General features: G+C 34.8%; 4 protein-coding genes, 1 long non-coding RNA gene and 4 pseudogenes across 6 annotated transcripts in view; 6 read left to right on the top strand and 3 right to left on the bottom strand.

Moving 5' to 3' along the window:
- LOC120150461 (tubulin beta-5 chain-like) overlaps positions 1-1596 on the top strand; it is a 2018-nt gene extending 422 nt beyond the window's left edge. Inside the window, exons 2-4 of the mRNA XM_039163153.1 lie at positions 1-140; positions 447-716; positions 795-1596. The exon at positions 1-140 is cut by the window's left edge and continues 285 nt beyond it. Of these exons, the coding sequence (XP_039019084.1) occupies positions 1-140; positions 447-716; positions 795-1471 (1087 nt within the window). The 3' untranslated portion in view covers positions 1472-1596. The remainder of the gene's footprint in view (positions 141-446; positions 717-794) is intronic.
- Positions 1597-3223: 1627 nt separating this feature from the next.
- LOC120150563 (zinc finger CCCH domain-containing protein 55-like) lies at positions 3224-4305 on the bottom strand. Its single transcript, XM_039163231.1, has 4 exons — positions 4184-4305; positions 3821-3985; positions 3636-3733; positions 3224-3498 (listed from the first exon to the last, which is right to left on the bottom strand). The coding sequence occupies exons 1-4, from the start codon at positions 4303-4305 to the stop codon at positions 3239-3241; spliced, it is 645 nt and encodes a 214-aa protein (XP_039019162.1). The 3' UTR covers positions 3224-3238.
- Positions 4306-20190: 15885 nt separating this feature from the next.
- Positions 20191-22211, top strand: LOC120150562 (annotated as a pseudogene).
- Positions 22212-23881: 1670 nt separating this feature from the next.
- LOC120150380 lies at positions 23882-26821 on the top strand (annotated as a pseudogene).
- A 972-nt stretch (positions 26822-27793) lies between these two features.
- LOC120150561 lies at positions 27794-33279 on the bottom strand (annotated as a pseudogene).
- Positions 33280-34010: 731 nt separating this feature from the next.
- Positions 34011-39482, bottom strand: LOC120150381 (annotated as a pseudogene).
- On the top strand, positions 36392-54098 carry LOC120150383. Its single transcript, XR_005518524.1, has 4 exons — positions 36392-36514; positions 39888-39897; positions 46134-46138; positions 54087-54098. It is a non-coding gene; the product is annotated as an uncharacterized LOC120150383 (long non-coding RNA).
- A 914-nt stretch (positions 54099-55012) lies between these two features.
- LOC120150638 (adenine nucleotide transporter BT1, chloroplastic/mitochondrial-like) lies at positions 55013-58294 on the top strand. Its single transcript, XM_039163279.1, has 3 exons — positions 55013-55812; positions 57519-57680; positions 57758-58294. Exons 1-3 carry the CDS (start codon positions 55261-55263, stop codon positions 58229-58231), a joined length of 1188 nt encoding a protein of 395 aa, XP_039019210.1. The 5' UTR covers positions 55013-55260; the 3' UTR covers positions 58232-58294.
- Positions 58295-60690: 2396 nt separating this feature from the next.
- Positions 60691-70414, top strand: LOC120150256 (DDT domain-containing protein PTM-like). 2 transcript variants are annotated; one of them, XM_039162950.1, is made up of 10 exons: positions 60691-62583; positions 62693-63307; positions 64429-64583; positions 64683-65569; positions 66162-66414; positions 66511-66635; positions 67933-68393; positions 68876-68904; positions 69031-69648; positions 69767-70414. In XM_039162950.1, exons 1-10 carry the CDS (start codon positions 61013-61015, stop codon positions 69934-69936), a joined length of 4884 nt encoding a protein of 1627 aa, XP_039018881.1. In that variant the 5' UTR covers positions 60691-61012; the 3' UTR covers positions 69937-70414. The 2 variants fall into 2 exon arrangements, with proteins under 2 accessions (XP_039018881.1, XP_039018880.1); XM_039162949.1 differs by having other exon boundaries at positions 64429-65569.
- Positions 70415-72089: the final 1675 nt, after the last annotated feature.

Below are 72089 nucleotides of genomic sequence, written 5' to 3'. Positions count from 1 at the left end.
CAGGCCTGATAATTTTGTGTTCGGCCAATCGGGAGCTGGTAATAATTGGGCTAAGGGGCATTACACCGAAGGAGCTGAGCTTATTGATGCTGTTCTTGATGTTGTCAGAAAGGAAGCAGAGAATTGTGACTGCCTCCAAGGTATAATTGTTCTTGATGTTGGTGATTTAATGTTTCTCAGTTATCCGTTTGATTATATAAAAAATATAAATTGGATTAGTATTGTTAGCAAACTCAAATTCATTTATTGATGGTTCTAAACATATTTGGCAATGGATAATGTAATAATGCATACGAAAATGGCCTGGTAGATCTTGGTCTTTAAAGAAAAATTTTAAACGTAAAGGTTCTTTTCTTTTTAGTAATTACGTTGTTTGTTTCCTATTTCTTTAATTTTTGGCTTTTGGGGTTCTTTTAATTATGAATTTTATTTGTTCGTCCAAATAGGTTTTCAAGTTTGCCACTCTCTCGGAGGGGGAACTGGTTCCGGTATGGGTACTCTGTTGATCTCCAAGATCAGAGAAGAATACCCTGATAGAATGATGCTCACTTTCTCCGTCTTTCCATCACCAAAGGTTTCGGATACGGTGGTTGAGCCATATAATGCTACTCTTTCTGTTCATCAGCTTGTCGAAAATGCGGATGAGTGCATGGTGTTGGATAACGAGGCATTGTATGATATCTGTTTCAGGACCCTCAAGCTAACGACCCCTAGCTGTAAGTTTCTATTATCTGACTTCATCTTAGTACCACAAGGTTTTTGCTGAAGTAATCTTTTATTGTTGGTTGTAACAGTTGGTGATTTGAACCATCTGATCTCTGCAACCATGAGTGGTGTCACATGCTGCCTTAGGTTCCCTGGCCAGCTCAACTCTGACCTCCGGAAACTCGCTGTGAACCTCATTCCTTTCCCTAGGCTCCACTTCTTTATGGTCGGTTTTGCTCCTCTCACCTCACGGGGATCTCAGCAGTATCGTGCCCTAACGGTCCCAGAGCTCACTCAACAGATGTGGGATGCAAAGAACATGATGTGTGCTGCAGACCCAAGACACGGTCGCTACCTCACAGCCTCAGCCATGTTCAGGGGCAAGATGAGCACCAAAGAGGTGGATGAGCAAATGAATAATGTTCAAAACAAGAACTCATCGTACTTTGTCGAGTGGATTCCAAACAATGTCAAGTCCAGTGTCTGTGATATTCCGCCCCAGGGCCTGTCCATGGCATCTACCTTCGTCGGCAACTCAACCTCCATCCAGGAGATGTTCAGACGAGTGAGCGAGCAATTCACCGCTATGTTCAGGAGGAAGGCTTTCTTGCACTGGTACACTGGTGAAGGAATGGATGAAATGGAGTTCACCGAGGCCGAGAGCAACATGAATGACCTTGTATCTGAATATCAACAATACCAGGATGCAGCAGCCGACGAGGAACTTGAATACGAGGATGAAGACGATGAAGGCTATGAGATGTGAGAGATCTAGAAGGATGTATGTTACTACTTAAATATGAGGAAAGCTCGTCTGTATTACTGTTCATGTTGGCATTCCAGCCTTGTTGATCTATTCGTTTTCAATAATGAAGATTGGTAGTATTGGATTTATCTGTTTGTTTCTTGGTATCGGTTAACTAGTTGCTATTGATTTTTCTTTCATATATGTCATGTTATCTTTCGTGAAATAAGTGGACAAAATGATTGATTATACAATTCTTCATATATGAAATTGAAAAACAAAATGTACGACATTGATGAATTTGATATAGTGGATGTATCAGATAAGCAATTAATCATTTTTAAAATATACCGTTTTAATTAAATATTTATTTTTCAAACCTCTAAAAGGTACGATTAATCAAATACATCTTTAAATAAAATTTATTTTTTTCTAATATTTACTGATCAGGATGTCATGTAAGACATAACTTTTCAAATGTATCTCTCAAAATAGTGTTTTTGTTCTATATAATACGAATGGATGTCATTTCGGTAACTAATACTGAAAGAATGTTATTTATATAAATAATTTTTAAAAATTATATAAATAGCAAATTACAAATTTACTCATTGAACTTTATTATTTTTTTATTTCACTTGATGTACTTCAAATTTTTTTCAATTTAATCATTGAACTTTATACAATGATTTTTCCCTTCATTTTCTTTTCTTTTCTTTCTTTCTTCTTCTTCTTCCTCCCCTTCTCTATATTTCTCTCTTCAACCTCAATTAACCCAGATTTCGACCACCACATCGGTACCATTCTGTCCACCTTAAAGCTAGCATGACCTCCTTCATCTAGTTGACACAACACATCTAAGAGGTTAAGACACCACCAGGCATGATTTTCATTTCCAATCGAAAGCTTGTAATAATGTTACATCATCATTCTTGACACATAAAACTTATCACGTCAATGACAAATATTAACCGTTATTCAAATAACAAATTTTCTCTAATCAAGAATTATTTTATCTTAAAACAAAACGTTGAGGACAAAATACTCCAAGAAAAAAGAAGATAAAATGATTATTCAATTGAACGTCGACAAATTGTTTTTTGACATTATGCCAAATGCAAAATGAGACGAGCAGGATACCTTTTCTTTCCAATTTTCTAACCATAACCAACATTCTTCAGTTTAATAATAAAAAACATTATTCTAAAAGATTACCAAACAATAAAATAAGAATTACCATGCAAACCCCATCTCAGATATCTTTAAATAAATGTACACATTTCAAAGTCTATTCATACAATTCATAGTACAATATTGTTTTTATCCGATAAAATGTGAGACAAGACGCGATGCATACGTTGAGAATACAGCGACTTTTTTCGACTGGAATACATACCTACAAAGGAAGGGCAAAAGGCGCCCTACACTCAAATATTAATTAGTCTGCCGTCTATCTAATCCAATATGGCATTTGCTGTTAGTAGTTTTGTATCCAAGAGTCGATGGATATATTCTCTACGGATTCACTCTTCACTGTATAGTCTTGCTATACGCATCTACGGGATTCTTCTCGTATATGCTTCTCTACTTTTGTGCATTAGTATCACATCAAAACGTTAAAACGAAAGCCATCCGAATGGAATCTGAGAAAGATTAGTTCATATAGCATGGTTACTCCTTTTCTGAGTTCTGAGATTGCTTACCTTTATTCCCTACAGCTCATGCCCGCAATAAAAACTGCAAAAACATAAATAAGTTTCAAATATGGGATAGAACAACTGAGGCTGATTAGAAACCTTTCGAGACTTCTGTTTTAATGCTGTCTGATGGGGGAACATTTTGACTGTCATGGGAATGAGCAGGCAAGGAAACAGAAGCACCAACCAATAGGCCGCAGTGGTGATGATGAATGCCATCTTTCTTGAAGTCTGGAAGTTGCAAGTTCACCAACCTTCTCCTTTGCAGTTCAATAGAATGCTGGAGATCAGCTTGCTCTTCAAGTTCCCTTCTCAACATCATCTCAGGAGCATTGTAGAACATCTTTGCCCCTGCATGTAAAGAGAAAAGGGGGGGAAAATCAGAGAAACAGCCACCTGAAGCATTCTGTTTCCCGTCTTTCGATTTCATGAAAGAAAGAAAAAAAATGTGTCGACAACCCTACAAAAAACTATTCTTGTTTGCTTACCAACATGAGGGTCATATGGCTCTCTAGAGTCAAGCCCTGAAGGACTTGAACATGAAGAAAAGTTCACCTTCTCTAACTTTTGTTGCAGGTATTGCCTCCCGCAATTGCTCCAATATCAGTTATAAATTCATTGCATGATGATGGCCAGAAGTAAGAAAAATTACGAATAAGAGAAAATGCCTTACTTGTCAGGAACTTTTCCCTTCTCCTTATCGATTTTAACAAGTACACGTGAATCACAAATGTAATGGGGGTTTCCTCTGGCCAAAATGTGCTTCACAGTCACTGGATGAAAAATGTTACAAAACCAAACATTCGCTTGTGCTGATATGGAATCCTCACATCTTGCACTGGTCCAAACAGGCTTTAAAAGATACAATTGAACTAAAGTAAGTTCACAAAATTAATACTTTTAAAGAAATTTATAAGCCTTAGTTCAGAAAAAAGAAAACCCCTTTAGCAGCCCTTTTAGAAATTTGCATCAAAATTTACAACAGCAACATACATTTAGATGGAAGTTTTAGCTAGACATGGGTGAATATATAAACAGGGTTCCCAATATTCTCAATTCACTAGGAGTTTCAAATATGTGTCTAGGTATAGCAATACGACGTCTAAGGTCAGCATTTGGATTCAAATAAATTGTCAACTCTGCTTCTTCTACAAGCATGCGTATCCAGCAATAATCAATCTCTAGGCGCCGAAACACTAATTTTCCCTATTCACCACCACCAGGCTTATATCATACAGCTTAGTTGCAAGCTTGACCACGTTAACAAATATCCCGTAAGCCCTAAACATCACCCTTCTCATGGAAAAACAGATTTTTTTATCCTAAACAATTGAGTCTATAAGATATATATACGTTATCAATTGTTAAAAAAATACTATAAACAGATATTATATATTATAATCACCCTATACTTTTTTTTAATTTTATCTGTAAATTTGAAACAAGTAATTGTTCTTCAATTGTGGTAGAAATCAAGGAGCAGCAAATTTGATTAACCAAAAACAATTACTTGCAGCGGTAAAGGAAAACAGAACAGTGATGATATGATTGATTTATTTTTATAATTTTATTTTGTTTATTGATTCGGAAATTATGGTTTCTGGTTTAACAAATGCAAACCCTACTGTGTACGAGAAGAAAGAGCGGCAGGTTCGTATCGTAGCTACTGTGCAAGCTATTGTTATCCTCTCTGGGGCTGTAATCGAGTAAAATCGAACTCAATCTAACTTGAAAAGTCTAAAATCGAATTTTACTCGCCTTAAAAATTTATTAGTTTAAAATTGTCAAGCTCGAATCTAATTTGAAATAAAAAGTTTAACTCAAACTTAAAAAAATTGAAATCAAAACATTCTCAGACTTTGTTCGAACTCGAACTCGAACTGAAACTTTAAGTATATGAAAACTTTATATTATATTTTAAAAAAAGTAACATATAAATGTTACTATTATTAATAATTTAATTTAAAGAATTATAAATTTAATATATTATTTTTTTCGAGTTGGGTATCAAGTAACTCGCTTCGGCTCGTTTAGAACTCGAGCTCAAATCGAATCCAATCGACTCAAGTCTTGACCGGGCTTTGACCGAATCAAATTTGAGTAGCTCGCGATTTGTCTCGTCTTATTTTCAATTCTAATTATGTATTAAAAAATTGCAGCTATTGGGTAATATTTTCGGATTTTATGGTGCATGTTTTTTAGATTTTCTTTGTACTCTTAAATCATATTAGAGATATAAAGGATCCTGAACATCCCTACACTTTAGAAGTGCTTAAAGTAACTGAAGATGCTATTGAAGTAGACAATGAGCGAAGTTACATTAGGTACGATGCTCAAATTATCTCTTATTCATATGCTTCTCACTCATTTTCTGTTAAGCAAATGGGTTTCTTATTGATTTTTCCCTTATTCAGGGTCACATTTAATACTTATAATATATTGTATAGTTATATTTTATTCTTGGTACAGAAGTTAGGGCTATTTTATATTTTTTTCTTGTATATATATAGAGAGAGATTAAGTTTTCTTGGTAAACAAACAAGTTAATTTTCCATTATTCCTTGTTATTTTAAACAAGAAAACCAAAGACAAAATGGAACTTGACTCATAACAAGGGTTTGATACATATTCTGACATGGGTATATGATGGTATGAGCCTCCAAGTATATGAAATACTTTAAAAAGACAAGCTTGTCAATGTTAGACATGTATCATCATCTAAGATTCACTTTAGCCTGGTAACTAGGCTCATAGCAAATGGAGTAATGAAAACAAATCGAGAAGCCAATTGAAGACCATTCCTTGTTGAACATTTGATTTTATCACAAGCAGTAAAGCAAATAAATAAAAGCTTCTCATTTCGATGCAACATTGTGATTACAAAGGAAAGTTGCATATCATACAAAAGTTGTCACTCATAGAAACATAAAACAAAATAAGTGAAAAGGGAATTCTTTTATGGGCCTGCACAGTGTTCCATTTAAATTTGCCTTTGCTACCTGCTAAGTTTCTATTTATAAACACAAGATTACTTGAATTACTCAATATTTCAAAGTAGTCGTTATGAAGCACCTAAATCAAGTTTCCTCACATTTTCAAATATAATTTCTTTGTTTACATGGATACATTGGTTGTTGCCACAGATGTCATGCATGCCTGAATAATTTCATGCTAAGCCAATGGAAATATACAGCAACCACAAATACGGGAAGTGTTAAGGGTACCAAGTAACAGTAATACCTGCTAAAGAAAAGGAAGCAAAAATCAAGAAAAATATATAGGGACTGCAATATTCTGATAACATTAATATTAGAAAGGTAGCTGCAAAACTTTTAGTCTAAAAAGAATGAAAGAAAAGCCCTTATAACATGTTTCAAATTGCATCCAATTACAAAGCTTATTTATTTTGCCTTGGTAGGCTAAAAAGAATGAAGACTGCATGTTGAATAATTACATAAGCATTGTAGTCAATATGTATTGACACATTTAAACACGATTAACACGGAACGTGTTATACATTTGTTATATTCAAGTTTAAGGTTTTGACAAATTTGGGTTGTATTAATTTTTACATGGATGGCAAAGGGGAAAACAAGAAACACAACACGCATATTGTCCAACAACACATATTTGCTTTGTCACAATTATATGCCTAGCAGGTTGGGGCACTAGCAACAGGAATGGCCAACTATATATTGACCAAAATCACTTTGACAACATAACATTAGCAATGCATGCATCCAATAACCCTGACTATAGGTGTAAATAAGACACTTTTATTTGCAAGCTACTCAAGTTCATAAAAAAAAAAGAAGGGAAAACCCCCCTAAAATTCAATCATTAATCACTGTTGAGTTTTTCTTTTTATTTATAATATTTTTAACAATTCAAATGTTAATTTACTATTTTACACTAAATTAAGAACCCTGAAACCTATTTTTTTATTCTCTCTCTCTCAGCTCTCAACCGCATAGTTTCACTACATCATAGCTACTTTCATCATTGATCTAATGGGATTCTATCTTTTGTCTCATAGGATAGGTGCAAAATTTAACATTCTTCCTTGTAGCATTAACAAAAACAAAGCACTGAAAGAGACTTATCTCTCAGCCACACGCCCATGCCTTTTCTTTCTCTCCGTAGTCCCAGTCTCACACAAGGCTCTCTTCCTTTTCATCCAAAATAAAATCCCTATAGCACCTCGAACATGCTGGTTTGGCTCCTCAATTTTTTCTGGCTGAAATCTTCAATCGATTCACAAATTTCATCCTTGGTTCATTTCAACTAGCTGCATACTCTCTCCATTTTTAGAGGTTTTACGGTTATTTGATCTGCTTGGTTGTTGGGTTTACCTGTGCACTCCTGGTAAATATTATCTTATACTACAATTTCAGTCTTTTGCTTTCCTTCCTATTCCAGTTTTGGTGGCTACTTAAACTGCAAATATTTGTTGAGGATCATATCTACTCTAAATTTAAAAAATTTGTATATGAAATGAATTCAAGCTCAAGTATGTAAATAAAGTAAACAAACCTAATTGAGCCGAGCTCAATAGTTCTGTTTTACAATTTAGCAGAGTTGGAGCTTAGAAAATGGTATTTGGTTGAGCTCGAGTTGACTATTATTTGAGGTTGAATCCTGAAGTTGCTATTTAGTAGAGATGGCAGCTGTTCAGATATTGCTATCTTTTAGCAGAATTCGAATCAGACTAATTTGAATGATAAATAAATCCAGTTGTTATACACTTAATATTTGAATATTACTATCCAAATCTGGATTAAATACTAAACAAACTGATCTCTCAAATGTATCAGATTACACTAATTATCAAGTAAAAAGGGAAAAAAAGTTCTACTGTCGAGCAATTTCTTTTTTCAATTAACATAATCCAAACAGAACCTTAACTCACGGCAGTCTTAGAAAACAGTGAACATCAGTAACTAAAAAAAATACGCCAAAATTGAAGAACATAAAAACCACATATCGAAATTACCTGTCGTTTTGGATGACAGCAATCAGGTGATAATTTGACGGCGGAAGAAGCTTCGAGATAAAAGCGGTGAAGAGGAATCCGAGCAATATAAGGGACCCGATTCCCACCAACAACCACCCCGCCATCGTCGTTTTTGACCTACTATTGCCATCCTCGGATATCACCATTGATAATTCGATTAACGTATTTTCAGATCTGAGAAAGAGAGCAGATTCCGAAACGTATGAATGGTTAAAATCCGGGTCGAGACCCGGAATGAGGAGGAAGTGCCAAAATCATAGTTTTTTTTCTTTTCCTTTTTAAATTAAAAGGTATCATCTTTTATCAAAATCTTTGTAAAAAAAACAGTAAACAGTTCATTTTAAGATTTAAATTATTTATTATTTATTTAATGTTTAAAATTTATACAACTTAAAATTTGTAGTAAAATCAATAAAATTTATTTAAAAACTTAAAATCGACATCAACTTGAAGTTTGAATATTGGAATTCAAATTGAAGTTGTTCATATTTAGTACTGATCTAAAATAAATAAAAAATTGAAATAATAAAGTTGACTTAATTAAGTTTAATTTAGATTTTTTTCCTAGTAAAATCTTAATACTCGTAATCGAGTTTAAACAAGTGTATTAAGCCATGGAACATAAAGACATTCTTTTAGTTTCGGCTTAACAATTGCTTCATTCTTTCATAACTGCCAACTGTGGTTAAATAACTAATTTTTTGATGTCATTATGCAAGTGTGAGTTATTTTTAGATTAATACAAACATAAAAAATGAATTATGTTATATTTTTGGAAATTAATCTTTGAAAACTATAATTTTCTTGTTAGTTAAGATTTTTGGATAGGCCTGTTTATCAGAGTTTCCAAAGAGTATGTATTCTCTGTATAAAGACTTTCGAGTCAATTACAAGGCATAGACAATACTTTATATATGACCTACTAGAGCAAAAGTCAAGTTCTGACTACTCGATCTATTTAGCTCGTTAGTCTACAAATATTCATAATTGTCCTATACTTGATAAGGATATCAAACCTTCAACAACATATACATAACCTTTTTCTTCTTCTTCCTTTATGACCAACCGTCTCTCATAGTAAAATACTAGACCAATGGTCATTCTGACACTAATTGTGACTCTTTGTCCAAATCAAAAAGGGATGAACCATCAATGATCGACAAAACAATTTTCTTCCCATGAATAATTGATGTGGTGAACGTGGACAAACCTCAAACTTGATTTTCATAAATAATATTAATTTCATATGTTTCGTGCATTAAAATTAGGATTAATATTTTTTTAAACTTAGTTTATTTGAATTACTCATAGAGAAACAAAACTATAGGAATCAACATAATAATAATTGTGTTTGCGGGTTAATTAATATAATTTGTAAAATGAAGATTAAATTTATTGAATTATTTAGAATAAGAATAAATTGAAATGACCATCCAACTCAGTTGGTAGAGCACAAGGTTTTTAACCTTGAGGTCGTGGGATCGAGTCCCATGGAGGGCATTTCATAATTCGAAGGTCTCCTACAGAAGCTGCTCTCAATCTAGTGTTGAGGGCAGCCTACTATCTTACCTCCCCCTTATCTCATTACATATGGGAACAAGGGACAGCCGTTTTAGAATAAGAATAAATCAATACAATATTCAAATATTAAAAATAAAAGTTATTATTATATCAATAAAATAAATTATATTAATAATTTTATTAACGAATTAACGACATATAATTAAAACAAGAGAAAATAACCCCAGTGACCAAAAATGCCTTATAATATACGATTTTAACCAACTTTTTTTGGATTTGCCAAAATGACCAACTAAATCGCAATGCGATCGATAATTCGCAACGCGATCTCCGGTATCGCAAATCAGTTTCCAGATTCGCAACGCGATTCTGACCATCACATTGCGATTTCCCAAATTCGCGTTGCGATTTACGTATTTGCATTGTGATTTTCCTAATTAGCATTGCGATTTACGTAATCGCATTGCGATTTTCCTAATTCGCACTTCGATTTACGTAATCGCATTGTGATTTAGTAAATCGCAACGAGATTCTGACTATCGCAATACTGAATTTCAAATTCGCAACTCGATTTCTGAATTCGCAACAAGTTTTAATTTCGCAACACAAATGTTTTGGGTATATAAATACGCAGCAGCATCAACTCATAACCTAAATCCCTAAATCGCAACTCATTCCATCTCCATCTATCACTCTCTCCGACGACATCCGTTCCTATATCCAACGACATCCTTCCCCATCCGGCAACAGGTTTTAGTTTCACAGCTCGTTTGTTTAGTAAATTAATTTACAATAATGAAATCATCTAATGTTGATCATGTTTGGATAAATTTGTGTTTTGGAGGGTCATGGGAGAATGTTCATGGTGTTTTACAATATATGCCTTTACCCATGAATCTTCAACTAAAATTGTCATTAAAAAAGTTAACTTATGAAACTCTAATGTTACGTGTTGCAAATAAATTGAATTTAGAGCCCCTAAGTGGATTTAGGCTATCTTATCAGAAAAATGGTAAAGTTTATTTGTTAACTGACAATGAAGATGTTGAACGATTCATTGCTTACATTAGTGTTTCAAGTGATGATGTTACATTGTATGTTGTTGAACCTAGAAGTAGTGAAGTTGGGTCAGTAGCGGGTAGTAATCAACTAAGTTTTTCAACCCCAGTTTATGGTGCTCAAAATTTAATGGTTCCACCACAATTTCATCACCAAGCAAATATTGTTTCACCACATTTCCAATACCAAACACAATCTCAAAACCCACAACCTTTCCCTAATCCAAATCCCAATCAACTTTCAGCACCAAATTTCGGTTTTCGTATTGACCAGTTAGACGATGATGAGCCAACAAAAAAAATTGTGAGTACTAGTCAGTATTCGAAATTTGATCTTGGTCAATACCCGGACTTTGATCTTGGTCAATACTCAGATTTTGATCATTTTTCAGAAGAAGAAACAGACCCTGCGTGTAATGATTTTGATATTGGTCAATACCCGAATTTTGATGATGAAACATCCATTGCCGAGGAAGATGTTGTTGATGATAATGAGGAGGAAGTTACGACTGTAAATGAACATGTTGAACATACATTCTGTAATTCATATAACACTGAAGAAGAAAAAGAAGAAGAAGAAATCCCCAAAGAAAAGTCCCCGAAGAAAATGCCACGGGAGTATAACTGGAATATGTCAGAATTACTTCAGATACCGGAAGAAGAGTTGGTAAAGATAGCAGTTGATTGTCACACAAAAATTAGTCGTATCAAGAAAGATGATTGTTTTGATACAAAGGAAGACTTGAAGATAGCTTTGTATACGAAATGTGTGGAAGATGGCTATCAACTAAAAGTTAACAAATCAAGCAAAGATCGTTTCGAAACAAGGTGTATGATTGACAAAAACTGTATGTGGCGTATGATTGCAAAGAGGATAAAAGATTGCAAAATGTTTCAAGTTAGGACTTTTATTGATAAACATACATGTTCAAGAACCCAAGTTTTTCCTCACCATAGACAGGCAAACAAAAAGGTGTTGGGTGGTTTTCTGGCTGAGTTAATGTTTTTGAATGGTATATCGGGGACATGAAATTATGACTGACATGAATGCTCGGTTCAAGATTAGTATCTCATATTCTCAAGCTTGGAGAGCCAAATGTTATGCCTTGGAATTGTTGAGGGGGTCGCCAGAAGCATCGTTTGCCCAACTGCCGGCTTATTGTCATAATTTAAAGCTGAAAAATCCTGGGTTGGTAACTCATATCAAAACAGATAGAGATGGACGCTTTGAGTTGCTGTTTATCGCCATTGGTGTTGCGGTTAGTAAATCAATATAATTTTGTTGACTCATTTTTGTTAGTTACATGCATTTCACATTTAAATGATTATATTTCTTGTGTATATGATTTTGTAGATTCGTTCGTTTATTAATTGCATGCGCCCAGTTATTATAGTTGACGGAGCACATTTAAAATGTCGATACCTTGGAGTAAACTTATTAGCAGTAGCCATGGATGCTAACAATGGGATACTGCCAATAGCTTACGGAGTTGGAAAATCTGAAACCTCTAATTCATGAACATGGTTTATGGGGTATCTTAGGGATTGCATAGGTCCTATTAGCAATCTGACAATTATATCCGATAGGGCAAACTCAATTGACAACGCTGTTAGAAGGTGTTTCCCAGATGCTTTTCATGGACTTTGTGGTGTTCATTTGTATAGAAATCTAAAATCAAGGTCTGCTGGTATAAAAAATCACAAATGGACATACTGGAAGGCTGTAAAAGCTTATCGGGAAGTGGATTTTAATAAGCATATAAACTGTTTAAGACGTGTTTTGCCTCAGTGTGCTCAAACACTAGAAGATGTCGGGTTTGAAAGATGGTCAAGAGTACATCAACTTGGAGCAAGATATGGTTTCATGACGTCTAATAGTGCAGAATCAATCAACGCTCTAAGTCGTCATTCCGGAAATTACCCATTACTATGTTAATGGAGTTTTTTCGAGCCTCTATTCAACAGTGGTACTACAAGAAAAGAAACCATGCAGGTATTATTTCTTTAAATTCGTAACTTATTATATATTTTACTAAGTATTATTTATTTAAATTTACAGGAACATTGGAACATCGTGTTACACCATGGACAGAAAAAAAGATAACGAAACGTGTTGTGAAGTCAACGTCATGGAGAGTTGAACCATGTTCAAACACTTTGTTTGAAGTACTGGATAATAACTTAAATGGGCTTGTCGATCTAAATGCAAAGACGTGTAGTTGTATGAAATGGCAAACATCTGGTTATCCGTGTGGCCATGTTATAAAAGTTTCTCTTCATCTAAACCAAGATGATTCAAGCGCATACGCTATGGATTGCTACACTACAGAAGTATATCGACAGACTTATGGTGAGATTGTCTACCCTATTCCACATTCTTCTGAGTGGGACATACCAGATGACTTACAAACAATTTTGCCACCAGCCATGGACAGAAGGCTACCTGGCCGACCAAAAAGTCACGATCGTATACCGTCTAAGGGTGAAGAGAAGAAGAGATCGACATGTAGTCGGTGCAAAGAAAGTGGTCATACAAGGTTGATATGTGGATCACCAGTGCCATCACAATCATCTTTTCCTCTACCAAAATATTGATCCTCATCAAAATCCAAAGCTCATATGGTGTCAAGAAAAAGGCAATCAAAATCGCAATCATCTTTAAAATCTCAATCACAACCGGCTTCACCTTTTGGGACTGTTAACTTAGGTGATTTTTAAATGCAAATATTGTATTATGTGGATTTTATGTGTGAACTTTTAACATTTTTAGTTAGGCATGTATTAGTAACTTGAGTTTGAAAATTGCTATGATCTGTTCAGTTGTTATCACTTATTAGGCATTCATTTGACTATCGCAACACGGAAATGACGTTCGCAATCATCTTAATGTCTATCGCAACGCGGAAATGACTATCGCAATGCGAAATGAAAATCGCAACGAGAGTATCGCAATGCGAAATGAAAATCGGAACGAGAGTATCGTAATGCGAAATGAAAATCGCAACGAGGGAATCGCAAAGCGAAATGAAAATCGCAACGCGAATTTAGTTTCGCGTTGCGATTCTCTCGTTGCGATTTTCATTTCGCATTGCGATAGTCATTTTTGCCTTCAACATAATGCAGATTGAAATCAACAAAATCAATCATTACATTTCAATCAATTAAACAAGCACAAATAAGAATTATGTTCACATCAATTAAACAAATCAACTTTTACAAATCATCTTTTACAAATCAATTAAACAATCAAAAAATAAGCAATAATTCTTATTTCCTCATCTACTATTGAATTAACTTTTGCAGCCATACATCATTTTCACGCAGCTCACTTCTGAGATTAACCTGCAGAAACCAAACATTTGCTCAAACAACACTTTCTACACATCTAAAACCTACAAACAGCAAATTATTGAATTCTAGGTACTTAACCAAACATTTTCAAACCACAAGCCTATAAACTTACCAATTGTTTATGGACATTTTTATAACGCGGATGCAGGTAGGCAGCGTCTCGTATATATCGATCTAGCCATATAATGCCGAAACCACAAGCCTACTGCAGCTCTATCTCTATCGGTGGGAGGTAGATACTTTATACTTCCTGTGATCAAACGCTCCAACGCCAAGCATACGAGAGGACCACAATCCCCTCTGGGTCCTTTCGTTTGTTGTGATGCGGTCTCGTCTCTGCTAACTGTAATATTGAGCTTCTTTGGCTTCTTGTTTCCAGAACGAGTCCAATAATTTATCGCATCCAAGAATTTAGCCAAATGAGAGCTCCATCCCTTAATAATATCTCTTAAATCAGCCAATGATATGTAATTTATCATGCTGTCATATACTATTGCCTTAAGGGATGGGAGCTGAAGCTCGACGAGAAGCCAATGTTTACGTTCCAAAACAGGGATAAACACCTACAATCATAAGTAATAATTCATTCATTTGCGCACTTATTTATGAATACCTTTAAACTCAATCTAAAATAAATACTAACCTTATCAACCTCCCACCATGCAGGATAAAGTTTAGCTTGTCCATTGCCCAACGCAAATGATTCATCTCGTTGATTCTTCAAGTGAACGGCGTTAAAAGACGTCGGCATAATTGTATATCGTGTATTTCTTTTATTTTCCTTAAGTTTCATAATTATTAGAAGACGTGACACCCACGCATCGATATGCTGTTTTACAAAAAAAAGACATATATTAGTAACTTACATAAATTAAAAAAAAATTAAATTGAAATATAAGAAAAATATAAGACTTACCCCTCCATCGAAATAGCCATTGTCTTCGACCCCTAATAATACGCCCCACCAAGACCGATCAAGCAACAAATAGATATCATCGTTGAGCTTGCATATGTCAGTGAAACACCCCTGGCTCCGCTCATGTAGATAAAAATCAACTACGGTCTTAGCCCAAAGGGTGTTATCCAGAATTGTGTCCGGTAGTTGTCTCCTCTCCACTTCAGATACCGGTATGGTACTGGCCGGTAACTCATACGAGAGTCAACTTGAATCCATCATGTCCGGTACGTCAGAGGGTTTCTCAAGAATCCTACATATGACGTCATGTGAATCGGGCTCTTGAATGGTGGGAGGGACCTCTTCAACGATGACAGTGGCCTCTTGAACGGTGGGAGAAGACTCTCGAGGAATGATAGGGGCATCTTCAACGATAGGAGTGGACTCTTGAGGGATGACAGGCGAGTCGGGCTTCTTCTTGCGGTGTCTTCGCACTATTGGGGTGTACGGAGACTTAATAGCACGTGCACGTCGTCTGATGCGTAAACTCTGCCGTGCAAGAAAAACCCGACGTAAAGCATCCACCTTATCGGGCCGTTAAATAATTAAATACAAATATCAGTAAATAAACAGACATGATATTTAAACAGTGAAAACAAAGACAAATATGTTTCAAACTTGCATTGAATTCACCCAAGTCATTATTCTATCATAGTTCACAAAATGCATCAGATAACAAAGGCAAATATGTATCAAACTTGCAACACTGTCAACTTGATATTTGTCTTTGTCTATTGGTTGAAGTAATGCAATTCATTCAAGTTTCAATTTGCAGAAGAAGAATAGTTTCTGGAACTTAAAATCGTAACGTGAAAAATGAATATCGCAACGCGAAATAAAAATCGCAACGAGAGAATCGCAACGCGAAACCAAAAATCGCAACGCGATTATAGTTTCTCGTTGCGATTTTCGTTTCGCGTTGCGATTTTCATTCTCTCGTTGCGATTTTCATTTCAACCAAAAGGCAAAACAGTGTTACTAAATTAGTTTCAAGAATAAACTATTTCTTCTTCTTCTGCAAATTGAAACTTGAATGGATTGCATTACTTCAACCAAAAGACAAAACAAAGACAAATACTAACTTCAAAGTATTAAAGAATACACAGTTTAGTAGAATTGGTAGCAAACGAACAAATTTACTTTCAACCAAAAGACAAAACAAAGACAAATACTAACTTCACAGTGTTAAAGAATACACAGTTTAGCAGAATTGGCAGCAACCGAATATATTTCAACCAAAAGACAAAACAAAAGACAAATACTAACTTCACAGTGTTAATAAACAGTTTAGCAGTATTGGCAGCAACAGAATAAATTCACTAAGCAATCTAAGTGAAATGGTTAATCTAAGTGAAATTACGAGTAAATTTATCATCAAGTTAAATATGGAAAATCTTAAACTTACCTCGTTGCGTAGAGTATGAACCTCATTCTGCAACAATACTACCATCTCACGTAGAGCGGCAACCTCACCACGTAAAGTAGACACCTCCACACGCCATACACCATCGTTATCGCGTAGAGTACCGATCTCCTCACGCAAGGCATTAACCTCATCACGTAACTCCCTTGACTCATCCCGTGGAGGTGGAGGTGGAGAACAGGGAGATAGAAGTCGTGGCATCTTTGCCGGTCGCCTATCATGAGGTGATGGTGGAGAAGAGGCTCGATGATGTGACGGGATAGGTGATGGCTCTCGTTGTAGAGGTGTATAGTCGGGTCGATCAGGTGATGGCTCTGGGTGAGGTGATGGCTCTCGAAGTGGAGGTTGCTCATCATTCGTGCCATCAAGAAAACGTTGACTAGCTTGCCACCAATCAGTGGCAAGCTCAGCCTATGTGGGTGTCAGTCTCATTAATGGAGTGTTGGCCTCCTAAAAATATAAAAACTCAAACAAAGTTAAACGTCTAGTATTAATAACTTGTTTATATATGATAGTATTTGTGTTAACTTACATTATTTATTGTCGCGTATGGTATTAAGTATTCCCAATCCAACAGACGTTTTCTCTTCCAGGAAATAGCCCTAGGAATATCATTTGAGGTTTTTAATGCATATGTCCGCATGCTGGGGAAAGTCTCGAATATCCAAATCTACAAATAATATAATAACAAACATTAGTAATTGTTAAATAATTAATTATAATTTTGAAAATATTATATAGAAATTCTTACCTTAAAGGCCCAAACAAAGCCTGACAAAGTGTATTTCGACCCATCGCCCCACAAACTTTTGCGGTCATCAAAGGCAGACGACAACTTAGTCCAGGTAGCTTTCCATATATACGAACCCCACGGAAACAGATTCCATGCATTTAGGTCCTCTACCAATAATATTAGCTCCTGAGGAATAGGTTGTCTGGCCTCTCTGCCTAAAAAGCCGGCATACAAAAGTAGTAGAAGGCATACTCGGACAACATCGACGTCATTCATCCGAGTAAAACCATATTTCTTATGAAACAATTTCTTCAGGTCGTCGACGTGTAAGTTCGGCTTCTCTATTGACTCATCAGGAAAAACCCTGGATAACTATGATGGGCGGGTGATATGACGAGTGTATCGGCCTACATCATCGTGTCTGAATTGTAGACCAGTGATTAAGCAGAACTCCTTCCGCCCAAAACAAGTATACGCCGGTGGAAAATGAAACCATATCTCTTCCTCACCACGTTGTATACTATCGGGTAGATCGCTAGTTATGGTCTGAAGCCACAAAAATTAGCATATCCACCCGGATGCTGTACTCTCAGCCATGGCCCGAAGCAGGTTTCCTCAAACAATTTTCTTTGTGCAGGTGAAAGCTTCGAAGCAATTGTAGTGGCTAGGCTAACTTTATTCCTTAATGTCAATGAAGCCGAAAAAAATTTCTACAAAAACAATAAACATACCAAGTTAGATATACCAAAAATTACACTGTGAAGATATACCAAAAACAATAAACATAAATAGTAGTTTATTCTTGAAACTAAAATTTGCAACAATGTTTTATCTTTTGGTTGAAATGAAAATCGCAACGAGAGAATGAAAATAGCAACACGGAAATGACTATCGCAACGAGAGAATCGCAACACGAAATGAAAATCGCAACGAGAGAATCGTAATGCGATTTTGGTTTCGCGTTGCGATTATCTCGTTGCGATTCTCTCATTGCGATAGTCATTTCCGCGTTGCGATTTTCATTCTCGAAACTATTCTTCTTATGCATTACTTCAACCAAAAGACAAAACAAAGACAAATACTAACTTCACAGGGTTAAATACTAAACAGTTTAGCAGTATTGGCAGCAATCGAATGAATTTAATAAGAAATCTAAGTGAAATGGTTAATCTATTATTGAAATTACCAGTAAACTTATCATTATTTTCAATATGAAAAACCTAAAATAATGCAAAAATTTCAAAATAAAAATAATTAAAAAAACTAACCATCGGAGGTTGATTTTCCATTTCTGAATGATTGTGAGGGATTTCTGACCGTGAATGGTTGTGAGGGATTTCGCCGGTGATGGGGACGAAAATCTTCGGAGATGGGGACGAATTTCGCCGTAGAGAGTGAGAGATGGAGATGAGACTGAGTGTTGTGATTTTAGGTTTGAGGTTATGAGTTGCGATTATTGTGGACGGTTCAGTTTCCGATATATTAAGAAAAAATTCGTGTTTGGAATTTGAAAAAAAATACGCGTTAATACGAATGGCGCTATGTAAATCGCATTGCGATAGTCAGATTCGCATTGCGATTTACGTATTCGCATTGCGATTTTCCTAATTCGCATTGTGATTTACTTAATCGCGTTGCGATTTACGTATTCGCATTGCGAATTATGAAAATCGCAACGCGAATACGTAAATCGCAATGCGAATTAGGAAAATCGCAACGCGAATTTGGGAAATCGCAATGCGATAGTCAGAATCGCGTTGCGAATCTGGAAACTAATTTGAGATACCTGAGATCGCGTTGCGAATTATCGATCGCATTGCGATTTAGTTGGTCATTTTGGCAAATCCAAAAAAAAGTTGGTTAAAATCGTATATTATAAGGCATTTTTGGTCACTGAGGTTATTTTCTCTTAAAACAATTTATTTTTTTAAACATTAATATAAATAATAATATTTTTGCAACCAAAATAGAAACACATTGGATGACCAACTATGAAATCTACCCTTAATTCTTTTAACAAGTTGAAGCAATTAATCTTACTTAAGTCTTCGTAGGGAGAAGACACAACCCACTTCTAAAATGTAAAAATAGAAAACGCAAAGAAGAAACGTTAAGTAAATGCTTAATTCCTTCCATTACCCCGTAATTAGTGGGTCATATACTTGAGTTCGAACGACACTTAATTCTTCAACAAGCAGTAGTGCACAAATCCCCAATTCATAATTTTGATATTGTTTATATTATTGCACTTCCTATATAATATATATTACTATATAGTTTCACATTTTTTTTAAACTTATATCACACAATTGGTGTGATGAAGTTACATAATTCATGGAAAAGAAAAGAAAAAGCAACATTTCATACAAACAACCTATGCAAGAATTTCATTATGGTACACTTTTTAACTAACTTCATACATGCATTACATCCATATTATAATTACATATGACACGTTAGGTCGTATTTTCAAATTTTCTCAAATGCTCCATATCATCTGGTCAATTATGATTTCATGATATTGATTACTTACAGACTCACGTGATCTATTAAATTTATTTATCTTATCCATCTACGAATAGTCATCATGGTCCTACATCTGACATCGACACTAAAGTTCAACATATAAACTTCTATGACAAGTAAAATAAAGGGTTTCTTCTTTCCTGATCTTTTTTATTGTCAAGATTATCGATTAATCGTCATTCAACGACCGACTCTTCACTTGGGTAGAATAAACCACCAATGACCAATATACCTACATTATTCCCATCAATAATTAATTAAATAAATAAATCGGTTGCGAACTATGCATATTCTTTTACCAATAAATAAATTGCAAAATAAGTAATTAATTTCACTCTATGGTATCAAAATGGAATTCTCAAATCTAGAGAAACTTAAATTTCAAGAAACCTCTTGAGGATTTAACTCATATCAGATCGCCCATGGATTTCAGATCCATTCTTTTTCCATTGTAGTTTTCAGCTTTCCACTCTAGTCCCAATGTCTTCTAAAACTCCATTTCCCCCAAAACTTCAATATCTATCTCTTGGAGCTTCATGCATAGCAATAGCTATTTCAACCATTTTGGTATTGCTTTATACAATCTTGTATAGCCAGAAATGCAGCCAATCTTTTGTTCCTTTTAATGAACTCAAATGGTCCACTTCAACAGATGATATGAAATTTGCCACAAATATTAGCCATATCAAGTTCATATTGGCCAGTTCCCAGAAAACATTGAAATCCAGAAAACCATACATTGAGTCCTGGTGGCAGCCAAATGGAACAAGAGGGAACATTTTCTTGGACTCACCTCCACCAAAAGACTTCCTCCCTTGGCCTTCAACTTACCCTCCATTCCAAGTCAATGAAGACGTCAAGAAATTAAGGGTATACCCTAAACTCGTTGTTCCGGCTGCGGTCCGAATGTTCCGTTCGATCCTCGAAACGTTCTGGCTCGAGGACGACCAGAACGTGAGATGGTATGTTATGGGAGATGATGACACTGTGTTTTTTTGTTGAGAATCTGGTTGAGGTACTAGGGAAGTATGATCATACTAAATACCATTACACCGGGATGACATCGGAGGCGGTTAAGTCGAATTTCGATTTCTCGTTCGATATGGCTTATGGTGGAGCTGGTTATGCTTTGAGCTACTCGTTGGTGAAAACACTGGTTCCAATCATCGATGATTGTATTGAGAGGTACCCTTATTTGCGTGTTAGCGATCAGTTGTTGTCTTCTTGCTTAGCTGATTTAGGCGTTGATCTCACCCATGTAAAAGGTTTTCACCAGGTAATCTGAATTGTCTCATAATCAATATTTTCTAAATAATTAGAGTAGTTATGTCATGCAACCGCCTAACCTAAAGTTAACTTGTGACATTTTAACTTATAATGTTATAATGTCTAACTTAAAAAGTTGTACAATTGAGAATAATTTTGGTTACATCCGAGAATATTACATTGCAACGGGTTTTAATCTAAAATATTACAAGTTTACTCTAAAAAGTTAGATAATTGATAATAATTTCAATTAGAACTAAGAATGTCTTGATGTTAATCTTTTACGTTACAATCGAAATAAATATATAATTTATATAATTTGTTACGGAGAATATAATACTTTCGGCTTTGAATAACTATTTTTTTTGTCTAAAATGAAAAGGTGAGGATAAACCCAATACGAATTAAGTAACCAAAGATTCATATGAATTAATTTGGAAAATGCAGATCGATCTCCTCGGCGACATATCAGGCCTGCTATCATCTCATCCACAGTCACCTCTTCTCTCGCTTCACCATCTCGACGGAATAAACCCAATATTCCCTTCCAAGAACCAATACGAATCGATAAACCATTTGATGAAAGCTGCGAAATTCGACCAGTCTCGTCTGCTACAGCAAAGCATCTGCTACCACAAGCCGACCAACTGGTCTTTTACGGTCGCCTGGGGTTACTCGGCTCATGTTTATGAAACCGTGATGCCTCGGAGTCTACTAAGGAAACCACTCGAGACGTTTCAGCCTTTCAAGAAATCCGCTAGGCCTCCCTTTTACATGTTCAACACGCGGTTGCCTTGGGTAGATCCCAGCTGCCAAGCTGCTCATGCCTTCTTCTTGGTTGAATGTTCAAAAGTTGGGGACCAAATTAGAATAAAAATCATAGTTTGGGGATAAAATTGAAATATTAAAAAGTTTGAGGACTAATTTAAAATGATAGTTATAGTTTAGGGATGAAAATGAAATATTTAAAAATTTAGGAACTAATTTAAAATTATAATCATACTTTGAGGACATATAATACAATTAACCCTGTTAATCAATATCTTTAGAAAATAAAAAGAATGTTGAATTATAATAATAATAATATGTCTTATTTATTAATTAATTACAGGAAGCAAAAGTAGAATGTTGCGATCTGGAGTACGTGGATGGTTCAAACTTCAAATGTTGCAGATATCAAGTTGAGGCCTTGTATCAACGGAGAAGTTATTGCCTAGACCGACAAAAATCCGTAAATTATTCATTGAAAAACTAAATCAATTTTTCATACTTTGTTTTTTTTCTTTATTAATTTTTCTTTTAATTTCTTATTAAAATTTAGAATGTAAGTTTTAACTGCACGAACTAAGCGGGGTCAGTGGTTAAAAGAATAATTATTATTCTTAGAGATCTTGAGTTCAAGCACTAATAATTATAAGATATTTTGATCGTTTATTGTCAAATGATTGAAATTATTTGAAATATATACTATCACTTATAATCACCCTAGATTAATAAAAAAATGAAAGTGTTAACTTTATGAATAATAAGATAAATATTTAAATTATTAAACTTTTAATTTTACACCATTTTTTAAATTATGTTTGGAGCAACAGAAAATTGAAAAGAAAATAAATGTAAGTGGTGGTGCTTGGAAGAACAGAATATTAGGAAGGAAAGAAAAATAAAACGAATGAAGATTTCTTTTTCAATGTATAAAATAGCATCGTTCAATTTGCGCGAAAGAAAGAGAACAAAATTGAAACAATTTTAAAAGATGAATTACGCATTTAGTTACTTAATTATTCTTATGGTATCGTTTTGGTCACTTAATTATTTTCTTAAAATTACCATTGAACTTATATTTTTATTCTATTTTGGTCACTCGTTGTTAAGAAATACACATAGAAATCCTGGCGTCACATTTTTTTTATTTTTTAAATGATGACGTGACATTATCTTATGATGAGCAAATTCATACCAAATTTTTCATATTTTCAATTTAAGTGTGAGAAGTCTCTTATCGAGATTGGTTTGCGGCAAAGAGTGACAGAGACACGATTTTTATAAAACTCGAAAGATTCTTCTCTTCAGACTTACTAGCAACAGTGGTAAAAAAAGAACATTGACTAAACGGGGATGATGAGATGAATCCAACGGTGTCGATGATGACACTCACAAAAACTTGAACGAAGATAAAATTAACAAAAATCGAAATGGGTGGGAGAGAGGGAAAGAGAGACTATGCGACTGGTGAATGGGAGGGAAGAGAAAAAAAAAGGAAAAGAAGAGAAAATCGGCATATAAATACCCTAAAACTATGGCTAATCACATTATTCATTCCTGTACTTTTAAAGAAAATTATAATCAAATACTGAAATTCCATAAAATGTCAAATTGTCTCTTAATCTTAAAGGCTTGAAAATTTAACCCCTATTTTGGGGTGACAACATCATCATTGAAAAAATTAAGAAATATTGTCACTTCATCAGTTATGTTTATTTTTTAATAGCGGGTGACTAAAACGCAACATTATGTATATTTTGAAAAAAAAATTAAATGATCAAAATGAAACTAAAGTGATAATTGGATGAGTAAATACATAGTTTATCCTAAAAAATATTATTAACCATAAGTTTTCAAGTATTAATGGCGGAACTGGAGCGTACATGCTTAAATTCATCAACCTAAGAAAAAAAATTATCTAACCCTATCCCACGACCACAAGATTAAGAGCCTTATACTCTACCAACTGAGCTAGACAGATAATTTTTATTCATCAACCTAAGACTTGTCCAAAATCCAACCATCAAAGCGAGCGTTGTGGAAAAGAAGTCGCTATCGGAGACGAAGATAAGAAAATGATGCAATTCCCAGCCACAAAACAGAGCAAGAACCCCCCCCCAAACACCAAAAAAAAAAGGAGAACAAAGCAACTGAAAATGAGCAGTGGAGTTGGAAAGACGGTGTGTGTTACAGGAGCCTCTGGTTTCATCGCATCATGGCTTGTTAAGCCGCTTCTACTTCGTGGTTACACCGTCAAAGCCTCGGTTCGTGACATCAGTGAGTTTGTTTTTCCGTTACCATCTGAATTCCGATGCTTTTAGACGTTTCAATTGTTAATATTTTGTTCATAGATGATCCACGAAAGACACAACACTTGCTTGCACTTGAAGGTGCTGAGAACCGGCTGAAGCTGTTTCAAGCAAACCTATTGAAAGAAGGTTCCTTTGATCCTGTTGTTGAAGGCTGTGAAGCTGTTTTCCACACAGCTTCGCCCTTTTATTTTGATGTCGTGGATCCCCAGGTTGATATTCAATTCTTTCATATGTGATTATAAGGTAGTATTTATTGATAATTTTTTCTTAATCATTAATAATATATATTATCTTCGGTTCGAACTTAAGATTTAGAGAAAAATCTTTTTCTTAATTATTGAGGCCGCTTACGTTTGTACAAATTATCACTTTGTCCTTGTTCTTTTTTAAAAGCATTTTACCTCCCCAACGTTTTAATTTTTTGTCTAAATACTTTCATGTTGGAAAGAAACCATTGGTTGACTAACATTCAACTCATATTATTTTCGTGATATTTTCGCATATAAGTGAATGTTTTGTTTGTGACATCAGACGGAATTAATTGATCCTGCCGTGAAGGGAACACTGAACGTTTTGGAGTCGTGTGCTAAGAACCCTAGCGTCAAACGAGTGGTATTGACATCTTCTATAGCAGCAGTTGCATATAATACAAAACCTCGTACTCCAGATGAGGTGGTTGATGAAAATTGGTTTACCGATCCTCATTACTGCAAGGGCTTAAAGGTCTGCATGTGGTCTGATGCTGTGTGTGTATTGCTGCGATGTTTTTTATGGAACTTCAACATGCTATATTGGAATAATTATGGAAAAAGTAAGCAAGAGAGATTCTAAATATTTATGGCAAAATAACAACCTCAGCCGGTTTATAGTCTAGGTGGTTACAAGTTAGTAGAGGTGAGCGTTTGATCGAGACGAGCTAAATTTTTTTTAGTTGTTCGAATTGACAAGTCATATTTTATAAATCAAAGTTTATTTAAATTTTTTTAACCAAGTCGATTTATTCGAGTTTCTGTTTAAATTTAATTATAAATATTTATAATATTACCATAATATTATAAATATTTATAATTAAATTTAAACAGAAACTCGAATAAATCGACTTAGATATTTGATTTCAATTTAAACGATTTTTTAAAACCATATATAATACATATATATTTATTCGAGTTGAGGTACATGACTCAAACTTAAAAATTAATCCACCGAATACTAAATATTTTAAGTTATTCGAGTTCTATTTTATAACTCGACTCAAATTTAATTTTTTTATTTGAGTCGAGTTTATAAAATTGTGAGTCGAATCAGTTCGAGTTGAGTAAAAAATATTAGTTTTTCGAGTCGAGTCGAGTTTTATTCAATCCTACAAGTTAGTATATGTTCATAATTTTTCTAAGTCATTAACAATGCACATACACCCTGCAAACGTAGCTGCTCGAACCTTTTATCATCGATATCACTTAATGAGTTCAAATTTCTCATTTTAATTAATTAAATAATGTTTCTTGCTTAATTCCTTTTTAATTCAGCTTTGGTACACACTCTCAAAAAACAATGGCAGAGGATTGTGCATGGAAATTTTCAAAGGAGAAGGGCATTGACATGGTTGTCATAAACCCAGCCACGGTAATTGGCCCTCTTTTACAGCCAACACTTAATACCAGTGCTGCAGTGATTTTAAACATAATTAAAGGTATTTTTTGTTTCTCAATTCATTTTAAACACTGCACTTCACATACTCTTTCCTGATGGAGATTCTAGCTGGATAGTGTTAAATCTTGGGCATCATTCCAGTGATGACTTGGAAAAGTTTTAGTTTTGGATAAAAAATGCATTTAAGTTCTATGTAATCTTGTTCATTCAAATCATACCTACTGTGTGGGGTCGTATTTTCAATTGTGTAGATTGTGGACATAACGTGTGATATTAAAATCCCGATCATACAATAACTATTTCATACGACACTGATACGATTATATAACGACCGCTATTCTAATAACATACTGTTATTTAAATCCTTGATCACATCTACCTACATTACTCATAACTTCTTTTATCATCTGTTGTTTTCTGCAGGAGCAACATCGACCTTCCCAAATGCAAGTTTTGGTTGGGTCAATGTTAAAGATGTTGCAAAGGCACATATCCAGGCATTTGAGATTCCATCAGCTAGTGGAAGATATTGTTTAGTTGAGAGAGTTGCACATTACTCTGAAATCGTCAACATCTTACGTCACCTCTATCCTTCTCTCCAACTTCCTCAAAAGTAAGTTATTTACACGACATAATGTCAAAAAAAATACTTATAACATTTGATTAAATGGTCATTTTGATTCTTATTTATTCTTATAGAGTATTTTAACCCTCAACATTTCATTTTAAGCTAAAAGAATTTTTACTTTTAACTAAATAGTCATTTTAGCAAAGCCATTGAACGACCTTAATAGTAAAGGGAAGTATTGTTCTCCCTAAAAACCCCAGGTTCAACTAGTTATATCTACAAGGGTGTTTGCGTTTGTGGAGTTTATGTTGCATACTCGATGTTGGGATATATGCTTAAGTAGTGCTTGTTTGAATAAAAAAAATTATCAGATGCGCGGATGACAAGCCTTTTGAGCCAACGTATCAGGTGTCAAAGGAAAAAGCAAAATCTTTGGGCATAGAATTCATTCCTTTGGATGTGAGCCTCAAGGAAACAGTTGAAAGCCTCAAGGAAAAGGGATTTCTCTGATTTTTCGAGGTCCCACTATTAGCTTCTTGTAGACTATATTGTAAAAATGTCTGCTTGCTTGTTTTCTGGTTTCGATGAGAATGGAGAATTGTGGGAAGAATTGATAATGGTAAAATAAGCTACCGAATAAGACATAGATTGTAAGTACCTGAAAATGTATATGATTAATTATAGGTGGATGAGAGTTTCATGAACATTATATGTAGGGGTATAAATGAATCGAGTTTGAGCAAAAAAAATTATGTTTATGTTCGTTTGTATATCATTAATTATAGGTGAATAAGAGTTTCACCGAATACTCTGTTCATTTTATCAACATTTATTTCAAATAATGTCAAGTCTTTTGGTGAGCTTAATAATTCTTTCGGGGATGCTTTTATGTCTGCAATGTAATGTTGCACGACGCTTCTGGTTCTTTCTGTCGTGGATTGATTGATATAATATCTGTTATGTCTACAATTACAATAAATATCTAAAAATTTTAGGGGGCGACCGCCCCTACCTGCCCCTCTAGGTCCATCCCTGGTTACCATACACTTTCATTGTACTTCAAACATGCATGTTGGACTGATATTTTGAAACCTGCATCTTTACATGCTTCCTTTCTTGGATCCAGATGACAATGAATTTGAGGATGTCGACATAGTACAACCGAACGATGTTTACCAATCTCGGTGACATGGATGGTAGAAATCGGTGAAACCACAGTCTGATCCGAAAGAGGAAAGGAAAAGCTCATAGAAAGAAGATTTATCACCGCAGGCATGTTGCAGTCCGTGTTATTTCATTGTTGGCTGTTTTGGGACCATGGAACATAACTTTTACAGAGTAATTTCATGTAGTAAGCTTCGCCGAGAAACGACATCATCTGCAGGGAAATTCGTCCTCCTTGCCGATGGATGGAGTTTAAGTCTTAAACTTAGTGCATTCATCATTATTGTTGACAAAACTTGGTGCCATGCATATATAAACTACACAAAATTTTCACTCAAGGGCATCTCCATTTGGCATGTTCATACAACAGCCTAATACTACACAAGAGCAAGAATTTACATGTATAATCTACAAACCATGCGTCAAAGAAGAAATGGGAAAACAATTTTTATTTTCTTTTTGGTTTCAGCAGTTGATGCCACATTGTGTGGTGTCTGGACCCTTGGTTTTCAACACGAACGGATCGGTTCGGACCCAAAGCAACAAGAAGATTGAAGCCAACAACACCGACCAAATAATGACAATGGTGGGTGTCCTGTTCTGCCTCCCCATTAGACCTTTAAGGAATGGATAGAGATGGACAATGACCTAGAAGGAGAAGAAGATCTTCCCAAAAAGAGGCCCCCATGATTGGCAACCATTGTTTATGGCACTTGAGATGCCTGCAACTACTCCAACTAGGTTTATTATTAGCACAGTTGTTGGAGGAAATAGGAGGATTGTCCATTTGAAGGTGTACAATTCTCCAAACTCCTCATCATCTGTTGCCATTAATGTAACCGTGAAGTTGGTGTCAATCCCTGCTAGAACCTTGAGCTGGCCTTGAACAACAGAAATAGATGTTCTGAAATCCCACCAATGACCCAAAATTGCTCATTTCTCCACCATTCCTCAATGCTCACTCCACTCCACCTTAGCTCGAGAATACTGGTTGCAAAGATCGAAAGAAACAAGGCGATGAAGAACAGGCTGGCAAACGTGTTTATCTGTCACGGAAGATGATAGACAACTTGTTACAAATTAGCAGAAAGATGTTTAAATCTTTAGGGTTAGAGTTGACCATTAGTTTATTTACTTAATGGTAGCATGATGAATTTGTCTGTGAGCAAATAGATTGCTGGGAGCTGAACCTTTGAATGCAGGCAACTTGGGAATACAATATATCGACCTCCATCCACGGCAGAGCATCTTGAAACCAGTTAGGATATCGTCAGTGATTGAGCCATAAATCCAACTAAGCTGGCTCATACACAAGGCACAAGAAGGTTGAGATTGTTAAGGGACAATCCAACTCTAATCAATAAGAGATGTCATTTTCAAGCTTGTTGGATGTACCTCTCTACCCCATTCAGTTTTGTCTTCATAACCTCAACTGATGACATGAATGGCTTCTTTAAGCAGTGCTGCAGGGCTTGAGGAAGGAGGCACACCACCTTGGTCCATCAGGGTTGAAGTTACAAAAATGGCTGACTGTCCAAATTTCTTTTCAAAGTTCATCTGGGACATCAGTAACTCCTTATCATCCTCCACTGCTGTTTCACAAATATATATAAAATTCAGGGCAAGTGAGGTGAAGGAAAAGTAGATAGGTGAAAAAACAAGAGGATAGAAAAATGTAATCTGAACCACCTTCTCGACTTGGTCCATTTTCGTTTCCACCATTCTTCGAATACCTTTTATCCTTCTTGCGGCGTCCGAAACAAGGGCAGCAACCACAACTTATGATCTTTGGGCGCTTAGGACCCTTGGGGGGTCATAGCCATAGAGAGCTTGCCTTCTGAAAACACACCCCGTGCCAACATATACCGGGCCTTGAATACCATCTAGACCTTTCATGTTAATATGCAGAAACCAGAGAAAAAAGAATAAATTTTTTATTCATTTAATGTGTAATCTTAGTGTATATTGTAAGCATAAAGCCCTATTGGGACATCTCAAAGAATTAGGAATGGCGCTTACATCAAGGAAAATTGTGTTTCTATTGGCATATCGATCATGCCTTTCGATACCATCGGATCATTGAGGGTCCATCAAGAAACACATTGCTTCTCTTATAGCCATACTGTTGTTTATATAATTGTCACAATCCAAGTTCAGCATAAAAGGAGCATTCGTAAGCACCTCAGAGACGCGAACCTGAAATGTTTTGCATAGAATTAGCATAATTATGAAGGAAATGTCGCATCTCGATTTTAGGACTAAATCGAAAGTTTTGTTAAACTTAGTGTTGGTTGGTGAATTTTTGAAAATCTAAGGGCTAAGAGCGTAATTAGTTCATTAATATTAGGGTATTTTGAAACCCATTCCCCTTCCTTTTCGTTTTTCCCATTCTTGCCGCTATCGGGAAGTTCTACAGTACGACACCTTAATATAAGGCTAAAATAAGGCGTTAACGGTTTTGTTATTGTTTAAATAATAAAACCGGTAAAAAATTACCTAAAACATCATTTTTTTTTTCATTTTCGATCATTTTTAGAGCCTAATAATGTTTCCGGTAACGTCTTTTTTTAGTTATATATTAAGGTTGCCGCAGGTGAGCATTCCCGCTATCACTCTCTTTCTCTCTCTCACAATCTTTTGGTTTCAAATTTGGTCTTTTGTCAATTCGTCATTGTCTAGACCGTCGTGATTTTTACCTCCAATGTCATTGTGTTCATTTCGTCGACCCCGTTCGTCTAATGTTCTTGGATTATCTTTGGGCATCATCGTTTACAACTGGTGAAGGTTCGAATAAACAAGTTTCGTTAAAACCTCATCTCCTCAATCTTTTCGAAAAACTAACATTTGTGATCATGTCTCTTCTCATTGATCTTAGGTAGAGTCCGACTACCCTCGTTGAGCTCAGTTTGATTCCACTCACTTGTCTTGAGATGCGTATTCCCATTCCACAAGACCTAGTACTATGGATCATGGGAAGCGTAAGGTTTAATGGGTTTTGAATAGCTACTATAGGTTTGTCTCCTTTACCCGTTCGATACCTTTAATAAATTTTATGTTGTTGTATTGTATGATATTATTTGTAAGCAAGATTGTATTCTGATTATGGTCATCTGAAATATGTTTAACTTCTGATTGAGGTGTATCATTTTTAATATGTATATTAATTCATACTTGTTTCTGTATGGGATCATATTTTTATCATGATTCCGCATGAGATTAATTCTCGTCCTGTTTCTGTTTGGTATCCTTTGACACACTGAGTTTTATAGCTCACTCTTTAGTTTCTGTATTTTCAGATCTATCAGAGTTTTAGGATTTTTTATTGGTAGTTGGAGGATCGACTAGTAGCACTATTACCTGTATATTGTATGAACGTTTTCAAACTATGTTTTTATTTTCATTATTCCTTAATACTATTATTATTATATTTGAGATTTTGGGATATTGCATCTTATATTATTTTGAACTTTAATCTTGAATTATACTTAATTTTATGAACTCATTGTTATTTAAAAATTGTATAATTTCTGATAATCTGAATTGGTGTGATCTTAAAGATTCGGTCGTAAAGTTCAGACCGAATCTAAGAGCTTACATTACAGAAGTTATATAGTGCTGTGATTAGAAATTTACAAGGGAATTCATGTCACCGGCTTTCTTGTGATGCAAGAAACCAGGCCTTTTCTTTCAAGACACATAAGGCAAGGAAGCTCGTTTCCTTCAGTATCATGACCTCCAATTTGACCGAGAAATACTTGAATTCCAGGGTGATCCTTTATATTTTTTTTCCGGCCACGGTGTACCATCTTGCATGATTCACCCCTCTGTTATTGAATTCTTCATATTCTCTCTGTTACTCACCAAAGAAATTCATCAACTTTAACATAAATTAACTCACTGAGCTTAAACATAGAATTATGAAACCGAGAGTTCATACAAACCTTCATAGCTCGACGCTCCTTGACAAATGTGGGTTGGACTTTGTCCTTGAGATAATCAATCTTTAATGTAAAGTACATCTCAGGAGCTCTACAGGAAATTTCTTATAGAATGGAACCCATTTTTTAGCAAATTCAGCTGGTTCCGACAATGATTCGAAAGTAAGCATGGATGCACCATCATCAGAAATTTCACAAGAGATCTTGTCCACTGGATAGTCCATGGCTAAGATCAAAAGAACCGTATTAGATTTAACAAGAGGGGGTTCCTCCGTGGGATCTACTGTACTGACAAAGATATCAACTAGAGCAAGCATGTTGGGTTCACCTTCCCTCTCATACATGCATCAACCATTGTGAGTTTTGGCTATGGGACTAAAGATAACTTAAACAGTAGACCAATTGATGACCACAGTCATAGCAAATTGATTCCATATATTAGATGTTTCACGAGAATATCTGCAGAATCTGTATACCTAAGGGAAAGGCGGTCGAGATAGGTCTCACGATCAAAAGGGAGCCACTTAGGGAACTGATCAACGATCCACGAAAGGCAAACCAGATTTCACAGATCACAGAAGTTAGCCACAGTCCAATTGCATCATGCACCGGTTTATAATTTGATAGCAGAGAAAGAATGCCAGGATAACAAGACGAGCTACAATCACCAAACGATAAGGATTGAGCTTACTAGATGCTATTGGCACCTTCCTTAACAGTGGTTGCCTAGCTTCATCAAGCCTGCAAGGAAGTTTGCTTGAGAAAATAAATTACTGTAAAACAAAATTTTCACATGCCACACACTACAAAAAAATACTTACATTGACATGTCAGGGTCAGAGGCATCATCACCCTCAGGACCCAGATTCCCTTGCTGCATTTTCCAATCATCCGTTCTCTCTTTCCATGCGTCCTCCCTCTTTCTTTTCATCCCATCTTGCAGTTCCATCTGTTTGCAAGTTATTATGCAGTAATGAGACTTTGTAGTATATAGAGAAGTTGATTTAAATAAGAGAATGTTAAGAAACATACCAGGTTCAGACATGGGATATGGGTGCAATCGTTTATGAAGAGAAGAATTCGACAATTGTTCGCCATAAGAAAGAGCACCTCCTATAGGGAATTCCCCACTTACTGGTCGAGATTGAGCACCAGTTATAACTGGTGGAATTTGAAGACTTTCATCATCTTCAGGGCCTCTTCCAACCATAGCTCATCTTCCTATGAAGAATCGATTCTACTACACTCCTATGTTTGTTCTGTTCGTTGTCGATGTTGAATTCATGTTTGATATCATCCACATTCTCCTCTTCTTCATCCCCTTCCACCCTAGGACACCCTTAGAGACGCTTGTATCTAGTTTTGCACCGAGGACACTGTTGAGTGCCTTCCCTCCTTTCATATTCATAGTAAGGCCTACAAACAGGGAAACCACACTCGTTACAAGCCACAAAGAGATCTCCGTCGACCGTCAACCCAATGTCATCGCCACAAATCTCGCAAACTTAATCATCAAGGTTCTTCAGAGGCTTAGGCTGCAGGCACCCAAAAAAAAACACACATTTCTCAAGTGAAACAAATTAAATATTGGAGTATCTTCTTCGTTTCCTTGCATGTATTTTACCTCTTCGTGGCCGTGAATTAATACATGTAAAAGATGAATACGTAGAAAGATAAAATTTACAGGTAACCAAATTTAATCGTTTTAACATGATTAATACATTTAATGTTTTCGACAACATTCTTGTTACACCTTCCCAAAGAAAATTTTATAGTGATCGATGATGAATCTAAAAATATTTTTAAGATAAACGCACGTATACTTGTAATATAAATTTTTTATATAATGACCAATTATAAGACATAATTCATTACAATCATAATCCATCTTTTCAACAATTCTCTAAGACAAAAATAAATAAAATATAGTATATCTCTATAATAAAAATAAAGGTTTTAAATCATTCCAAATAGTGTGATCAGCTGAGCATTTGGCATGGCAACAAAAGACTTGCACTATTGTTAAATGTGAACTTCAATCGAAAAATGTCATATTTACCATCAAAATAATAAAAGCTTGAATATTATTAATTTTATATTTATATATTTTATAAAACTCATTGTTTTAAATTTTGAGAGAAATTCAAATTTATTCATGAGTTTTATTCCAATATTTCATATCATACAGAACTTTGATTTTATATAAGTATGTACAACGTTATTTTTCCCTAATTATATACCAAAAAAATTTAAATTTGATTCAATTTTATATAATTATACAAATAAATCAATCTAATAATTTTCATATCAAGTAAATGTAATTATTTGTTTATACATCTTACCCCTCCCTGCATTTATATATACCTTCTCAAAATTCTATAAGCAACATTTAACTCCCATCCGTCCTGCTATCTGCACATAAGATTTCAACACCAATGCAACACTGGGTTTGCCCTGCAGATTATTCTATATTTTTCTTTTCAAGTGATCTCCGGGATGTGGCGCTTCGACATCGGCGTGCAGTGAAGCATGCAACAGAACAGAGATTAGCATTGCATCGAGTCACACATACGATATAATAGAATTAACCTTTGGGATCATGTTGCAGATCAGCCAAAACACTTTAAACAAAGAGGAAAGACAACAGAGATTCGATTCTGGTCTACAAAAATGTAGCAAATATTTTATGCGGAAAAGGTTGGTTCTGTTATTAAAATAGAATGAAATATTCAACACATCCAGTGACTGACTAATTTACTATACAGAGACTTTTGAGGACAAGCCAAGGACACCCCATAGTTGAAGAACATAATATACCTGCCTGACTGTTACGCCGCCAAAAACGCTCTTCAAGATTCGATGCTCAGACACTAGCTGAGATTTCATTTTTGGTTGGTTTATCTTTTTTCTTTCCAGCATCTTGTTGAGCTTTTTGTACGACAGCCTTGTTCGGAACCAATAATATGAAGATATTCCTGTCTTTGAAGTTCTTGCTTTCCTCAGTTGCAAGCTGCGGATCAATATGGTGGTTTAGGATTACAGTTAAGAGCAGCTTTCGGATAAGGGATTATAAATGGCATATGAAATCTGAACAAATGCATTAAAAATCACAAAAATAGGTGAAGGGGGCGGCAAACACTATTGGAAGCATAGACTCAAACACCCTAAGCTAGAGAGTTGCTAATTATGTTGTTCACAAATCAGTTTTCAGTTTCATTCTTCTTGTCCAACCAACAGATATTACCCGATCTACTGAAACATTCAATGATGACAACTTTCTACTTGTAACTATTTGATGACATTTTCCAAAATATAAAAAATAATTAAAAACGTAGCACTTGAAAGAAATTACATTGGTTTGGGATAAAGCAAAATTTAGTCCCTGAACTTGACTTCTCCTAACTTGGTCCTTGAAATTGAACCTCTTTTTTGTCCACATTAGCCCCAGAAGTCTGACAAATTTTCCCAACTTGATCCCTGAACTTGAATTTTTGTCCTTTTGATGTTGTGGCACTCAGAAATTAAACGACATCATCACAAAAAAACATTTTTTAATTCTTTTAGGTGATGATGTGGCACAATCTTAAAGTGTCATGTCATCAAAAGGACTAAAAATTCAAGTTCAGGTGCCAAGTTTGGAAATTTTGTAAAATAGCAAGACTAATGTGGACCACAAAAACCATCCAGGGACCGAGTTTGGAAAAGCTGTCAAGTTCATAGACCAAATGTTGCTTTATCCCTTTAATCAAAATCCTACTAATTAATGTTACCTCTATTGGTAGAAATGCTTAAAATATTTTCTATTTCAACTTGGACTGTTTCAGGTTGGCAAGAAGTTTAAAATTTGTGTTCTAAGCATACCGCTTAATTCATGATTTCATCGGAATACATATTACAATAAGAAAACTGCTGGAAATTTGAGAGCTTTATATGATGATGCTTACACTTTTACCCTTGAACATTGCATTTTTGTTATCGACGAAAGAAAAAAGTAGTAATACATCATAAATGTACCTCCCCAACATCATTCTGGAAGCGCCTGATGAGTTCCATAGCCATATTTCTAAATTCATTTTCTCGACCTTTCAAGTTCACTATGACCTTAACCTGAAAGGATAGATCAGAATATTTCACTGCTACTTAACTCCAAAACAATATATGGCCTATACGTATCATGTCAAGCATAACAATTATACAAGAACCTTTAAAAAAAGAAGAAAAACTTTATCACCATTGTTCAGAAACTTCCTTGCAGATTTCAAACGAACAACATAATCATGTTGATCAATGTTATAACTGTTCAAAACAAAAAAATGCAATTTAGACAAAACAATAAACAAAAAATTGCTATTTATTGTAGCTTTGGAATAAGATTCTTGATAGAAGCCAGAGTCAAATGAGTAACTCTCACAACTTTTTACCCCAACTGTTGATGAAGATAGTTTTGATCGAACAATGGCACTTGCATGCCAAGGAAGAGGCTAGGGAAAGTTGACTCAATACCAAGTATGATCACTTCACTTAGATAGTATCATTCATATAACACTACCATGGTAATTTCTCAGAGTTTTCTGATTCCAGTGTTAATGAAACCAAGACTTAAATGACACTTGTATATTGAGGAAGTCACAAGCCTAAAGCCCTATTAATATCAGGCTTTTCTTATATTTGCAAAACTCGAGGAAATACACAGCCTCCAAAAAACTAGGTTAAATTGCAAGCCTTTGTATAGGGTTTATGCAGAAGGATAGGTTGTGTCATTGTGTGTTTATCATTTATCGTGTAAAACTGAAGGTATCAGGGTATGTCGTCTTTCTTTCCCAAGAGAGTTTATCGTTCATCATATAAAATTATAAATCATCTAAGACCTATAAACTAACAAAACTCAAGATATTAAATAGTACGATTATAGTTCATTTACCAAGTCATCGGTGCATAAAAGAAAAATTAGACACCCACAAAAAAGATACTAGGGTCAGACTATGGTCATTGGGAGATAGAAAGAAACTTTTAACAGCAATAAAATAATCATGAAGCGTGCTTATGAAATAAATTCACCGAGAGAAGCTAAGTTTGTAAATTATGGATGATAATTACACATCAACAAGACCAAAAAGACGAAGGTATTGTGAGATTAAAGACAAAGAACTACATAGAAGTATAATGCAAAATACTTACCCCATTTTCAGCTCCTTAAGATCTATGCGATTAGCTGACAGTTGAAATAATAGTTTAGTCAGCATCAATCCGCAAAAAGGAAAGTTCAGATATGAATGAAAGAGAAATTCAAAGGGAAGTGCTAAATCCACAGTCAATCTGCCTGGGTCCACAGGATCATATCATAAAGATATTATTAAATTAGAACAGAGCTACTTTGCCACCAGCCAGATGTTATATGACTTTAGCATTCCCCAATGAGAAAACTCTAAAGAAGAGGATGTTAACACGCACTTTTTTTCTGCTGTACTTTCTTCTTCTTTTGCTTTCATATCTATACTTACTGAGGAAAAGGTAAAAACAAGTATATTAATACACTTGAAAATGAACTTTCAAAAGGAAAAGATATGTAAAACTAAGACTACTAATATAACATTTTTTTAATATCAGTCCAATAGTGATGCCTTCAACAACGTGGACATGACTACTAGATAACATCATTAAGACATCAATTTTCATAGGAATTAATATGGGAATTCAGTGTCTTCAGTAGGGTAGATGAAGAGACCTGGTAGACTCAACTGATTTTCCCCCACCCTTTATTTACATCACATTGAGACGGTAAATAGAGTTACTTTTGTCTCATTTAAAAGGGATGTTCCAAGCTTTAAATTTCTCTTCCCCCAGCTTAAATTTCAAAAAGAATATCACAATTTAGCTGTCACTTCTATTTCACAACAATTTCTTCTAAACTAGTAGGAGAAAAATTCCATAAACACGTGAATAATAATAAACTAAAACTATTTCTCTCAAGTTAGCATAAAGCATATCATACTTATAATCCGTTATTCTGACAACAGGAGGATCTGCATCAGGGGATAATATCACCTGCAAAAGTGGTATTAAAAAAAATTTCAGCATCACCATTACATACACACAAGAAGTTCAAAGAAACTTTGTTTTCTGAAAGAGAAAAAATATAAGTTCTGATGCACTTAGCATATGGTACTCAAGTAAATTCTATATAAAAAAAAAAGAAAAAAGGAAAAAAACAGAGACAACGAACAGATGGAAGTCTAATGTAATACCAGCTTGAATGTCGTATAAAACCTTAATTTTTTTTTTTTTTGGTATCTTCTTGTAGCAAAGCAGATTGTAGGTTTATAGTGCCCTTAGCAAAGACCGGAATAGCATTAAACACTAGCTTTAACATGTAGTTGATCTTTACATATTATTCTCTTTCTACTGGCCATATGGGCTCAAGTTTTCTCAAGAGACGGATAAAGTAATTCAACTAAAATGAACAACTATGACGCCCAAGGATATAAGCTAGCATCTAGAGACTTATGCAGCAGCAGGAAAATTGGCAAAACCAATACCAAATATGAACTAATGAATACTGTATTCAAAAACTAAGAAAAAAAATCCAAACTAAAATGACACTGATACCTTCTCAGGCAAGTAGCTCATCATATGCCGACTCTAGCATGCAACAAATATCTTATAGGAAACAGAAACAAGGTATTAAACAAGCACTTTGCTTAACATTCATGCATCCACAAAGGGAGAAGAACTAAAGGTATCAGCATGAAAGTTAAATTATAATCATAAAGCTACTCATCCCTGGTAATTAAGTTTGTGGGCTTAACTACATTCTCTTTGTAATATCACTTAATATTCCCATATAATAAAACCAATGTACAACATGGAAATGCCAAAGGCTCTATTTGATTTGATTATCTCCTTAGAACTTGCTTTTTTCCATCCAAAAGTAATTGAAAGATGTGTGTTTGTATGAAGAAAATAATGTTTTTGAAATTGTTACCAAATTACAAAAAATCATCTGTTTTGAAGAACAATGCACAAACTCTGCTGAGAATATCCTGCTACCAATACAAACAACATATTCACAAAACAAATGCAAAACAAAGTGTTACGAACAAGCAAAAAATTACAAATTCACTCGATTGTACAAACGTAGAAGTTCTTGTTACTGACATAGTGAGCAGGGACGGAACTAATATTACAATGGGAGCCACCCCCACCCCAGGCAAAAGTTTTGGTTTAATTCAACTTTAGCCACTGACAGTTTAAACTTTATTCAAAATAAGACTTGGCCCCCTTTTTTTGGCTTAAATACTTCTTAGGTCCCTAAGCAATTTGGAGCCCCCACTATCCTATCCTAGTTCAATCACCCTGATAGTGAGGAAAATCACTGTCACAAACACACAGTCATGAAACAATAGAAATTTAATAGAAATTTAATAGAAATTTAATAGAAATTGACAATAGCATACCAAATCGAGCTCTGCATCTTCAGCCATTTCAATGGCCTGGCTTTTAGACACTACCCCAACCTACACATTAACAAAACAAATCAATTCGACAATTGATAAAAGAAATCAATATCATGCACAAACTGTCATCTTAGCACTAAACACAAAACGGAAAGAAAGGAAAATGCCACTAACCATATTTTGTTGCTCATCAATAAGCCTGACAGAATCAGACCTAAAACCAAAGCAACACAGAAACAAACATACCCTTCAAATTAAAAGGGGGGGGGGGGAGGATGAAAAGAACAAAGCCACCCAATTATGCAATTAAATCAAATAACAAAAGTGAAAACCTGATGGTGGATAAATCAAGCGCCTGGTCTTCATAATTATTCTTGGGACGACCGGTAGCGGAGGAACGAGAATCACCACCACCGTAACGGGCGATTATAGTAGAAGAGCAGTGAAGAGAAGAAGAAGAAAAACTATTTGGGATGCAGAAATGGATGCCAAAGAGCTTGGATTCGATGGAAGAGAGAAGTAAAGGTATGGTCTTGGTGGGTCTAGTCGGGATGGTCTTGAAAGGGAAGCTGGTGGTAATCCCAGCCATGGCTACGGTTCTACACGCGAGAACAGGAGGAATATGCTTGTCCTCAAAACTCAAAAACCATGTTGTAAATTCAAGTGTGTGATGTAAAGGGTAAACTACACGGGTGACGACCCAACTATGATCAAAATTCATTTTGACCACCAATGTTTCAATTTGATTAAAAAAGACCACCAACTATTTAAATGATTCAATCAGGTCACTCTACGTTAGTTTAATCGAGATAGTGACTTGTCCGTTAATAAAATTGACATAATTATACATTTGGTCCTTTATATTTATAAATCCTATCAATTTGGATATAAATTATTTTAGTTAAAATAAATTTAATCTCCTATTAAATGGTAACACATGCCATTATCTAGTTGGAGCATATTTTTTAATTTTTATTTATGTAATATATTTATTTTTCTACCAATAAAGTAGTGACACGTGTCACCACCTTATTAAAGTGAGAAAATAATAAGTGAAAGTGCGTCTGGATAGAATCAAATTTAGGTCACCCGTTTAGCCAAGGTCACTCCTAAACCATTGCACCAAGTCCCCCTTCTAATTCTAAATCACATGTTTTATATATTTATTTCATTTACTGACAGAAAAAAAAAAGAAATAAAAATACAAATTGAGATAAATGATTAAATTAAAATTCAATCACATATTTGAATATAATTTACAAAAAAAATTAATGTTTTTAATTTTTATTAATGGAAGAAATAATTCTTAAATTTTATTAATAAAAAATAATCTTTAATTTTTATATGATAATTATAATTTAATATTTCATATATCTATTAAATTATAATTAATAAATAAAATCAATAATTATTTATTCGAATAAAAAATAAAAAATATAAAAAATTATAAATTATAATTAATAAATAAAAGTCAATAATTATTTATTCAATTAAAATTTTAAAATATAAAATATAAAAATTGTAAATTATAATTATTTATTCGATTAAAAAAATCTTAATTTTATTAATTTCAATTTTTTATACTTTAAATTTTTAATTGAATAAATAATTATTGACTTTTTATTTATTAATTATAATTTAGAAATTTTTATATTTTATATTTTTTTAATCGAATAAAAGTTAAGAATTATTTATTCCATTAATAAAAAATAAAAATAAAAAATAAAAAAAATATAAATTATATTCAAATATGTGATTGAACTTTAATTTAATCATTTATCTAAATTTGCATTTTTATTTCTTCTTTTTTTCTGTCAGTAAATGAAATAAATATATAAAACATGTTGTGTTTTGGAACTAAAAGGGGTCTTGGTACACTAGTTTAGGCGTGACCTTGGCTAAATGGGGTGACCTAAGTTCAATTCACTCATTATTTTCTCACTTTAATAAAGCGGTGACACGTGTTACACCTTATTGGTAGAAAAATAAATATATTACATAAATAAAAAAATTAAGAAAATATGCTCCAACTAGGTAATGGCATGTGTCACCATTTAATTGGAAATTAAATTTATTTTAATTCAAATAATTTATATCCAAATTGATAGGATTTATAAATATTAAGGATCAAATCCATAATTATGTCATTTTTATTAAAGAAGAGTGGCATAATTAAACCATTTAAATAGTTGGGTGGTCTTTTTAATCAAATTGAAACATTGGTGATCAAAATGAATTTTGACCATAGTTAAGTGGTCACCCGTATAGTTTACCCTAATGTAAATATATTTTTACTGTGTTATATCTCTATATATATATATATATAATCTAACATTACTATTAAAATTAATCTCCAACGTTTATTAAAATAATCATTTTATTTTTTTAATAGTTTGATCTCAATATTTCATTTTGCGACAAAAATCTCTTTATAGATTAAAATCATTAGTTAATAAACGGTTAATGCTCTAAAATAAAAAAATTACCCTAAAATGAAACAATATTGTCCAAAATATTCATAATAAGAATTAATTACAACATACATCCTTAAATTATGACCTTTATTTTAAAGTAGTCTCTAATTTTTTTTGTAACATCCTCAATATCAGGTTAGTGACCAAATTATAAAAATTCAGAATTTGGTGATAAAAGTAGAATAGATAAATAGTTCAATGATTTATTTGGAAATATTTCCTGAAAGTTATTAGTAATTATTAAATGAAGTGAAGGGCAAAATAGTCATTTGACTTAGAAATTAATTAAAAATGGGATTGATAAGGATATAAGGATAAGATGAAGGAGATATTTTATCCACTTCTCTTCTTCATCTTCTTTCTTCTTCCTCCTCCATGTGAAAGCTCAAGCAAAAGGTAATATTTCTTTGTTGTTGATTATTAGCTAAAATTTAAGTTGGGTTTTTATTATTAGAAGATAACTAAGTTTAAGGAAAGCTTAAGTTATCTTAAAATCAAAAAAATAAAGGAGTTGTGAAATATTAAAGAAAATGGGTTTTTAAGTGAAATTTTGAATAAGAAGGTTTAAATGAATTTGGAGGATGAATTTGACATGGTATCTATGAGAATAAGAAGTAGAAGTGTTAGAATTAAGTTTGGATAACATGGAAAATTCGATATGATTCTTAGCCTTAAGAATTTGGATGAAATATGGGAGACTATAAAGTGTTGGAATGATAAAAATTAGTTAAAGTTGTTATAGATGAGTTTAGCAATATGATAAGGATTTTATACATGAAAATTTGGGTGAAGTATTGATGAATTTCGGGTGAAAATGGCCTATTTTGGAGAGGTGCATCGATACACTATGAATGTGTACCGATGCACTAAGACAAAATTTGAAGGTGCATCGATGCATTAAGGGGTGCATCGATGCATGGGAATTTCGAACCTAATTTGGGTACCGATGCATCCATAGTGCATCGGTACACTCCTAAAGGAAAAGTTGAAGTTTGGTTTATTAAATTAGCCTAAGTTATTAATACCAAGTTATAAGGTTTAGGCTTTTGATAATCGTCTCAGAAATTATGTTTATGTAGATATTGAGCCTAAACAAGCTACGGAACAATCAAAGAATTAGGATCGAATCAAAGCAAGGCTAAGGTGAGTGCAATTTAATTTGTACTTATGTTATCGAACAAACATTGGCTTGTGTTGAGCCAGTGACGGAGTTACTATGGTAAGAAGTGACTCCTAAAATGTTAATTGATTTGTGATTCTTATGTGACATGACCTACATGATTATATGTTATATGCATCATTATACATGAGTTATGTCTGACATGTTATTCTATGTGTTATGTGATATGTGAACATATGAGATTAAATGAATGAACATAGATGATATGATATATATGTTTATGTGAAACCATGCAAAGTGATACGAGTTATGTGACATATAAATATGAAATCATATGAAAAGTGTAACAACCCGAAAATTTCAAAATAATGTTTAATTGAAATTTGAGGTTAATTATGAAAATTGGTGAAATTTGAGGACTAAATTGGAAGTTCTTTAAACTTGTAGCTTGTTTTAGAGTTAAAAAAAATTAGGGACCAAGCCTTGAATTTACCCTTAAATGTTAGGTATGTTTTGGTTTATATATATGAATACGTGTTTTTCTGTTTTATATACAGAAAACCACGCCCAAATTTCCCTTCTCCTACCTCAACTCCGACGACGATCCCGACGCCGTCCGAATTTCGATCGCCGTTTTGAAAGCACCGTCATGTTCGTTATCGAGTCAGGAACAATCCTTCAATTTAATTGAAGCGAAACGCTGCCAAACACCGTGAATTTCAAGTCAAAGCATCGACGTTTTTTTTAAGCTCAATCGCCTAGAAAATCATAAACTCATCGCCGATCGTTGCTCCGTTTACGACACCTCCCGCACTATCGTGTTCCTTGTGCCGTTCCAAGTCCGCCGGTGTCATCCTCGGTCTCCGTAGACGGCTGCGCGTGGGGAGGTGAAGCGGTCAAAGTTTCCGATTTGATGAAATCGAGCTCTCCGCCGTTCAAAAATTTGAACCGATCTTTGTAAGTATCTCGAAATCGCTCAAAATAATTTTTAGAAATTTTTCCGTAATTTTTAGAGCCCGGAGGACACCTCACGCGCCCACACGCGCTGTCGCTGGCGAGTGGAAGCTGGAAACCGGTTTAACCGGTTTTGAATCGGTTTTGACCGGTTTGACTGGTCACGACCCGACCCGTTGACCGGTGTTATTCTGGGAATTTATTCGATTTTGGTACTATTCTGGGAATTAATTTGAAATGGGTGTTATTTTGGTAATTTTTTCAAAAGTGATATTCTGAGAATTAATTCGAAATTGGTGCTATTTTGGAAATTAATTCGAAAAGGGTGCTATTTTGGTAATTATTTTAAAAAGGGTGCTATTTGTGTAAAATGTTTGACAGTTTGTTGACCACTTTTGACCAGAACTTTGATCGGCTTTGACCGCCTATTAAACGACTGTTAATCTTTTTCAAAAATACATATCCTTACAGTTTTTGACGTCCTAAATCTGTTTTTAGGGTCCGTTTTGCTAAATTCAAACCCGAAAGTCTCCAAATCGTCAGTCAAACCCGTTGACTTTAATTTTGACCAAGAATTCGAAATTTCGGAAGGTCATACTTTATGTTTTTCGACGTCTTGAATTTGATTCCGAAGTCCGTTTTGCCAAATTCTGACCCGAAATTCCTAAATCGAGCTTGTGAACCCAAAAAGGCTTAGTATTTTAATATTTTGATTATTTAATTGAGATTTGGTTAAGGATTGATTCAATAAAAATATGTTATGAAGGTACTCGTGTTTCACCTGAGCAAGGATCAATTAGGTCCGGTGTTGTTCGTTCGTCAGATCAGCCCGAACTGTGTAATACAAGAATTACCCGTAGGTTTCCGTATATTATTTAAGTAAAGATTAAGATTATTTTTATTAGAATTCCAATATGGATTTTTCCAATTCGTAGGATCTAGCACTGCAGCAGAGCGTGATCGACAAACCCAGTAGTAGGCTTCCCTATCCGATTTCTCATACTGTTACAGGTGTGTTTCCTAACATTATTACATTACTGTTTTAAATTGATTCATCCGAATACTGAGTATTTGATATCTGATTTACTGTATATTCTGATATAATTTCTGAATTAAGGTATTTCATACCGATTTTTGAGATCTGCTTATATGACATCTGAATTATCATATATTACTTATTTGAATTCTGATTTATGTATTTCTGCATATGGTTTCCAAGCATGAAATATTTTTATGTTTTAAGTGATTAATCATTGTTTTCACTTGAATACATTCATGTTTAATTTTGTCATTTGGGGGTAATATTGAAGGAAGATTATCTGCAGACTTCTCGGCTTTGTGCTCAGGGTCTAAATGGCATGTGCGGTTGGGTGTATGGTTCTGGGGAACCTACACAATTATGATGTGAACGGATGGTGGTAGTGTTCATGTTTAAAAATAAAAAAAAACATGTTGCATAAACCGATTTCATTGAAAGATTTTATCTGTATATTTTTTTATACTGCTTGGAGCACACTGAGCTTTTTAGCTTATTCTATAGTTTTTACCCTTTTTCAGATAACAACAGACCGTTATTTAAGTTATATAAAAAAAACCCTCTGATTGGGATATGTGGCCACTTAGGTTTGAGTCTATCTTACAGACTGGGTCTGGGGGGTTACATTTGGTGGTATCAGAGCTTTCGGTTTTAAACACTCGGACTGTATATGGGTCCTAAATTTTGGATTTTTTTTTTTAAAATGTCACATTATGTTATGATTTAAAGTTTTCTCAGATCCCTGATGCTAATCTGACACATGTTTCAAATTCTTTCTGTAGAGCCTTATAGATCCAACGATGAATGCTGCTAGAGGTCGTAGGACAGGACGTGGTAGAGGGCGAGTCACTCGACCTTCTGTTACGATAGAAGATCCGATGTCACCACGTGATCCTCCTGTTCCGCAAGTAGATCCGACTCTTTCTCATGATGATCAGTTTACTCCTATGAGAGACCCTCCCGTCACTGAAGATGAGGATTCTGTGATGAATGAAGACGCCATTAATAGAGCTATCTTCCGCATGTTCCAGAGAGCTGCTAGAGCCCCTAGTAACATGATTGCAGTGGAGATTTCAAATTCTCTAGTTACTGCTGGTGTAGTTCCATTCGAGGGTATTACTGGTGGACCTCCGACAGACGCTGAGTATTGGCTGGAGGACACAGAGAGAATTATGGATGAGATGGACCTCAGACTTGAGCAAAAGTTAAAGGGGGCCCTACCTATGTTGAAGAAATAAAGCTTCAGATTGTGGCAATCCATTTCTGGTAGTATTCCATGAACCAATTAACATGGGATCTTTTCAAGACGCACTTCCGGAGTCGCTACATCGGAGAGAGATATCTGCAGGAGCGACGCCAGGAGTTTCAGAATCTGAAGCAAGGTAATATGTCTGTTATGGATTACGAGGTGGAGTTCATCCGATTGAGCCGTTATGCTCCTGGACTTGTTGACACGGAGACAGATCGATGCTTGAGGTTCGAGAATGGACTCAGGTATGAGATCAGGAGTCGAGTCGCTACCCACCGAGAGAGGAATTTTGATGCTTTGGTTGAGATAGCCAAGACTGCTGAGGAAATAGAGCGACTGGGTATGGAGTACAAGAGAGATAGTGATCGAGCTCAAACCCGATTCAGGAGGCCTTCTGGTTCTATTGATTCTTCTACACACCCTATCAAGAGAGACAGGGGTGATTCATTTCCGAGAGGTAGTACGAGTATCAGACCTGTTGCATCTGGTTCTTCAGCTGTTCAACCTTCTAGACATGGTGGATCATCTGGGTTACAACCTTTGCAGACATGTGATTATTGTGGAAAACATCATCTTGGGGAATGCAGAAGAAAATTTGACACTTGTTTTAGATGTGGTTCTGGTGACCATATTATAAGGGATTGTACAGTGTCAGTTTCTGCAGTTCAAACACTAACTCGTACTCCTGCTCGTACTCAGAGTACTGTTCAGACTCCTACGGGTGGTCGTACTCAGGAGAGAGCACCTGGATCAGCTAATAGAGGCCGAGCATCTCAGAGTAGAGGTCAAGTCAGATCTGAGGCCAGACAACCTGTATTGGTTTACACTGCTAGACTTCGACAAGATCGTGATAGGCCTAATGTGACTGCAGGTAATGTTACTATTCATTCAGTTCCATACTTTGCATTGTTTGATAGTGGCTCTACAAATTCCTATGTATCACATTCCGTTTTTGAGGGTCTAAATATTCCTGTTGAGAATACTGAGCGTTCAGTGATAGTTCAAAGTCCCTTAGGCAAATCCATCGTGTTGAATCGTATTTTTAGAGAGTGCCCTATAGAGATCAATGGGGAGATTTTTCTGGTCGACCTAATGGAGTTACCCTTTGAAGAGTTCGATTTGATTCTCGGCGTAGATTAGTTGGACAAACATCGAGTAAATATTGATTTTGAGACTAAGAGAGCTGTTCTGAAGACCCCAATAATCGAAAGATTGTAATGATCGGGGAACGACGTGGATTTCTGACGAATGTTGTGTCTGCCTTGGTAGCGGAGAAGATGATCAGGAATGGTTCCGAGGCGTTTCTTGCTTATATTTTGGACACTAGGAGATCACAATCGATATTGAAGGCATCCGAATTGTCAAGGAATTTCCTGATGTTTTTCCCGAGGAGTTGCCTGGATTACCTCCAGATAGAGAAGTCGAGTTTGTGATTGAAGTCTATTCTGGTTCTACCCCGGTTTCAATGGCTCCTTATCGTATGGCCCCAAAGGAGCTTAAGGAACTAAAAGTTCAACTTCAGGAGTTGTTGGACAGGGGATTTATTCGACCTAGTGTATCACCGTGGGGAGCTCCAGTTCTCTTTGTCAAGAAGAAAGATGGACATTGAGACTCTGTATTGATTATAGAAAACTGAACAAGCTCACTGTTAAAAATAAATATCCTCTGCCCAGGATCGATGATCTATTTGACCAATTTCGAGGGGCTTCTATCTTTTCAAAGATAGACTTGAGATCTGGTTATTATCAACTCAAAGTGAAAGATTCGGTTATTCCGAAGACTGCTTTTCGTACTCGATATGGGCACTATGAGTTTTTAGTGATGTTATTCGGGTTAACTAATGCCCCTGCTGCTTTTATGGATCTGATGCATAAGGTGTTTTGACCTTATTTGGACCAGTTTGTAGTTGTATTCATTGATGACATACTAGTGTATTCTAGAAGTGAAGCGGAACATGAGGAACATTTAAGGATTGTTCTTCAGACTCTAAGGGAGAATAAGCTATACGCTAAGTTGAGCAAGTGTGAGTTCTGGCTCAGCGAAGTGACTTTTCTTGGACATATCGTCTCTGCTGATGGCATTCAGGTGGATCCGAGCAAAGTAGAGGCTATTCTGAACTGGAAACAACCCAGAAACGTCTCTGAGATCCGTAGTTTCTTGGGCTTAGCTGGTTACTACCGTCGTTTCGTTGAGGGGTTCTCCCTTATTGCAGCTCCTCTGACGAAACTATTGAGGAAATATGTTCCATTTGTCTGGTCTGAGGACCAACAAGCTAGTTTTGAGAAATTGAAGATTGTTCTAACTCAAGCCCCAGTGTTGATTCAGCCTGAATCTGGGAAGGATTTTTCTGTCTATAGCGATGCTTTTTATTCTGGATTAGGATGTGTTTTGATGCAAGATAGGAAAGTTGTTGCTATGTGTCACGTCAGTTAAGGCTGCATGAGCGTAACTATCCTACTCACGATCTGGAATTAGCTGCTGTGGTTTTTGCTTTAAAGATCTGGAGACACTACCTTTACGGAGAAAAGTGTTATATCTATATGATCATAAGAGTTTGAAGTATCTGCTTACTCAGAAAGAATTGAATTTGAGACAGCGTCGCTGGTTAGAGCTTTTAAAGGACTATGATTTTGAGATAGAATATCATCCAGGGAAGGCTAATGTAGTGGCAGACGCCTTGAGCCATAAGGCGATATCAGATCTCAGAGCCTTATTTGCCAACTTGAGTTTATTTGATGATAATAGTTTGTTAGCAGAGTTACATGTTAAACCTACTTTGGCCGAGGAGATTAAGGTTAAACAACTCCTTGATAGCTCGTTGCTTCCCAATATTGAACAAGTTAAGCAAGGATCGAGTTTGGAGTATACTGTGGATCAGGATGGTATTTTGTGTTTTCACGGTCGTTACTGCGTCCCTAAAGATGATGAGTTGAGACGGGTTATTCTTCAAGAGGCTCATAGTAGTCCTTATGCTATGCATCCTGGTGGGACAAAGTGTACAATAATCTCAAAGAGTGCTACTTTTGGACTGGTATGAAGAAAAATATTTCAGATTTTGTGGCAAGGTGTTTGACTTGTCAGCAGGTTAAGGCAGAGCACCAGCATCCGTCTGGATTGTTACAGTCAATTAAGATTCCTGAGTTGAAATGGGAGCGTATTACGATGGACTTCGTTATTGGTCTTCCTCTAACTCCTTCCAAAAAGGATTCTATCTAGGTGATTGTTGATCGACTCACCAAGTCAGCGTACTTTATCCATATTCGGGTTAATTATTCTCTGGATAAACTGGCTAAGTTGTACATTTCTGAGATCGTTAGACTTCATGGTGTTCCGTTGTCTATCATATCTGATCGAGATTCGAGATTCACTTCTAGGTTCTGGAAAGCTTTGCACGAGGCTATGGGCACTCGTTTGAATTTCAGTACAACTTTTCATCCTCAAACTGATGGACAGTCTGAGCGAGTAATTCAGGTGTTGGAGGATATGTTACGAGGTTGTGTGATTGATTTCCGTGGTAGTTAGGAAGATTTCTTGTAGTTAGCTGAGTTTGCTTACAATAATAATTATCAGGCAAGTATTCGCATGGCACCGTATGAGGCTCTATATGGACGTAGATGTCGTACTCCTATATGTTGGACAGAGTTGAATGATAGAAAAATTTTGGGTCCAGACTTGGTTCGAGAGACTGAAGATATTGTCAGACTGATCCGTGATCGCTTAAGAGAGGCATTTGATAGGCAGAAGTCATACGCAGATAAGCGACGTAAGGATATCGAGTTTGAGGTTGGAGATCAGGTTTTCCTCAAAGTATCTCCATGGAAGAAGGTATTGAGATTTGGATGTAAAGGTAAACTGAGTCCGCGATTTATTGGGTCGTATCGTATTCTGAAGAAAGTTGGACCTGTTGCTTATCAGCTTGAGTTACCTCCACAGCTCATTCGTATTCATGATGTTTTTCATGTGTCTATGTTAAGGCGATACCGTCCAGATCCAGATCACATCATTCAGGTTGATGAGGTAGAGTTGAGACCTGATTTGTCTTATGAGGAGGAGCCTGTTCAGGTTTTAGAAAGAGATGAACGAGTTCTTCGAATAGGCGTATTCCAATGGTCAAAGTGCAGTGGAGTAATCGTAGCCCTTCAGAAGCTACTTGGGAGACCTTGGAGTCAATGGAGGTTCAATTTCCTCATCTGTTTTCATAAGGTAAATTTCGAGGAAGAAATTTCTTGTAGAGGGGGAGAACTATAACAACCCGAAAATTTCAAAATAATGTTTAATTGAAATTTGAGGTTAATTATGAAAATTTGTGAAATTTGGGGACTAAATTGGAAGTTCTTTAAACTTGTAGCTTGTTTTAGAGTTAAAAGAAAATTCAGGGACCAAGCCCTGAATTTACCCTTAAATGTTAGGTATGTTTTGGTTTATATATATATATGAATACGTGGTTTTCTGTTTTCAAAACAGAAAACCACGCCCAAATTTTTCTTCTCCTACCTCAACTTCCGACGACGATCCCGACGCCGTCCGAATTCCGATCGCCGTTTTGAAAGCACCATCGTGTTCGTTATCGAGTCAGGAACAATCCCTTCAATTTAATTGAAGCGAAACGCTGCCAAACACCGTGAATTTCAAGTCAAAGCATCGACGTTTTTTTAGCTCAATCGCCTAGAAAATCCTAAATTCATCGCCGATCGTTGCTCCGTTTACGACACATTCCGCACCATCGTGTTCCTTGTGCCGTTCCGAGTCCGTCGGTGTCATCCTCGGTCTCCGTCGACGGCGGCGCGTGGGGAGGTGAAGCGGTCAAAGTTTCCGATTTGATGAAATCGAGATCTCCGCCGTTCAAAAATTTGAACCGATCTTTGTAAGTATCTCGAAATCGCTCAAAATAATTTTTAGAAATTTTTCCGTAATTTTTAGAGCCCCGGATGACACCTCATGCGCCCACACGCGCCGCCGCAGGGCGAGTGGAAGCTGAAAACCGGTTTAACTGGTTTTGAATCTGTTTTGACCGGTCACGATCCGACCCGTTAACCCGACTCGACCCGTTGACCCGACCCGTTTACCGGTGCTATTTTGGGAATTTATTTGATTTTGGTGCTATTCTGTGAATTAATTCGAAATGGTGCTATTTTGGTAATTTTTCAAAAAAGTGATATTCTGGGAATTAATTCAAAATTGGTGCTATTTTGGAAATTAATTCGAAAAGGTGCTATTTTGGTAATTATTTTAAAAAGGTACTATTTGTGTAAAATGTTTGACAGTTTGTTGACCTTCTTTGACCAGAACTTTGACCGGCTTTGACCGCCTATTAAACGACCGTTAATCTTTTCCGAAAATACATATCCTGACAGTTTTCAACGTCCCGAATCCGTTTTTTGGGTCCGTTTCGCTAAATTCAAACCCAAAAGTCTCCAAATCGTCAGTCAAATCCGTTGACTTTAATTTTGACCAAGAATTCGAAATTTTGGATGGTCATACTTTATGTTTTTCGATGTCTTGAATTTGATTCCGAAGTCCGTTTTGCCAAATTCTAACCCGAAATTCCTAAATCGAGCTTGTGAACCCAAAAAGGCTTAGTATTTTAATATTTTGATTATTTAATTGAGATTTGGTCAAGGATTGATTCAATAAAAATATGTTATGAAGGTACTCGTGTTTCACCTGAGCAAGGATCAATTAGGTCCGGTGTTGTTCGTTCATCAGATCAGTCCGAACTGTGTAATACAAGAATTACCCGTAGGTTTCCGTATATTTTTAAGTAAAGATTAAGATTATTTTTATTAGAATTCCAATATGGATTTTTACAATTTGTAGGATCTAGCACTGCAGCAGAGCGTGATCGATAAACCCAGTAGTAGGCTTCCCTATCCGATTTCTCAGACTGTTACAGGTGTGTTTCCTGACAGTATTACATTACTGTTTTAAAATGATTCATTCGAATACTGAGTATTTGATATCTGATTTACTGTATATTCTGATATAATTTCTGAATTAAGGTATTTCATACCGATTTTTGAGATCTGCTTATATGACATCTGAATTATCATATATTACTGATTTGAATTCTGATTTTTGTATTTCTGCATATGGTTTTCAAGCATGAAATATTTTTATGTTTTAAGTGATTAATCATTGTTTTCACTTGAATACATTCATGCTTAATTTTGTCATTTGGGGGTAATATTGAAGGAAGATTATCTGCAGACTTCTCGGCTTTGTGCTCAGGGTCTAAATGACATGTGCGGTTGGGTGTATGGTTCTGGGGAACCTACACAATTATGATGTGAACGGATGGGGGTAGTGTTCATGTTTAAAAATAAAAAAAAAACATGTTGCATAAACCGATTTCATTGAAAGATTTTATTTGTATATTTTTTTATACTGTTTGGAGCACACTGAGCTTTTTAGCTTATTCTATAGTTTTTACCCTTTTTCAGATAACAACAGACCGTGAACTAGCAGATTTGGCATCAGGGGAAATCAACTACTTATTTTGTACGAACATATATTTCTATATGTTTTTCAGTTATGTTTGGTGACATTTATTTGCTATAATTTTGGACATATCTGTATTGTTAATATTTTGTTCCATATTATATTTAACGTTCTTTAAGTTATATATAAAAAAAACTCTGAATGGGATATGTGGCCACTTAGGTTTGAGTCTATCTTACAGACTGGGTCCGGGGGGTTACAAAAAGTGACATGAATTACATGAAAGTAAACTACGTGAATACATGCACTTGTGATACACGTGATATGATATGAGATATATGGTTATACATACATGTGGTATGTGACAGAAGAGAAAGAACAAGTGATATGGTTACACATACATGTGGTATGTGACAGAAGAGAAAGAACAAGTGATATGAAATGTATAAATGATAATGCCCATGTTATATGATATGAGAGCTAGTGGTATAGTTGGCATACCAAGAGTCGAGGGTTACCTATGTTCTACGGAACATATGGACAGTTTACCTATGTTTTTTTGGAACATATGGACAGTTACATAGGTCTTTCGGGACAAATTTCATATGTCACTCAGTGAGACTTATACGAGCTGTGGTGACAGCATAAGTGCACAACCTCAATGTCCTCATATACCTTAAGTTCTCACAGGTGTGCATGGGCTAATAAAGAGATTAAACAAATATATTGAATGTGATATGTATATGTGATTTGTTATATAGAATAAATTACAGGATTCAAGTATTGGTTATATGAAAGATATATGATTTTAATTATATGAATTGTATTACATGAAATATATGATGTTAAATGTATTTCTTTATGAAATGATATATGATGTGTATAAATGGTAAGTATATGATTATATGATAAAAGGTATTAATGATGATAATAAGATAATGATAAGAAAGAAGATAATCATATATGTACATGTGTGGATTTGATATATGAATATAAATATGATGGTATATGTGAATGTATGTGTTTTGATATATGAAACGTTTTATGGTTTTTATTATATGTTTTATATGCCTCACTAAGTCAACGACTTAGCGTGTGATTGTTTCACGCGTAGGTTCAGAGAAGAGGATGATTGCTAAAAGTTATGCAAGACAGGTCAGTTTCTCGTTTCCAAAGATCAGATCATAAAAGAAATGTATAGTATGTATTTTGTAATAAGGATAGTGGTTGGCATGTAAATAAAGGTTTAAATCCGATATATTCTAATCGGCTTTGTAAAATCATATGATTGAGTTTTGTAATGTTTTAAATGTGTATATGTAAATGATAAATTTTATACGAATGAAAACTTAGATTTTTATAAATTTATAAGTATTTTGCCGAAGTTACTGTAGCAGTGCATCGATACATAATTTATATTTGAAATTTTTCACTGTTCACGGTATTGTTCATACCATATAGTACTGTTCATACCGTATAATATTGTTCATAAATACGTATTTTTTCAAATTTTTATAATGAAGCATAATTTAATAGAATATTAGTGTATTTTCTTAGTATAAGTTCAAATGTTTTGTTATTTCAAAAAGTCAATGTGACATCTCGGACTCGTATTCGGGTCGGATACGGGTTGGGGTGTTACATTTTTATTATTTCAATTTCATCATCAAACAATGACATTCATTCTAAATTGGTCCTAAAACTTTGAACATTTCAATTCATCCCAAATTATAAGTATATGATAATCACATCTCATGTTAATAAAATCGTTAGGACATGCTATATTATTATATATTTGAAAAAAAATTAGGTTAAATTATGACTGAAACTAATTATATATTTGGATGAAATTGAAAGATTCAAATGTTTAAAGACCAATTTAGAATGAATCTAAAAATTTAATGATAAAATTAAAATATTCAAAAATTTGAGGAATAATTTAGAATAAAAAATAAAATTTTAAAATTTAGAAAAGTTGAGATTAAATTTAATATAAAATTATAATTTAAAAATATATAATATAATTAACTCGTAATATAATAATATAAAAAGTAGGACTTGCTAAAACTTTTGAGTAGATAACAATACTTTTTTTAGTTTACATTTAAAAAAAAGTTAATTATCTAAATAAATCATAATAATTATAATTTTTGATAGAAATGCATACATAAAAGTTTAATACTTTCAAATATAACATTTTTTTTATTATGTTCATTTTCTTTATTTTTTGATCTAAAATTAAATTACCGTATCGAAAAACTTTTGGATTAAATTAGGTCAAACTCAAACGAAAAGAAAAACAACTTAAAATAAAATGGAATGAATTAAGGAAAGACACCATCTAAAATGTTAATATTTTTTTTAATATTTTCATAAAATCTTACTTAAAATATTATTTTTTTATCAGAAATGTTAATTTTATTACCTAAAATAAATATTTCTCATATTAACATTTATGATATAAAAATAATATTTTAGATAAGACCCCGTATTAATATTTTTGATAAAAAAATAACATTTTTAATATCGTCTTTCCTATTCTATATAATAATATGTCTGATAAAAAATATTAATATTTTAGATAATATCTTTTCTAAATCTTATATTAATGTCTTATCTTGTACACCCTCCATGCTGTAAAGTATACACCAAAGGTATCTTTTTGGGAACTCAATAGCCTTTTTCCCAGTATTCTGATTTCTCTTCATTTAAAGCAACGGAAGGGAAGAAGTTCAATGCAGATTCTCACTTCCCTTGTTGGATTTGAAGTACAATAGAAACCAAACACCAAACCTATGGGATTACAAACCCTAGCAGTATATGTTATATAATGGCCTTCTGAGTTTTGACAAACAACATCACTGCCACCTACTCGCCTCCCTCTTTTTCATTTTAAGTGTTCCTATAATTTCCCATTTGTTTCTTGTTTTCATCGCCTTTTATTTTTATTGTTAAAAGTCGATTTTTTCCTTGTATCCTTTCCTCAAAATTTGTTTATTTAAGCACCCATTTGTCCCGAGACGAATCTTTGCTTCACAAGCACTCTCAATTCTCTTGAGATAATGATGAAACGGATTCTGTATTCAGTCAACCCTAGATAAAAGAATACCTTCTTAAAATTTGTTTTCAGAAGTTTTTTCAATCATGGGCAAGAGAGGAATCCCGTTATTTGGTCATAAAAAAGATGGGTTTTTCTCTATGTGTGATTCTGGGTCTCAATGGAATGTGGAGCAAAACAACTGCTATCCAGTCGGCTTATTTGCAAGCGTTGGACAAATGGGAATGGGATTTGGAGTCTCACCAAGCTCCCCGAATCCCCGTAACAATGGTGGAATTAAAGCCCCGTTTTCTGATTTGGTTCTGAAATATTTACCATTTCAAGAGGAAATTCGAGTTGTTGGAGTTCCTGAAGAGGAAGCTTCTTTGAAGAGGAGGAAGAAGAAAGTTGGGTTAAAACTGAAAATCAAAGTTTCTGATCCTTCATTAAGGAGGTTAATAAGTGGTGGCATAGCTGGGGCTGTTTCAAGGACCTGTGTTGCGCCATTGGAGACAATAAGGACACATTTGATGGTTGGAAGTAGTGGGAACACTACAACTGAGGTGTTCCATAATATAATGCAGACTGATGGGTGGAAAGGGTTGTTTAGGGGTAATTTTGTTAATGTCATTCGAGTTGCGCCAAGCAAAGCGATTGAGGTATTCAATCCCTGAACTCTTATTGCCATTTTTATGAATGTTATTCATCATCTTTATGGTTTTGTGGTACTGAATATAACCAATTGCTTGTTTCTTAGATTTGTGGGTGTTCTTTTTTGCAGTAAAATATTTTGGTCAATCTATATGGTTGTTGTTTTTGGAATGCCAGTGGTTTAGATTGATATTTGTTTTAATGTTTTCTCTCTTTTACCAAATATCAATGCAGTCACATACTCGATGCTAGTATCCAGGGATTTAAATTGTGGTTGTTTCAGACTGCACCGTTGCTGCTATATAATGGCCACTATTCCGATAGCCTATTTAAATCCATGCTAGCATCTGACACCATTTTAGCTTCTGTTTATTGGTATCAGCCTTTTACTTGATACTTTGTCTAACTGCGTATCTTGTTTTCTCTAGCGTGTTAAATTGACTTTCTTTAGTTGATAGCTTTATATTTCATTATTGCATTGGCGTTTCTTTATAATTTTATCTTAACAATAAGGTGTTTGTAGCCAGATTATATAAATTGATCAAAGTGGTTGTTTTCTTATTGTTTGGATAACTAATCAGAGCTCCGATTACCTTAGATAAGCGTTTTCGTAATGGAATAGTAAATATATTTGGTGCCTACCGCATAGGGATGGTGCAACCATGAATTGTGACAACCACCCCAGGAATTTGATTTTTCATTTTCTTACTGCTTTATTTTTTATATTTCATACAACTTACTGGTTAAGGCAGAATAAAAGGCAAGAAGAGGAAGAACTCTTTCATCATGATGAACATTGTGTGTATATACAGTTGCACCTTTCTGCTCCATTAAAGGCATATCAGCTTTTGTTTTTCACTGATTGATGTTTCCATGTCTTAGTTAATTCTTTGCCAATATATCGACTGCTAATTTTTCTTAGCTATCTTTCTGGTGTTCTTAAAAAACTAGAATATGTTATTGACTATGGTTATGGTTCTAATCTTACTGAAGGATGATGAAATAAATATAAGGAGACCGGCTAAACTACTTAAGATGCAAACTTTTTAGTGTGTTGGTTAATGGTGGTTGGCATCAGTTCGACAATTCCTATTATATTGACTTTTTTTGGTTACGAAATCTTCCTTTAGCACAATACCTATTCCACTGGTTCAGTGATCCAGTGGATGCATGTAGTATGATTGATACTAGGTTGTAAGTAAAGCCTTTATGTGCTTTTTTCTTCTGCAATTTTCTTTCAGGCTCTCATCTTCTCAAATATTGAAAATATTAAACTTTTATAGATATGAAAGAGGCGGAGAAGATAATTTTTGGTTAACATTGCTGTCATTAGCTCTGTGCTTCACTGCTTGGTGCAGCTTTGGCAGTTTAATTCCTCAACTCAGTTATATCGTCGAACCTGTTGCATGTTATTATTACTAGCCACACGTTTGTTTGGTTGTTGGCTTGTTTCAGAGGATGGTTTTGCGCTATACTTGTAGTCTTTGCGGCCTTGTTATGGTCGTCGTACAGAACTCACAGAAGGCATCGACAGTAAACATGATTTGTGCCAATGCTAATGAACTTTTCTCCCATTTAAATCCAGTAGAGCAACAGTATGATGGTGGAATGATCAGATGCATCTATTTTAGGATTCTTTGTTGCGTTTTTATCTAAAGATGATGGTTACAGTTGTTCCTAACGTATTCAAGTACTAATCCCCCATGTACTGCAGCTATTCGCTTTTGATACTGTGAACAAGCGGTTGTCACCCAAACCTGGAGAAGAACCAAAAATTCCGATTCCTGCGTCATTATTTGCTGGGGCTTGTGCTGGAGTCAGCTCAACTTTGGTGACATATCCTCTTGAGTTAGTTAAGACTCGAATAACCATTGAGGTAACCACTTCCTAACATTTGTAATTCACCGAGTAAAATTTGTTTTCACTTTTATCCGAGATCTCTTAATTTTGCAGAAAGACATGTATGATGGTATAGTTGATGCTTTCGTAAAAATTCTGCAAAAGGAGGGTCCTGCTGAACTTTATAGAGGCCTTGCTCCTAGTCTCATTGGAGTAATTCCCTATGCTGCCACTAATTATTTTGCATATGATACCTTGCGGAAAGTGTACCGTAAAGTTTTTAAGGAGGAGAAAATTGGCAACATCGAAACCCTTTTAATTGGATCACTAGCCGGAGCTATTTCAAGCAGTGCAACCTTTCCGCTCGAGGTTGCTCGCAAGCAGATGCAGGTTGGAGCTCTGAACGGGAGACAGGTCTATAAGAATGTGCTGCATGCACTTGCCAGCATTCTCGAACAAGAAGGGATTCAAGGTCTATATAAAGGTTTGGGTCCTAGTTGCCTTAAGTTGGTACCTGCTGCTGGGATTTCTTTCATGTGCTATGAAGCATGCAAAAGGATATTGGTAGAGAATGATGAGGATGCATAGGATTTTTCTCGTAAAGGGAAGCAAACTCGTACCGTTTTCGACCGAAAAACGAGCTGCATGCAATTTTGGTTCATCTTTTCTTTCATTTTGATTTTTTTCGTCTGAGGACCTGCTTTAGGTAGCTGCATTTGCAAGGTAAGAAATGATTTGAAAGTAAATTTAGTAGCATACAGTTTTATTTGGCCATGAGAATTAGACAGATAATGTTATATTTGAAGAATTAAGAGACTTATTTAGGTTATTTTTATAATCTTTTCATTTGGAGAGATTATGATTGAAGACTGAATGGACTAATAGAATAAATTCTCATGATATCTACCCTTTGATCAGTATCGAATTCATAAATATTTTTTTAAAGTGAATATAATTTCTCATGATATCTACACATACATATTAATCACGTAAATATTTTGTAAGGGTAAACACAAATGAAATTTCAAGGCGAATACAATTAATAAATGAAGTAATTATTTGAAGAAAAATCACTCGGATTTTAGGATGGTGACATGTCTCTCCTAAACCTGTAATGGTATTTTCTTGTAATTGGCCATTTTGGTATATCATTTTTTATTGTTTTTGTTAATGTATAAAAATCAATTTAAAGATAAATAATTTTGAATTAATAGTGTATGATGTATAAGGTAGTAGCGAATGATAATATTTTGTAATCGGTTAATAACATAGAGATAATTTATAATACCCGAGTAAAGAATATTATGGATAATTATTAAAGCTACACATAAATTCTAATCTGATTGTATACATGAAATTTTAATTTAATTCAATTCTTTATATTTTCTAAAACTATTATTAGTATAATGTTTTCAAAAATTATTTTTAAGTTTAAAAATATTTATCATGATTGTTAATTTTTAGAAAAAATAAAACAATCATCGTTTATTTTAGACTAAATATGATCAAACACTTATAAAAGCGCTATATATATATATATATATATATATATATATATATATATTATCCCAATTTTTAAAAAGTTATGAATGTGAATATAAATTTAAAATATGATCCCTTAAACGAATATGAATTTCATTAAGGTTATCTTATTATAATTAATTAAGAAAGTTACAATTTAGTAAGTTGGGACATTACCCCATCCTCGTGACAAAACAACATTGTTTTGATTTAAAGAACATGAGAAAAATATTCTTCCATCACAAATAATTAACGAAATAACATTATAACGAGTTAGAAAATCATCTCATTAATTATTATAATATGACAATATTATCTTTTATATATTTTTTAAAATAAGGTTAATGAAAAAAGTAAAGACCCAAACCATACAATTTGTTAATTTTAGGTTCATAAAATATTTTTCACTCAAAGTAAGTGCTTGAGGTTTCCAAAATACATTTTTAAGTGCTTACACCATAATAACAGTTAAAAAATATTATTGTCAAGACCCTAAGGTCACCGAATAATCGATCATCTAAAATTGATTAGTTGTCTTCAAGAGAATGAGCAATATCATCCACAATTTAATTTTCTCACGTCGAGGAGTCGATCATCCAAACTTGATTAGTTGCTTTGAAGAGAATGAGTAATGCCATCCTCAATTTGACTTTTTGTGTAGAGGACTTGATCATCTAAACACGACTAAGTATCCTCAAATGAAGAAAAAAATATCATCGTTAATTTGATTTTCTCGAACAGAGGAGTTAATCCTATAGACTAGATATAATATTTTAAGATTCACTAACCAATAAGAGAATTCCAACAGAAAATTTTTTAAAAATTAAGGATTTTAAGTTCAATTAGGAACCCTAAATATAAATTACCCAAGCATTTACCCAATACCCAAACCTATTACAAGCCTGGCTTGAACCCTATTCCAACCTATTAATGAACTTAGCGAGAATTTAATAATTCTTAAGATTATTATAGGAAATATAGCGTCTTAATTAATGGATTTAATGTTTTATCCCCTAAACTAACCGTTAGTTAATCGGAAGTACATTGGTTGAGGTCATCTTTAAACTCCAGAATTGTGATTGGAATATAAAGATTCTACATATACGTTGCGAATAGAACAAAGCTACAGACTATGTAGCTCCTATTGGCTTTGTACATTTTTCAGATCTTCCTGTAGAAATGACTGCTATATTGCAGGAAGACTGTTCTCTTACTAGCTAGTTTCTAGTTCCATTTGTTTTTTTTTTTAAAAAACTAAAAATCAATCATTTTAAGAATTAAGCTGATATTTAATAAAATTCATATAAAAATTAAAATTAAATAATTTGCTTTTTCATCCCAATAGTACCCACCTCTTTTGACCAGTGATCAGGCAATAAATAACGAGTTCAAATTGTAAGAGGAAGAAGCAAAATTTTCATAAAAAACCAATCTTTATTAATTAAAAAAGATTTCACATTGTGCCGTTTTCTACCTTAACATCTGATTCGCACCTGACATCGCTCCTTTCGTCCCAAGTTCATCTCTTTTTCTGTCTCCGTCTCTTGAATTGAAAGAGACCCCATTTCTTCATTTTCTCCTAATATTATTATTATTACAAAGAAACCAAAGTCTTACCCATTTGAACCCTTGAATTCAAATAATTTCTCCGTGTTAAGAAGAAAACCCATAATTCCCTTTTGCTTCTCCGTCCAACTAAAACCCTTCCGAATCTTATTTGGTTGAATTTTAATCAACATTTCCTGTCTGGGTTTTCTTTCTCCCTTTTAGTCCCCACAAATACTTTAGTTTTTCGAATTTCAAAAAACAGGGGGAAGAAACTACAGAAAAAGAAGCAAGAATGAGAAAATGGAGTTTGTGGGCAAATCCGTGAAGAAAGAGTTTAAAGGATTTGGTCTTCAGTCCGGCACTGTTGATTCCTTTGATTCCTCATCTGGGGTTTTCAAGATCCTTTTCGAGGACGGCCATTCGGAGGAAATTGACATTCATCAAGTTGCTTCTCTTGTCATGGCTGATGCTTCTAACACAACCCTTGACCCGAGATCCAACCCTGAGTTTGAGGTTGTCCGTGAGAAGCCGAGGGTTGGAAGGCCCAGAAAACGACGCCGTGTTCAGAGGAAAGTTCGTGTTTGTCCAGGTACTGCAAATAAAGAAACCCTAGCTCTTAATACCAGTTTGAATTTAAATACAAATGTTGATCTGAATGAAGGTTTTGCTGGGGATTTGAAGGAGGATGAGGTTATTGATGGGAATTTGAAGGAGAATGAGGGTATTGATGGGAATTTGAGTGAAACTCTAGATGATAAGGGAATTGGATCTATGAGGGATTTGAAATTGAATAGGAATGGGGATATTGAAATGAAAAATGAGTTTGACTTGAATTCTTCTGGGTTTGATTTGAATCTTAATGATACTTATTGCATTAATAATCATTTAAATGATAATGGAATTTCTTGTGGCGGGGGAGAGAATGTGAAGAAGAGAGGGTTTATTGATTTGAATTTGGACGCTAGTTGCAATTTGGATGATAATATCAATCTTAATTGCAAAACCCAAGGGAAGGAATGCGGTTTTGATTTGAATTTAGGGGCTGATGAGGAGGTTGACAAAGATGCTATTGATGGTAACTGTGGATGGCAAGTGGAAGTGAGGGAATCTACCACTTGTGCAGAGATACCGAAAGAAACAAAGACAATGGAGCAAAATGATGTTGCAGAGGGTGTTTCTAACAAGGAATTGAAAAAAGATCATTCAGATTTTAGCTCTGCTGAAGGAATCCTTGAGAAGGGTGCTGTTGTGGATCTGGATGTCGTCAAGGCTGATGGTTGTGGCACAGTTGGGTTAGAGGGTGTCCCTGAGTCTGGTGCTGCAGTAATTGATGGGTGCCAAGTTGATAACGGAAGTGCATTCAAACAAGCTAGTGGTCGGAGAAAGAGAACAAAGGTTGGAAAGGACTTGGATTCTTCAACAGAAAGGGTCTTAAGAAGAAGTGCTCGTAGAGGGTCTTCTAGAAATCGTGTTTCAAGCTCACCACCACCTGCAACATGTGTCGTTTCTGGTTTGGCAACATCTCCTTCAGTTAGCGCAGTAACAGAGGTGAAACCAATTAGTTCAGGTCATAAAGTGTCTGAAGGGCCTGTTGTTCTTCCTCCAAAACTGCAACTACCACCATCTTCCAAGAATTTGAATTTGGATGGGATTTCTGTACTTGATATTTTTTCTATTTATGCTTGTTTGCGGTCATTTAGTACTTTACTATTTTTAAGTCCCTTTGAGTTGGAGGATTTTGTGGCTGCACTGAAGTGCCAGTCTCCCAGCACATTATTTGATTGTATTCACGTTTCCATTTTGCAAACTCTGAAAAAGCATTTGGAGTACTTATCTAATGAAGGTTCTGAATCTGCTTCTGAATGTTTAAGGTATTTTTTCCTTTCCGTTTCTTTTCTCTCTCTTTCCCTTGCGTTTCCAACATTGTTTTTGTTTGCCAATTATCATTGTTTAATATTTCTTGTTGATCATACAATGTAGGAGTCTTAATTGGGGTTTCTTGGACTCTATTACATGGCCCGTTTTCTTGGTCGAGTATCTACTCATTCATGATTCCGGATTGGGTTATGGTTTTGATCTTACTAGTTTGAAACTATTCAGAAGTGACTATTATAAACTACCTGCATCTGTTAAGGTTGAGATACTTAGGTGTTTGTGTGATGATTTGATTGAGGTTGAAGCTGTAAGATTGGAGATTAATAGAAGGTCTTTGGCATCTGAGCCTGACATGGATTTTGATCGAAATATGAACAATGGGGTTTGCAAGAAAAGAAAAGTTTCCATGGATGTATCAGGTGGATCTAGCTTAAGTGAGGATATAATTGATGACACTACTGACTGGAATAGTGATGATTGCTGCCTTTGTAAGATGGATGGGAGTTTAATATGCTGTGATGGCTGTCCTGCTGCTTACCATTCAAAGTGTGTAGGTGTTGTGAATGCTCTTTTGCCAGAAGGTGACTGGTATTGCCCTGAATGTGCAATTGAAAGAGAGAAGCCTTGGGTGAAACCTCGTAAATCACTTAGAGGAGCGGAGCTTTTGGGCATTGATCCTCATGGTCGGTTATACTATAACAGCTCTGGTTACTTGTTGGTGTAAGTTTGTTTTACCCAACTTTTTAAATAATGATTTCTAGTACTACCTTTGTTGATGAGTCATGAAGGCATGTCTATATTATGAGTTGGAAGTTCTCTCCTGGCTTATTGATGAAGACTGATCATAACCCTTGTTCTCTTTTTTCTTTTGATCTATCATTTCTCTCCTAATTCTTATTTTGTCAGAAATTGTTTTAACAGTTATTAGTAGCTATTATTAACCCGATTGTGTAAAGAAGGCAATAACTTGATGAGCTGTATTTATATATATATAATCCTTTAACCATGGAATCTTCATGTCATTATCCATACAGATGGTATGTGATATGGAGACATCATTGACACAGCCTTTAACAGCCATCCTCACCATTTATGACACTTTGTGTTGCCTTGTTTTTCAGAAGAATCATTTTATTTAACATGATTATGATTTTTTGGGAATTTCTGATGTCCATATAAAATCTGCAGATTGATGATTAGCATGCTTCTATTTTTTAACCATCATTTTGTGTGAATGATATTGTTGCACAGTTTTTTACCCAAAATATTTGTTGCGTATTTCTGTTTGAGTTATAATATCATTGCTTACACACACATACAAGAGAGGTTGCTTAAGATAACCAGAAAACTTATCTTCTAATCCTAGGTTTAAAACTTTTATGAATTACAAAACCAGAAGACAACAACTTCAATAGTTTGTGACTTGTTACAGTAACATAATTATGAACAACAAACACTAGATTTAATATTCTTTTGCACATGTCCAAAAATCAATTATCAGTTAGAGTTTTGTGTTATCCATGATGAAGTATTTTTCTTTCTAATAAATTAATTTGATGGATGAGTATTTTATTGCGTCATGATAGAATTTGAGTTGCTTTGGTCTACTACTCTAAATGATTTGGTTTCTGCCCGTGTTTGTGTCCATTTCTGAATGTATTGTCCTTTATTTCCCCTATCTTTGTCTATCTCAGATTCCATTTGCATCTTAAGCAGGATACAAGCATTTATTTCCATCATCTAATAAAATATGGACACAGAGGTTTACTTATTTCAAGGTTAATGACTTTCAATATGTTGTTGCTTCTGCTGTTACTGACATTTTGATGTTGATATTGCAGGTTAGATTCATTTGATGCTGAATACCCATCAAATTACTACCATAGATGTGACCTCAACCTTGTACTTGATGTGCTAAAATCTTCATGCCAGTATAGTGACATACTAAAAGTAATTTGCAAGCAGTGGGATGTAGCTGTTGGCTCAAATGGTGCTAGTAATAACTTTGAATCTCTGAATTCTTCTTGTTCAGAGACACGTAGAAAGGGACAAATTCCAACTGTTGGCTCATCCCTGCCAACTGTTTTTTCTGCAGAAATATGTACCATAAAGAATGAGGCTGCTTCTGGTGGAAATCCAGAAGCGAAAGGAGTTGCTGGAAATTCTGGTCATCATGATATTGAGGTGGCAGAGTCGGCAAACATGTTGGATTTGGTGGCTGGAACAGAAATTCCACATATGAGTTCTGAAGGGTCAGCTGAAACAATGCAAATGGGTTCAGTCTTTCCTAACTTTCGGGAACAGGGATCTGTTGAGGTCTCAAACCAATTTGAGATACCAGGAAGCTGTTCAACTCTTGAAGACGGTTCTTTGGTATCTGATGCTTTAGATGTTAAGCAAGAAAGCAAGAGAAAGTTAGCTTCTCCCCATGCTTCACGTGTCATAAATGCAAAAAGAGGTGATGCATCGCAATTGCAGCCTGGGAATGGCTACATGAACCACTATAGTTTTGCCCAAACTGCCACATTAGTTGTAGAAGAGTTAATGCGTAAGCCAGCAGAAAAAACAAATGATGATTCCCTTTTATCGCTGGAGGAGATAATTGCGATGCAGATGAAGGTTATTTTGAAGAAATCCAACAGGTTTCATTGGCCGGATATTCATAATATATATGTAGATGCTCGTAAAGAAAATTGTGGGTGGTGCTTCCCCTGTAGATATCCTGTGGATGATACAGATTGCTTGTTTAAAATTGCTTTGGGTTGTGTTCCGCAAGTTTCAAAAAGTGAGATGGTTGACCTTCAGTCAAGGTGGAATAAAAAGGGCCATGTTATTGATGTCATGTGTCATATATTTTCCATCGAAAATCGTTTGGATGGGCTTCTTTCGGGTCCATGGCTGAATCTACACTACATGAAGATCTGGCATAAAAGCATTCTCAAGGCATCTAGTATTGCATCTGTTAAACATTTATTGCTAACGGTAAGTATTTTCTAGTTAGTTTCTGTAAAATGTAGAAATTTCTGTTTTATATGTTACTGCTATCAATCTCTTTCAAATTTTTATTCATACACACATATAACACTGATTGCTGCGAAGGGAAATTTGTTGAAAATTGTTTATTTAGTGGTGGCAGCAATGGTTGGGTCAGGTTGGGTTTCTTTTCGACTTTTGTGGATTGTTTTCCATTAAACTCATTGATGTTTTAGTGTTAAACTGGGTCGGGTTAGGTTTGGCTGGACATTTGGGTTTCCAAAAACTTTTCCACATTATCATGTCAAGGAAAATATTTTCAGGTTCAGATAATTTTGGACTTTGGGTTAGGGTCATAATAGAACCCGTGTTTTCTAGTGAATTCATATCTGGTTCACTCAAGTTCTTTTAGAAGGTTAGATTGGTTTATTTTGGTTATGTTAGCTTCTCCCACCTTAGCGCTTTGAATAAGTTGAGCTAGATACTGGTCATCTATCAACTATAACCACTTAAAAGAATATAAAACTGGTAAGTTATATAGGTTATACTACTTGGAGCTTATTTTCTATTGTTTGTGACATTATTTGTCTTACATGTACAGTTAGAGGCAAACCTGCATCATCTTGCTCTTTCAACAGACTGGATGAAACATGTGGATTCTGCTGTCACTATGGGTTCAGCTTCTCATATTGTGATTGCTTCAAGTCGTGGATCTGCCAAGCATGGTATTGCAAGAACTTCGAATCCTGCTGTTGGACCAAGTATTTGTTGGTGGAGAGGTGGTACGTTTTCTCGTCAGTTGTTCAACTGGAAGGTTTTACCTCGCTCTTTGGTTTCCAAGGCCGCTAGGCAAGGTCTGCATTTTTCCTAGCATTCTCTAAAGTTTTTGGTTGGTATTGTTAAAAAAAAGAATAATGATTCTGAATTTCTTTAAAGTTTAAAATTTATAGGTGGAGGCAAAAAGATACCAGGCATACTCTATCCTGAGAGTTCAGATTTTTCAAAGAGAAGCAAATCTGTTACATGGCGAGCTGCTGTTGAGTCATCAACTAATGTACAACAACTTGCTTTCCAGGTATGATTCCTTACCCCCTCATGTCTTATTTGTAATAGATAATAGCTGCAAAAGTGGAGGGAAAATATTGATGCCTATCTTCCAGCTGTGTTTGTTGATTGAATTGTAAAGAAATGTAGGCTATTGACTTCCACCTTCATGCAGTTTTCTATTATTTTGTAATTCTTGCAATGTAGCTGCACTGATTGTAAGCATAATATCCTGTGGCTTAAATATTTTTTTTTCCAAATATTGATTTCTTTCTCACGAGGCTACGGGGGAAAAGACTATAACTATATATAAACCCATGAGGCTGTATGGAAAAGACTATAACTTTGGAAAACTTCAAATGGTTAATATGTAAAAACAATAATTTATCATAATATAATGCATTAAAGCATTATTTTTTTCCTGTAAAATGAAAAGAAGTATTTATTCCTTTTATTTTTTAATTTTCTTGATTAAAAGCTTTAAAATGAAAAAAAGGTTTTAAGATAGAACATTGGGTCTTAAGAGAGAACTTTGGTAGGAGGGGAATTTCTTGGGCTTCTGTGTCAGTTTTCATTGTAGCCATGTTATAATCACTTTTGGGAAGGGCAGAACTTTGGGTCTTTGTTTTTGGTTACAGACGCAATTAACTTTTATTTGGAATTAGATGATTTTTGGTTGGTTTAGGGGAAGTGAATGTTGGTTGATGTACCATTTTAGATGTATGTTAGAGAAAGATAAAGTGCTTCAAGTGAAGAGGAAACAATAACAAATAAAAATGGAATGGTGTGTTAGTGGTGTTTTCTGCAAAGAAGAGATGCAGTAGACGTAGTAATTGGGATTTGAGGCTGTTGAGAGGTGAAAATATGGAGGTGGCTGGGTTGAAGAGTGGAACACCCCAAGAAGGAAGATGATGGGTTTGACAGGAGGCCAGAAAATGGCTTGAAAGGTCTGGCAGTTTGAGAAAGTTTAGTTTTTTTCCCTGGGGTCCAATAGGATTCAACTTTAGATACTGGCTTGTGTATTTCCTCCTTATCTTGCGCATGTTAGATATGTATGCAAAGCAAATGCTATTTAGTTATAATCTCTGGTATTGTTTCTTTATTTAATTTTGGCCAACTATGGTTACATCATTAAGCCATATGTTTTCATTTATAAATGTCTAAGTGGACACAAGGCAGTTGATAATATTTTACAGTTGACCTTACATGGTTGGTTAGTTGCCTTGATTATTTGCATTTTTCGGTTACATGTTTTTAATACGGTTATTAAAGTTTTCATGAACAATCCATTCTTTTGAATGCTGGCTCACTTCTTGTTATATTTTCAGGTAAGAGAACTTGAATCAAACATTAGGTGGGATGACATCGAAAGCTCACATGCTCTTGCTACAGTAGACAAGGACTTTAAGAAATCAATTAGACTGTTCAAGAAATGTGTTGTCCGCCGAAAATCCATAGAGGGAGATGTGGTGAAGTATCTTCTTGATTTTGGGAAGAGGAGAATCATCCCTGACATTGTCAAAAGATGTGGGACTGTTGTTGAAGAATCTTCAAGTGAAAGAAAGAAATATTGGTTGAATGAATCTTATGTGCCCTTGCATCTTGTGAAAAGTTTCGAAGAGAGGAAAATTGCCCGGATGTCTAATAAGATGATTTCTGAAAAATCTACTGAGATCAGTAGGGTGGCAAAAAAGTCATCAAAGAACAAGGGTTTCGCCTATCTCTTCTCTAAAGCAGAAAGGTCAGAGTATTATCAATGTGGGCATTGTAACAAAGATGTCTTCATCAGGTAGAAATTACTTTTGAGTGCTTTATCATTTCTTGTAGTTTTTAGTTTCATGGTATTGGAACTGTTTCTACGAATCCCTGTCTCAAATATGATGTCAGACCTTATTTTCAAAATTTGCTAATAACTAAGATTGAAAAGGAAAAAAGAACTTAAAAGATATGTTTTGTTAGATACTAGAACATAATGACAAAATTGGCATTTTAACATTTTTTTGCCGGTGTTTATAAATAATTGTTCTTTTACGAGATAATGCACTGAATATATTTGGGATGGAGAATTATTCAGTCCACTCGATTCTTATTAAAGCACTAATAAGTAATAAACCCTTCATAGAGAAATGATCCAAAACTTCAGAGGTCAGGGATAAGTTTTTGGTTTATGTTCAAGGATGCCCATTTTCATAGTTAATGGATACTTAATGAGTTGTTATTCCTGAACTGTTTTCTTTTGATTAACTGTAATTTTTTTTATCAAATCGGCAGGGAAGCCGTCTGCTGTCAGCATTGTAAGGGTAAGTGGTGCTCTTCTATATTAATGAAGTGTATTTTTCTTGTTATTAAATGCTTTTATGAGCTTCCAATCATAAGTGCTTTCTTTACATATATTCACATTTCTGATTAGTTTGAAATAATTTCAGGATATTTTCATAAGAGGCACGTTAAAAAATCCGCTGGAGCTATCATTAGTGAGTGCGCATATACATGCCATCGCTGCCAAGATGGCAAGTCGAGTGTCAATGCAAAAAAAGGTGGTAATGTCATGAAAAGAGGAAAGGGTGACACACAGGGGCGGAAGACGAGCGCAAAAAGTGCAAGGAAACTGCCACAAAAAGGTAAAAGGGCTAATGAAAAGTTACTGACAGTACGAATGTCACTGCGGTCACATAAGGATAAAACGGCTGCTGCTGCTGTGCCACTGCGCCGTTCACCTAGGAAAATAAAATACGTTCCTTTGCAAAAGAAAAAGCCTGGTAGGTGCAAGAAAGGCAAAAGGAAACCAAAGAAGAAAGCACCAAAGAAGATGAAGGAAATTTCTTGGCAGAAGAAGAGAACAAGGGCTTACCGTAGTTACTGGCTTAATGGTCTTCGGTTAACTAGTAAGCCAGACGATGAACGGGTGATACAATTTCAAAGAAAATTGGTTTTTGCTCCTTCTGAACATATGACTGTCACCCCTGATCCACCCAGATGTCTTCTTTGTTGTGAATCAGGATATGCATCTAATTCAAACTATATTGCATGTGAAATTTGTGAAGGTAATTAGTTTTCATCTTTTTCTTAACCAGTTCTCACAATAACACACTCCATGCTGATGCTTGAAATTTTCATTGTTTGTATTGTTCCATAATATTTCTTTCAATTAATTTTATGCAGAATGGTTTCATGGAGATGCTTATGGGCTTAATTCAGAGAACAAAAGCAAGATTATCGGATTTCGGTGTCATGTCTGCCGTAAGACGACCCCTCCTCTCTGTCCCAGTAAGGTGGCCAAAAGAGTTGATGAATCTCAATTGGCTGAATTACAAAATGGTGTTGGTACCTAGAACTGAATCTTCTGAGGAAGTAACATGGTGCCCTCTCTCCTTTCCAGGTTACAAGTCAGATTCCCAACTTGGGATATAAATTCAAACAAAATGGGACTGCTTTAATGAGAAGCAAAGTATAGGTGCTTGACAAATTTTTAACAATGAATTGAAACCATATACAGTAACATTAACATTTGATGGGAAGTTATGTCACAAGATAGTAGAATCGATACAGGACCTGATGCTCCTGCAACTGTGGATGAGGCAGAGTGCCATTACCATGATGATCTGCAGTATTCAATTGAAGCTTAAATCGGAATCCTCAGGTTTCACAGCAATCATTTGAAAGACAGTTACCGGTGGAGCCTCTCCCTAATCGCATTCATATAAGTTAGCAGATCTGTTAAATTTGTTAGATGATGGGACAAAACAACTTAGGGTAGATTTTCAGTCTAACTTTTAACTGGTGTAACAGGACTGAGATATTGTGGTAGGGGTTATATTTGTTTGTAGGACTAGAGTCACAGTAAATTTTCTGATGTTTAAATCATGGATTAAACGGTACATTGGAGTGATTCATATCCAATAGAAATATATTAAGAAATGTTTATTTGAGCCTACAAACAATGCATACATGAGTAGAAATGTTTTTTGAGTGATTAGAGCGGTAAATGAGATGGGACAGGTTGCGAGTTATTCGATATTAACTTAGTTAAAGTTCGGTTAATATTCAAAACGAATGGGAGTTGAAGCAAGTTTTTGATGCGGACTCGAAAAGATCGCAAGCAACTTGAAGAAAAATATATTATTTTTAAATTAAATTAGTAATAATATCAACGTTTATATTTTTTTTGGAAAAAAATATATATAAAGTTTTCATTTACTTAAGGTTGAAGTTCAAGTTTGAGTTTCAATCGAGCTAAGTGTGAAAATATTTTGAGTTCAAGTTTTTTAAAGCCTGAGTTGAACTTTAATTTTTGATTTTCAGTCGAGCTTTAAAAATTTTAAGCTCACAAGCTATTGAATCAAGACAAGCTTCAATTTTTATTTTTAGTTTAAATTAAATTTGGTAATTTTAAACTTGTGAGCTTTTAAGTCAATCGACCTCAATTTTAAATATTTTTTGAATCGAATGAAATTCAGTAATATTTGAACTCAATTTTTCTCATTTATAACCTATTAGTGATGCATAAACAATGCAGTGACCCATAGGACAAGTCACCAGCAATTCCAAAACAATACTAAAACCCCTTACTAATAAAGTAATAATTCCTTTTGAAGTCTGACGGGCGAATAATGAGGCAATTCACTCAAATTTGTCGTATAATAATAATGAAATGAAATTGTAACAGTTTAGTTCAAATAAGAAAAAGAAAATTTGAAAGTGCAACTGAAAGGATATAATTCCAATATGGACCACAACAAATTATATTAAAGGACCACTCCTTTATGGGTACTTCTGTCAGAAATTACCAAACTTTTCCTCTCAAATATCAATATATATACTAAACCAAACCCAAAATCACCATTGTTTTTCTTAGATAGAAACAAAAGAAGAAGAAAAAAAGTAGCAAATGGCTTCGTCTAGCTTTCGTTTCTTGAGCCTGGCAATGTCGGTGATTGCTGGAACTCTCTGGGGGGAGCACGACGGAGTCTCGGCCCAATGTGAGTCAAGTATTCCGAGGTTGGTGTCCCAATGCTCGGAGTACGTTAAAATATCAGGGCCGGAAATCCCTCCGTCGAAGAGTTGCTGTGATGTGGTAAAAACCCTGAATATTCCATGCATATGAAAGTACGTTACACCAGACGTTGAGAAGCTTGTTAGTATGGAAAAAGTAGTGTTTGTTGCTAAATCATGTGGCTTGACTGTTCAACCTGGAATGAAATGGGGAAGTACGTAAATTCCATTTATATATTCATACACATAGTTTTTTTCCCTTTTAAGATGATTTGAGTTTTTTTTTTTCCATCAAGATGATTTGATTTTAAATAAGGTATTGTGTTCGTTTCGGGTTACGTTGTTCCACCTCATATTGGAAGAACTGATATGAGATAATGAGTGACAAATTGAGAATCTGAAAGATGTGATATCCATGTATTACCATATATAAATAATTAATAAAGTTTATGGTTATTTTTTATATTTATTTATCGGTTTATTTTCTTCTACA

Source organism: Hibiscus syriacus, unplaced genomic scaffold (assembly GCF_006381635.1).
Source record: "Hibiscus syriacus cultivar Baekdansim isolate YM2019G1 unplaced genomic scaffold, ASM638163v2 tig00111022_pilon, whole genome shotgun sequence".
Lineage (NCBI taxonomy): Eukaryota > Viridiplantae > Streptophyta > Magnoliopsida > Malvales > Malvaceae > Hibiscus > Hibiscus syriacus.
The sequence above is the reverse complement of the archived record's forward strand: the minus strand, read 5'-3'. Positions and strand labels throughout refer to the sequence as shown.

Excerpts from the sequence above, each read along its gene's own strand:
- LOC120150563 (XM_039163231.1), bottom strand. The coding sequence starts at position 4,305 with ATGCTTGTAGAAGAAGCAGAGTTGACAATTTATTTGAATCCAAATGCT. Across the intron at positions 3,986-4,183 it reads TTGAGAATATTGGGAACCCT|TGCAAGATGTGAGGATTCCA; the intron begins GTTTATATATTC and ends TGTTTGGACCAG. Across the intron at positions 3,734-3,820 it reads AAGGGAAAAGTTCCTGACAA|GAGGCAATACCTGCAACAAA; the intron begins GTAAGGCATTTT and ends GAGCAATTGCGG.
- LOC120150638 (XM_039163279.1), top strand. The coding sequence starts at position 55,261 with ATGGGCAAGAGAGGAATCCCGTTATTTGGTCATAAAAAAGATGGGTTT. Across the intron at positions 55,813-57,518 it reads CGCCAAGCAAAGCGATTGAG|CTATTCGCTTTTGATACTGT; the intron begins GTATTCAATCCC and ends CATGTACTGCAG. Across the intron at positions 57,681-57,757 it reads AGACTCGAATAACCATTGAG|AAAGACATGTATGATGGTAT; the intron begins GTAACCACTTCC and ends TTAATTTTGCAG.
- LOC120150256 (XM_039162949.1), top strand. The coding sequence starts at position 61,013 with ATGGAGTTTGTGGGCAAATCCGTGAAGAAAGAGTTTAAAGGATTTGGT. Across the intron at positions 65,570-66,161 it reads TTAAACATTTATTGCTAACG|TTAGAGGCAAACCTGCATCA; the intron begins GTAAGTATTTTC and ends TTACATGTACAG. Across the intron at positions 68,905-69,030 it reads CTGCTGTCAGCATTGTAAGG|GATATTTTCATAAGAGGCAC; the intron begins GTAAGTGGTGCT and ends AAATAATTTCAG.